The sequence below is a fragment of the Cervus elaphus genome, chromosome 13 (genome assembly GCF_910594005.1).
Source record: "Cervus elaphus chromosome 13, mCerEla1.1, whole genome shotgun sequence".
Lineage (NCBI taxonomy): Eukaryota > Metazoa > Chordata > Mammalia > Artiodactyla > Cervidae > Cervus > Cervus elaphus.
Window position 1 is genome coordinate 70618096 of NC_057827.1, and position 60948 is coordinate 70679043.

The 60948-nt window shown below is 53.6% G+C and overlaps 1 protein-coding gene and 2 long non-coding RNA genes across 4 annotated transcripts in view; all 3 read right to left on the bottom strand.

Annotated features, from left to right (window-relative positions):
* The window catches only part of TMEM179 (transmembrane protein 179), an 11785-nt gene extending 8496 nt beyond the window's left edge, over positions 1-3289 (bottom strand). The window contains exon 1 of the mRNA XM_043922254.1: positions 2854-3289. Coding sequence (XP_043778189.1) covers positions 2854-3158 — 305 coding nt within the window. The 5' untranslated portion in view covers positions 3159-3289. The remainder of the gene's footprint in view (positions 1-2853) is intronic.
* Positions 3290-11935: 8646 nt separating this feature from the next.
* On the bottom strand, positions 11936-16140 carry LOC122706790. The gene is made up of 2 exons (XR_006344466.1): positions 16047-16140; positions 11936-12267 (listed from the first exon to the last, which is right to left on the bottom strand). It is a non-coding gene; the product is annotated as an uncharacterized LOC122706790 (long non-coding RNA).
* Positions 16141-29471: 13331 nt separating this feature from the next.
* Positions 29472-59231, bottom strand: LOC122706789. Of its 2 annotated transcripts, XR_006344464.1 has the most exons (10): positions 57981-59231; positions 56050-56235; positions 44326-44541; positions 35144-35271; positions 33470-34391; positions 33036-33156; positions 32136-32349; positions 31347-31457; positions 30708-30857; positions 29472-30010 (listed from the first exon to the last, which is right to left on the bottom strand). It is a non-coding gene; the product is annotated as an uncharacterized LOC122706789 (long non-coding RNA). The 2 variants fall into 2 exon arrangements; XR_006344465.1 differs by lacking the exons at positions 29472-30010; positions 30708-30857; positions 31347-31457; ... (3 more) ...; positions 35144-35271; positions 44326-44541 and adding an exon at positions 50564-53253 and having other exon boundaries at positions 57981-58688.
* Between the last annotated feature and the right edge of the window lie 1717 nt (positions 59232-60948).

Below are 60948 nucleotides of genomic sequence, written 5' to 3' on the forward strand. Positions count from 1 at the left end.
ATCAGTGGAGCAGAGGCTCCCTCTGTCCTCGGGGGGCGGGTGCAAGGAAGGAGCGTGGGAGGCACGTACTCTCCCAAGCCTCAGTTTTCTGTCTTTAAAACAGGGATGGTAAAAATTCTAAAAAAGAAAAAGAAGGGATATATGCGTATGACTGATTCAGTTCCCTGGTGGTTCAGACGGTAAAGAATCTGCCTGCAATTTAGGAGACCCAGATTCAATCCCTGGGTGGGGAAGATCCCCTGGAGAAGGAAATGGCAACCCACTCTAGGATTCTTGCCTGGAGAATTCCATGGGCAGAGGAACCTGGTGGGCTACAGTCCATGGGGTCCCAAAGAGCCAGACGTGACTAAGCAACCTTCACACATGTATACATGATTCACTTTGCTGGGTAGCAGAAACTAACACACCATTGTAAAGAAACTATACTCCCAGAAAAAATAATTTGAAAAAAGAATGGGGATGCTGATGGTTTCACAGAGCTGATGGACACCTTCTATGGGACGATGAAGGATAGAAGCTGACCCCGGTTCCTGCCCAGCTTATGTGAAGTGGGCGGCGTGCATGACCAGGACTCCTTTCTTGCAGGCTCTGGGCTCTCTGCACCCTGCCTGCTCCCAGCCTCTGGGGTGTGTGTGTGTGTGTGTGTGTGTGTGTGTGTGTGTGTGTGTGTGTGTGTGTGTGTGTGTGTGTGTGTGTGTGTGTGTGTGTGTGTGTGTGTGTGTGTGTGTGTTGCTCAGTCATGTCCGACTCTTTTGCAACCCCATGGACTACAGCCCGCCAGGCTCCTCTGTCCATGGAATCCTCCAGGCAAGAATACTGGAGTGGGTTGCCATGCCCTTCTCCACCAGCCTCTGGTGGTCCCTCTGAAATCTCACATCTCTCAGAGCCACAGGGGCTGAGCACCACCTAGAGAGCCACTTAAGTGTCCTCAGCAAGTAGGCGCTGAACACCCTGAGGCCACTTATCTTGTCGAAATGAGCAGGAACCATGGGCGTGAGCTGATGGTCAAGCCACAGCCCCCACCTGGCCAGTGCCCACTGCCCTCAGCTTCGCAGACTGAAGGGACCTCTGCCTGCCCCACCTGCTGGCCACCCGTCCTCTTCCTCAGACCCCGTCTCGTAATCAGAGTTCTTCCAGCCCTGACCTGGACCAGAGATGCTGACCGCCGACACCGCGCTTGGCAACACGGGTGCAGGTGAGGCCTCACATGTCTCCTCAGGACACAGCTGTCGTGAAGCTTGAGGGAGGGATGAGCGGGGCAGGTGCCCTGCAGGACTGACCTGGGCTCACCCCACAGAGCCCCCACCCTGCAGCACACAGAAAGCACCCCCCCACAGCTGACCCGTGCCTTCTGCAGACCCCAGAACCTGAGTCCACTGGGTTGAACCACATCCTCTACACCGGCCCACGTCGGCACTGCAGTATCTGAGTGAGACCTCCCTGGGAAGTAGGGTCTTTGTGGGCATCACTAAGCTCCAGATCTCAGGATGAGGTCATCCTGGATTTAGGGTGGGCCCTAGGTCCCGTGACTCGGGTCCTCCTGAGAAGAAGGAAACAGACAGAGAAGAGGCCCCGTGGAGACTGGAGTCACAAAGGCCCAAACCAAGGGACATCAGGGTGGCAGGCGGCCACCGGGAGCCCGGAAGAGGCCTGGAAAGGATTCTCTTCCCAGACGGAACCAACTCTGCCAACTCCTCAGTTTTGGGCTTTTGGCCTCCAGGACTGTGGGAGAATAAATCGTTTTAAGCCCCCAGTTTGCGGTGCTTTGTTACAGCAGCCCCAGAAGCTCATGCACATGGGTTGCTGGGATTTCACACCTTCCCGGGTTGGGATCCCCCAGCCTCACTGGTCCCTTTCCTCTTCAGCTTGCAGCCTCCCATTATCTCTCCACCCCTCTCTCCACCCCAAAGCCAAAACTGAGAGCTCTCAGGGGCCTCTGCTTATCTCCTACCTCCCCCCAAAAGAAGTGAAAAGCCACTCAGAACTGCCAGAAGATGATGGATGGGGTGAGTGGGGCAGAGTTTGGGAGAAGGCTTGGACTTCCACCTGGACATGAGGGCTGGCAACAGGTAGGATCGGCCTGTGCAGGAGCTCTGGCCACTCCAGGGTGCGGCGATCCACGGCCTGGGCGTGGGGGGCCCACAGCGGGTCCCATGGGGTGGAGGCCCAGGGGGTGTGACCGCTGAGGACCCCACCCCAGGGAGCCACATCATCCTCTCTCACAGAATCGAGCCAAGACAGGAAAAGGTGAAGAGGAAGACGGAGGCCAGGAGGAAGGGAGGCAAACGGGGACCTCACACGCCAGCCGCTCCCTCCCCACATCCCCCAGCCAAGGTGTGAGTGTCGGCGGGGAGCCTCGAGGGGCTTTCCTCCAGCTTCCCTCATCCACCGCCTCCCTTCGCAGGAAGATGGGGACGCGGGGAGGGTCCCCTGTTAGTCTGGTGGGCCTTCTGCCTGCCCGTTCTTCCCCATCCACCCAACTCGACGGGGAGCTGTCCGCGGTGCTGACGGGTGTGGGCCCCGCAGAGCCAGCGAGGGAGGCCCAAGTCTGCTCAGAGATGACGATGCAACATTTGCGCCCCGGGGACGTGGATGGTGACGCGCACTTGTCCAGAGAAGCACTGGCCTTGTACGGAGACGGCCATGGCCCCTGGGTTCTGCGTGGAGACAAAGGGCAGTTTCCCTGGAAGTGATGAGCCACGCCTGATACTTCAAGGCCTCTGGAACCATGGGGAGATGGAGGGGCTCGCACTCCTCCTGGGGGAGCGGTGGGCACACACAGGGCGCCGTGCCAGGGGTGTGGGCTGCGTCTGTCGGTGAAGGGCAGCCTTGAGACCCCCCCCCACCACTTACCCCTCGTGTCCCTTGCAGAGGAAGAAGAGCGTGCGCCAGGCGTGAGCGGCGGCGAGCAGCAGGGAAAGCAGGCTGGCGAGCAGGCTGAAGCGGCAGGCGGCCGGCGGCCCCCACTCCTGCACGGTGAAGCGCTCGCGCTCCTGCACCGTCAGGTTGGCGCTCAGCCACATGCCCTCGGTGAAGAGCAGGCAGCGGCCGCGGAAGTCGTGGCCGTTCTCAGACAGCGGCACCACCACCACGAAGCTGAACAGAAAGGCCAGGAAGTAGCAGACGCACTGCGCGAAGAGGAAATTGTTGAGCGCCATGCCGAGGCCGGCGGGCCGAGGAAGCGGCCGGAGGACACGGCGAGGCCGGCTGGGGACGTGGGGAGAGGGGCGCCGGCCGGGAGCCGGGGCCGCCTGAGTCTCCCGGCGCCGCGCGCAGGCCCGGCCGGAGCCGCGCGGGAGGCTGCGCAGTGGCTGCGCCGGCGGGTCCTGCGCGCCCCGCCCGGGACGCGTGCGCAGCGGCCGAGCGCCGGCCGCGCCTGTGGTCAGCACCGCGGACAGCTGCCGGCGGGAAGGCCGCAAGCGGGACCGCGGGCGTGCGAGAACCAGGGAACCGGGGCACCGACGCGGAAGCGGAACGAAAACCAGGAAGCAGGAGGACCGCTATGTCGGCTTACGGAGAGCCGACTCTGGGACCAGGAGTTACATGTGGGGGCTTCACATGGAACGGTTCCCTAGTTCCCAGCACCCACATCAGCGTTAAGGGGCGAAGGCCGGGAGAGAGGCACTCAGAGGGACGCAGGGAGGGGTGGGAATGAGGTTTGCGGTCCAGGCTGCAACAACTCTTTTGGGGGGGGGGGGGTCCGGGCTTGCAGGAAGTGTGGGGGAAATGAGACAGAGAGAGGAGAAGCTGGGGTCATGAGAACGACACAGAGGTCATCCACGGAGCCGGGAGCCGGGAGCCAGGAGCGGGTCTGTGAGCTGCTTTGCTTCTCCACCACAGCCCCCTCGCAAGGGCCATCTTTCACATGGCCTGACAAGCAGAGCTCCGCGCTGGTGCTGGTGAGATAAACAATGGATGCCCCAGCACCTCATTAAGACAGCCTTTGCTGAGATGGAATCTGCTGGTGCATTAATTAATAGAATTAACGCCTTTTCTAGTTCCTTTTGAGACCGAGGCACGTTTAGTCCAATTCCCAGAGCAGAGAAAGCCTCCTCCTAAAAGAAACTGCCAAGTGGTTTAAAATTACATCAGCGTTTTTGTTGCAAGCATGAAAAAATCATTTTGTTTTATTGCCAAAGTAATATAGGCTCATTTTAAAAGTCAAGCCACATAGAAACGTATAAAATAAGAAGACAGTGTCTCCTTCTTGTCCTCCCACCCCACCCCCACCCTGCCACACTACCAGGATGACCAGTCTTCACAGTCCGGCTTCTGCTTTTCTGGGCACGCTGCTAAGCACATAAGCACACATGACCACAATTTATACATATGCTTTATACTATACACACCATTCTGCAGGTTGATTCTTTAATTCAGCAATATGTCATGGACATTATTCCCTGCCCACACATAGAGATTTACTTCATTCTTCTTAATAACTGTGTAACAGTCGATAATTATGATGATTCCACAATTTGCATAACTGTTCCTCTTTGGGTAACTGATTAATGCTTTTCGTTTTTGCTATTTCAAATACTGTTGAGTGAGTTTCCTTGTGCACATAGGCTTGTGCACTGCTACAAGTATTTCCTAGAAGAGAAATTATTAGAAGAGGAATTGCTGGGTCATGGGTTTGCGTGTTTTGAGGGTTGGCAGAAATTAGCAAACTGCTCTCTTAAAATGTGATACAAATTTACCTTTATATCCATATTTCAGACACCCACTCCAAAACTGAGAAAAATTGGTTGTTTTAAAATTCTATCAGTCTTATATGGGGGGGGATCTCATTGAAGTATAAACTTGGGTTTCCCTTATCATTATGAAGCTGAGCATCTCCTATGCTGGTGCCATTTGTAAGTCTGTGAATTGCACATCTGCTTGGCAGTCACTTGAAAGTACACACCAAAGACCAGCCTCAGGTCTGGGACAGCAGCCCTTCTCTTGGAGGAAACACACAGGGTTTCTGCTGCTCTTGAGTTCCCTGATTCAACCAATGGATCCCACTCAGGAGATTCAGTGACACCCCACCCCCCCATCTTGGAGAGGAGTTGAAATCCATGCATTCATTATCCAGTGAAAGTGAAAAGGGAAGTCGCTCAGTTGTGTCGGACTCTTTGTGACCCCATGGACTGTAGCCCACCAGGCTCCTCCGTCCATGGGATTTTCCAGGCAGGAACACTGGAGTGGGCTGCCATTTCCTTCTCCAGGGGATCTTCCCAACCCAGGGATCGAACCTGGGTCTCCTGCGTTGCAGACAGACGCTTTACCGTCTGAGCCACCAGAGAAGCCCATTATCCAGTGGATTGGCTAATTTAAACACCTCAGGGGACTATCCTGGTTGTCCAGTGGATAAGAATCTGCCTGCCAGTGCAGGGGATGTGGGTCCAATCCCTGGTCCAGGAAGATCCCAGAAATCGCAGAGCCACGAAGCCCCTGCATCACAACTACCGAGCCTGAGCCCTGGAGCCCGGGCTCCCCCACAGGAGGAGGAACCGCAGTGAGAGAGTCCATGCACCACAGCCGGAGAGGGGCCCCCGCTCGCTGCAGCTAGAGAAAAGCCACACCCGGCAACTGAGACCCGGCACGGCCAAAACAAACACACGCTTTCTTAAAATTCAAAAAGAGAGACATCTCTGGAATAGCATATCTATTTTTAAAAAACACACATGAGGGGGTCTTACACTTTAAAAGCTTGGCCAAAACAAAGGAGACCATGACAGCTAAGAGGCAAGTGACCCAATGGGACAACCACAGAATAAATTCAAATGATTATTAAATATCTACCATCTTTTAAAGTCTTTATTGAATTTGTTATAATATTGCTTCTGTTTTACGTTTTGGTTTTTTGGCCAAGAGGCACGTGGGATCTGAGCTCCTCAACCAGGGATTGAACCCACATCCCCCTCACTGGAAGGCAGAGGCTTCCGCTGGACCCCCAGGGAGGTCCAATATCTACCACTGCAAAAGGTCCAAGACTCCAGCATTTTTAGAGATGAGTTCCACTTACCCCTCAAAAGTCATGGAATTCCCTCGTCATTAAAATACTTTCAATCTATAGAAAATGTGGAAAACTCCAAAATTCATATTTTAGAAGTCAGTGTTGCACTAATGCTAGAATCCTCTTAGAATAGTGAAGGAAAGAAAGTAACGAGAAGTTGCATTTACAAATACTGATGTAAAGAATTGCAAAGAAAATGTTGGCATCTTGAATACAATCCAATGTAATAAGAAAATAAAACATTATCAAGCAGAAGTTATTAAAAACGTAAGAACAGGTTAGCTTTAGGTAATTTATCAATAATTTATTACATCAACAAGCAAAGGAGAAAGTTGCAAATTTTTCATCCAGGGATACCCAAAGTCATTCATATAACTGAATACCTGTTCTTTTTTCTAAAGTCTGTGTGATAAGAAGAAAAGTACCTGAATACGATTTAAAAAAAAAAAAGCTACCTTAAAACAACAGCAGGGAACTTCTCTAGTGCTTCAGTGGTTGAGTCCGTCTTGCAATGCGGAGTGTGCATCGCACCCTGATCGAGAAGCTAAGATCCCACAAGCCGCAGCTAAGCCCATGCACCGCCGCGAAGAATCGGAGTGCCACAACCAAGACCCAACACAACCTAAGTGATCAATCAACCAGTTTTTAGAAACAGTGTGTATAAAAAAGCAACAGCAAAAATCTGCACCCATTCAAATCAGAAACAAGACAGGAAGTTGCACTCTCACACCTATTACAATCTGCTTGGCAACTCTACCCAATTAAACAAGTCAAAGAAAAGAATGAGCTATGTATCTATGGAAACAGACAGAATTATATTTATTGGAGAATATGACTATATGGGGCTTCCCAGGTGGCACTAGTGGTAAAGAACCCCCCCTCCCAATGCAGGAGACCTAAAAGACCCGGGTTCCATCCCTGGGTGAAGAAGATCCCTGGGAGGAGGGCATGGCAACCCACCCCAGTATTCTTGCCTGGAGAATCCCGTGGACAGACAGAAGCCTGGAACCCTCGCAGTCCATGGGGTCGCAAAAGAGTCAGACATGACTGAAGCAGCTTAGCATGCATGCACACGTAACTGTATGCCTACAGCGCTCCAGATACCCTGCTAAGAAAACGCTAGGATTTACAGGAGGATTCTGTGAGAGGAATGGACGGACGTGAGACAAACACACAAAATTCAACAGCCGCCATCGTCTAAACCAGAAGCTGGGGTCCGCTTCCCCGGGAAACAGACGCTGAAGACTCTGAAATCCACACGCGGCAGCACCCGTGAAGAGGTGAGGCGGCAGAACCCGGCAGAGGGGCTGGGATGCAGCTGCAAGGAGGCCTTAGCCAGTCCCACGGGAGGCTCTGAGCGCCGGCGGACATGTCCCAAGCCGAGGCCACGGGATGTGGCCGTGGCGGGCACGAGTTGTCTCTGCTGAGGCAGCTTCCTGAGGCAGACGGCAATTTCTAGAGAGAGTCACGCTTGTGGCCCCTGAGCAGGTCCGCCTGTCCTGAAGCAGGTGTGCGCCCCAGACCATGGCATGCGCCGTAGTCCACACCCTGAGCAGCCCCGACCCACAGACAGCACAGCGACCCTGGGCTTCTTGAAAGCTCTACCTGCTGCAGAGCTTTCCCTTCTCTCTCCGCCAGGCCCAGACTCACGGGCAGAGCGCGTCTGGCCCACACACCCTCCTCTCCTGAGTTTTTCCAGGTAGATGCCAATGGAACCCCGCCCCTGCAGCTCACCTGTGACTTTCACCACGACCCCTCGATTGAAGTGAGCTACTTCCGTGTTCAGGCGGACTGCCGCTGGAGGGCACGACCTTGTGAGGCAGCCCGTGCGGGGCAGGCCTGGCCGTGTGGTCAGCTGAGGCCCCATGTCAGGCCTTCTGTCTCCACCAGGGCCAGTGGCTGGTCCGGAGCTATTGCATAAATGGTGGTCCCTTCTGCCTTGCTGCAAAACCTGAGGGTCTGCACTGGTGATCCTGCTGGGCTTATAAACTCCGCATAGCATCCGTTCCCACATAAATACCTCTAACTCCATAGGCACAAGACCGGCCCGTTAGTATGGCCCGAGCACTGGGCTGCCCACATCCCAGCTTCGAATTTCTGTAGGATCTCTCCTGCTCCGGGAACAGCCAAAGCCTCAGCCTTCCTTCCACAGGACTCAGTAAATGAGTTGGAGCAGGGCCCCCACATGTGAGCTTCACGCCCAAAGAGGCCTCTGAGCCTGGTCCTTCCTCCTCCTCAGCGGCGGCAGGCGCTGGGCCGGGCGGTCTGCTCTGGCATCACAGAGGGCGCCCTGGCATGCCGTAGACCACGGGACCCTACACGCACGCCAGAGCGGCGGGCCCTAAGTCCTGCATGGCTCCGGCGTCTCCCCAAGGCCTCGCACGCCCGCCCCTGCGAGCTCCTTCCATCGGATGATCACGGTCACGGGGGACCTCGGGAGAGTGTGAAGTCTGTCCAGATGGTTCAGGCCCTTCGGCGATGCAATGACAGAAGACAGGAGAGTTAATGCAGCCCTGGGGCAAGACTGTAGTGAGCCCTGTGTTTCCTCCCACACAAATGCAAGCTGTCGCCTCAGGTAGAAAGGAGCGTATCGGCCACACGAGTGGCCGGGTGCCCGGTGCTGCGGGCCCATTACTCTGCTCCAGCAGAGACGCCACATCCAGGCGGGGCCGTGGTTCAGATTTCTATGTGGTTGCATTTGCACAAGTCCACTGTCATCCTCCGTGGGCCCGGGGGCTCAAGAGAACGGTGGGAGCCGGGACTCCTGAGTGTTTGTCCCAGGAGGCTCCCTGGGAAGCAGACTCTGGGGGTCGGGGAAGGGCTCGGGGACCCACAGGGGGGAAGGTCAGGACAGACCAGGATGGGGCTGAGCTCCCAGGCTGGCCTCAGCTGCCCCTGGGGCCCAGGGCCTCCCCTGTCCACCAGTACTGACCAGTCCTGGGGAGCTGCTGTCCCGGGCGGAGGTGACCCCTCGCCAGGCGCAGGGAGAGGGTAGTGCTCAGGGAAGCCGGTGGACTGAGCCCAGCTTCTGAAGCAGCTCCGCCAGGGGGCTCGGGCGCCGCCGCGGGGCAGGCCTGCCGAGGTCGAGAACCCCGCCTCCTTGAAGCCAAGCCCTGGGTCTGGTCCCCCACTGTTTCCGCCCTCATCATGGACTCTCACACTGGCCTTCAACCGGACCTCAGGTGGCTCAGCTGCCGGGCAGCCTTCTCCAGCAGCGGCACCAGCTGTCTGATCCCGCGGCGTTGTGATTGTGTTGCTGCCACCAGGTGCCAGCGTGGGGCGCAACAACCACGGCACCCCCCACCCCGGGGTCACACCCCGGGCGCCGGGGCCGCAGCGTCCCCAGCATGACTTCGCCACCAGCATCAGCGCCAAGGTCGCCGGTCCCACCTCCATGCTGTGTCTGCAACTGACTCCAGGGACCACACGGGAAACAGACTTGGGGCTTTGTGCTTTGTGGAGCAGGGGAGGGGCCTCCTGGAAAAGAGCTGTGAGTGACCAGGGGCAGCAGGACGAGACCTGAAGTCGCTCAGCAACTCAGAGGCAACGAGAGCCAGCTGACCCCACCATAGCAGCCCCCCAGAAGGGTCCCAAACTGGAGCTGGGACTGGACCTTTCACCCCCAGACTGGCCGGTCACTGGACATGGACACCCCCCCAGGAGGCACTGCAGGAGCTTGCCCCCCAACTTCAGCTGCCCCCAGAGTGGCCTGCAGGGAGGTGGCTGGTGGTCACAAGCAGGTGAGCGAGCGGACACCTCGGTCCTGCGGGGCCTCCGTGTGGCCCATCCCAGGACCCCGGGAACCAGCCGACCACTGGGAATGGAACCCCGGCCACAAAGTCCCTGACCACGAGGAGACTGGAGGGGGCACGTGGCCGAGACGAAGGGACATCCACGCTGCTGAAGGACAGAAAGCGAGGCTGGTGGCCCAGAGGGAAATACCACACTTCTGGGTGACCATCTCCCCGCCACTGAAGGCCAGTCCTTCCCAGAGAAACCTGCAGGGGTGTTGCCACTCCAACCCAATTCCTAGTTTTTTACTTTAAAGTTTAGTTATAAAGAACGGATTTTCCGTGATTGTCAGAACGTATGCAAAGTGTTAAGTATTGCCATGAAGCAGGTATAGAACAACACAGGGCAACGGGCCAGAGGGGCCAGACACAGTTCAAGTGCACGGGAAGCTGGCAGAGGAAAAAGTGGCCCATCCGTCTGGAGGGGGCGGCGCTCACTGCACAGAGATGTTGGCACAGCCGATCAGACGTGTGAAGGAAAGTACACGTAACCCTAGCCTCATCCCAACACAAAAATAAGCTCAGTATGTTTTAAAGGACCAGAATGCAAAGCAAAACAAGAAACATCCAATAAGAAAAAAATGTAAGACTGTTTGCATAATTCCAGGAAAGGGTGACACTTTCAGCCAAGACAGAAGTCCAGTAACAAAAAGAGAACATTCAACCATTATACAAACGTTAAATCCTCTATGGCAAAGTAAAACACATAGCAATTTAAAAATACTACATTGTGTGTATGTGTGTGTGTGTGTATGTGTGTGTCTGTGTGTGTCTGTGTGTATGTGTGTCTGTGTGTCTGTGTGTGTCTGTGTGTGTATCTGTGTGTATGTGTGTGTCTGTGTGTATGTGTGTGTGTGTGTCTGTCTGTGTATGTGTGTCTGTGTGTGTCTGTGTGTGTCTGTGTGTGTATCTGTGTGTATGTGTGTGTCTGTGTGTATGTGTGTATGTGTGTGTATGTGTGTCTGTGTGTCTGTGTGTATGTGTGTCTGTGTGTGTCTGTGTATCTGTGTGTATGTGTGTGTCTGTGTACCTGTGTCTGTGTCTGTCTGTGTGTGTGTGTCTGTGTGTATGTGTGTCTCTGTATGTGTGTGTATCTGTGTGTATGTGTGTGTATATCTGTGTGTGTGTCTGTGTGTCTGTGTCTGTGTGTGTCTGTGTGTGTATGTGTGTGTGTATGTGTGTCTGTGTGTGTATGTGTGTGTGTCTGTGTGTGTGTATCTGTGTGTCTGTGTGTGTGTCTGTGTGTCTGTGTGTGTGTCTGTGTGTCTGTGTGTGTCTGTGTGTGTCTGTGTGTGTCTGTGTCTGTGTATCTGTGTGTATCTGTGTGTGTGTCTGTGTCTGTGTGTGTGTCTGTGTGTGTCTGTGTGTGTCTGTGTCTGTGTATCTGTGTGTGTGTCTGTGTGTGTGTGTGTCTGTGTGTATGTGTGTGTGTGTCTGTGTGTCTGTGTGTATCTCTGTCTGTGTCTGTGTGTGTGTCTGTGTGTGTTTCTGTATGTGTGTGTCTGTGTGTCTGTGTGTCTGTGTGTATCTGTGTGTGTGTGTCTGTGTGTGTCTGTGTGTGTGTCTGTGTGTGTGTGTCTGTGTCTGTGTGTGTCTGTGTGTGTCTGTGTGTATCTGTGTGTGTGTGTCTGTGTATGTGTGTGTGTCTGTGTGTGTCTGTGTGTGTGTCTGTGTGTGTGTCTGTGTGTATCTGTGTGTCTGCGTGTCTGTGTGTGTGTATGTGTGTCTGTGTGTGTCTGTGTCTGTGTGTGTGTGTCTGTGTGTGTCTGTGTCTGTGTGTGTCTGTGTGAATGTGTGTGTGTTAGTCGCCCCAGTCGTGTCTGACTCTTTGTGACCCCGTGGACTGTAGCCCACCAGGCTCCTCTGTCCATGGGATTCTCCAGGCCAGAATACTGGAGTGGGTTGCTATTTCCTTCTCCAGGGGATCTTTCCGATCCAGGGATCGAACCCAGGTCTCCTGCATCGCAAGCATTGTTTACCATCTGAGCCGCAAGGAAGCCTATTACATGAGTATACTACATATTACATAGAGAAATGTTACATTTGTGTGTTTAAAATACACGAGAACTGAGTCTGAAGACAAACACCGGGGCCTGTAGCTTGCACAGCTGTCTCTCCATTTGCAACAGAAAACACGCACAGCCCATGTAATCCGAAGGTTTAATTCCCCGCCTGTGCAAAGAGCTCCCGCAGACTGAGGAGATAAAGGATAAACAGAGGGTCCATGCAAGTGGAAACACAAGCCTGGATATGGAAAGCTGCCTGCACTCTCGGGCAGCGATGAGACGCAAATTAAAACGGAAATCACTCCGAAGCAAAAGGTCCGTAGTGGGGGCGGGGGGCGGGTGTGTCCAGGCTGGGAAGCGGGGTTCCGGCTGCGGAGGGAGACCGGCTGGGTCTGGGGGCTGGGGCACATCTGAGAAGCTCTGTCTGCTCCGTCCTCCGCACCCCCCACCCCGCCGCCGCCGGATCTTCCTCCTGTAAGGACATATGTCCATGAATGTTTATCACAACGCTCTGTGCCTCCCAAACGCAGAAACAAGCAGAATGTTTACTAACGAGGGCCAGGCTGAATACACGCCTGTGCCTCCTCGATGGAAAAATACACACACGAGACGGAAGGAGCCAGGGCTCCGGGCTTCGGCGGGAAGGATGAACCAGCACAGAGCGAAATCCGAAAAGCAAATTGCAAAGTAACGTGTGCGGTGCTGTGCGTTCTGCACGTGCGGAGTCTGGCTGTTTATCTGACGCACAGGTGAGACGGGTGCGCCCGGAGCAGGAGGCGGCAGGCCAGCCCGCCGTCGCCTCGGGGGGCGCGGAGCCTGCTGGCGGCCCAGGCCCACATCCGTCCGTCCCCTCTGGCCCACGGGTACCTGATGCCGCTGGGGTCTGAAGGAGCACTGTGTGACTTCACGGCAGTCACCCCAGAGTCAGATGCGGAGGCTGCTTTCGGGGCCTGAGGGCGGCTGGCAGCTCCCCCAGCGTCCTCGAGGCAGGGCTGTGTCCGCAGAGCGGAGTGGAGGAGCAGCGCTAGGCCTCCTCCTGGCCTCCTCCCAGGCCTGTGGCCAATCGGCTGCAAACCTTGCCTCTCTGAACCTTTGCTTCTTCATCTACAGGTTGGGCTAATATCTCCCCACCGCAGGCCAGGCGTGTGCGGGGACAGGGCCACGACCCAGGGCTGTTCTCAGGAGGACATCCATGAGCTCTTCTCCATGGACCGTGCCTGGGCACCTGCTCCATACTGGCCCCGAGTCAAGCACCGGCTCCCCGTCCCGGGCCCCAGACCTGGAGGATGGGGACCAACTTCTGACTCTGTAATGCAGATACCGCAGCTCCCCAGGGCATCACCTCGCTGACCAGAGGACGAGGCTGACCCGAGGAGGGCCCAGAAGTATCCAGACCTGGGAGGGGCCTGAGGGAGAGAGCCGGGGACACACAGGGGTCAAGGCGCACTGCCAGCTCTTCAGAGTCGGAGAGTCACAGATGGAAGACTCTGGAAGGAACGCCCCCGTCAGGCCTCACCACCTCCTCTGGCCTGGGGGAACAGGGTTGGGGGGGGCTGGTGGAGGGAAGCTGGACACACAGCTGGAGGGGAAGGCCTCCCACCAGGATTCTGGATTTACAGATTCCTTTTTGCTTTGTGTATGTCTCATTGTATTGCAGCTTATGGCTTTCCTGTATTCTTTGTGAGCTTTTCTATTTGCCAATTAGAAATACCCTCCTTTGTCCCTCTTAAATATTTTGCCCTGAATTTTATTTTCCATGATATAAATACTGCATTACTTAAATTTTTTGGTATTTTTGATAGGGTTTTTTTTTTCAGCCTTTTTTGTTATTTGTTTTAATTCCATTTGAAAGTCCTAATCTTTTAACACATTTACTTAACCCATTGACATTTATTGTGATTTGTGATAGAATAAAGCCTTACTTTATATTTTCTATTTTATTTGTTTTCCCCTTTCTTACCTTATTTTACAGAAAAAAGTTTTTCTTATTCCATTTTTTCCTTAGCTGGCTTTGAAATATTTACATTCTATTTTCAATCTTCTCTTGACTGCCTGTAGACTTAAACTTACCATTTTCTGGCAGTGATCTGGGCTTAGATACCCTCAGAACAAGGCAAGGCTTGCAGTGTAAGTTTATTTCTCTCCATGTCTCACGTCTCCCCCAAGCCTCCCCTGTTGACCCCACAGGGAATTTTAGCTTCAGAGTGTTAACATTTTTACAGGTGATACCTATTGATTTGAACTTCACAATGTGCTACCTTTTTTCTTTTTTTTTTTTTTTTTGCATCTTCATCCTCCCCTGTGAAACGTGAACAGCAGCCCCCTGACCCACAGCCTCACCGTGAGGATCAAATTAGGTCATCTGGGTGCAGCTCTGAGCGGGATTCTAACAGTAAAACAACAACCATCGCCGGCAGCACCTGCCTTCCCTTTCTTCCTGCTGAAACACTTCTCCAGCAGCTCTTTCAGAACGATGGGTGATGGGAGCCAAATGTCTTTCTTCCACATAAACAATGGACTATCCAGGCATTTCCTCCGAGAACAGGGAAGACTTTTCTGTCTTGTCACTTCCAACGTGGAGAAGACAGGTGTCAATGTCATCCCTGCTCTTTGTCAGTAACATCCCCTGCCGCCTCCTCACCCAACTTGGAAGCCTTTAGGATTTTCTGTGTATCATCACTTTGCACTTGAATGCGTCCAGAAGCAAGTTTGGTGTGTGGGGGGTGGGGGGAGCTGTTTGCACTGATCCTGCTCAGCACCTCGTGGTCTCTTCCGGCGAGCTCAGTTTACCCCCCCAGTTGTCTAGAACCCCAGAAGGTGGGTGCCGGGGCGTTCAGACCTGCAGGCCCATCTCAGCTCGTCTTGTGTCCCGACTGTCCCTTCACCTCCATCGTGGTAGAACCTTCAGGTCCCCATCCCAGCCCACTGCCTCCCCGAAGCATCTCCGGGCGTCATGCAACCCAGCCACAGACACATGTTGGCTTGTTCCTAATGACTGTTTAAATCCCAGGCCTCTCGGTTTCTCCGACACACCCTCTGTCTCCCTTCTCAGGACTCCAGTCCTGCGTTTCAGATCCTCTCTGACGGCTCCACTGACTCTGCTGCCTTTTGTTCTCACAAAGGCGCACATCCCTTGGAAACTGGGTGATATGTGACCGTGAGCTCACCTTAGCTGTGGCTTCTCCCCATGAGGCCCCTGATGTTTTGCCTGCCACATCCTTGGGGGTGACAAGGCCCTCTCATGACGAAACCTCAGTCTCTTCTGAACACTCTTTAGAGACAGGCCTTGTCCTTGGCCTGCTGAGTCCAGTTGATCAAGAATCCCCCACCCCCGGGACTTCCCTGGTGGTCCAGTGGCTAAGACTTCGCACTCCCAATGCAGGGGGCCCAGGTCCCACGCCTGGTCAGGGAACTAGGACCCGGCACAGCCAGACTCAATGGGCATGAATCTGAGCACACTCTGGGAGATGGTGAGGGACAGGGAAGCCTGGCAGGCTGCAGTCCACGGCATTGAAAGAGTTGGACACGCATAGCGACTAAACAACAGCCAAGTAAACAAATAAACAGAATCCCCAACTCCTGACCCCCAGCCGAGCCCCGCCTCTCCCACCTGGGATACGCCCCACGTCCCTCTGGGTCACTTTCCATCCGTCCCCTCACCCTGCCCACCAGACCCTGTGTTTTCAGAGTTGAGCCCAGTCTCTCTCTCCTATTGCAATAGTCTTGAATAAAGTCTTCCTTGCCATATCTAAACGTGTTCGGGGTAATTTTTTTCTCTTTTACAAAAGGAAGGCTAAAGGCTGAGACTTACCTTCAGTCTCTGGTAAGAGTGGAAGGGCAGATCATGCCCAGCTGAGGTGATTGGGTCCAGACCGGGCGTGAGTGCTGCATACCCCTCCCAGAACCACCAGATACCAGGACATGCCCTGTCCCTTTGAACCAAGATCCCACTGTCACTGATCCTAGTTTAGGCAGACCCTTGATCACTGAGCTTGACCCCAGGTCGGGGGGCGGTGAGCAGGGTACAAGAGAAGCCAATCACTGCCCGGTGAGAAAGCCTCGTTACACACAAGCATCCGTGCTACAAGAGATCGAGGAAACGGCTTGCACCGGGGGGTGGCGGGCGGGGGGGAGACTTTATGGAACCGAGGGCCCCGTCCGTGCCCTGAGCAAAGCTTGTTTGATGTCTAGGTTGTCCCACACCCAGGGCTGGCTTTGTCTGCCACCCACAGAGCAGATGTCCCCGCTCACCATTGTGAAAAGGCTGCGGCCACAGACAGAACATGGAAACAGTCTCCAGTTGCAGAACATCTGGGGGTTGGGGGGATGAGACGGCGGCGGCGCAGGAGAGGGTAAAGAGACCAGTGCAGGGAGCACATGTTTGGAGAACTTCCGCCCTTTATTTGGCACTTCCTTTTTTAAAAGAAAATGTTTATAGCCCAGGAAACCAAGAGAAGAGCCAAACATAAAAAACTGCCATGCCCTACGATCAAAGGCCAATTGCAGTGCATCAAATTTGTGCACAGAGGCAAAGAAATTGTTCCTGAAAAAAAAAGTGCAAATTGCTAGTTCGCTGCATGTAAATGAACCGTTAATTGCTTTTTGCAAACAATATTTATGCAAATGGTCTCCCACTCTGCAAGGCTGTGCAGATAATGCCCTCACATCCCCATTTGTCACCAGCCCAGCCGGACCCCCACCGCACACTCTATCTTCTTCCTCCGCAGTCCTGGGACCCTCTCTGCCGCCTTCTTCCTCCTTCCTCCTCAGCACCTCTGCTCCGATATCCTCTTCTCTGAATCCTGACTCCTTCCTTCCATACATGCAGGGCCTGCTCTCACACCTCCTATCCCCAAGTGAACGTCGAGGAGACTTTCGCCCTGCACGTATGGAAGGAAGTTACGTGGCAAAGGCAGAAAGGAGTGCAACACGGAGACTCCAGGTCCCCTTAGAAAGGCCGAACCAAACTTTCGCTCGCCTCTCACCCTGCACTGCCAACATCTCTCCATCAGCAAAATCAACAGGAAATCTAGGAAACTGGGTAAGTCATGCAGACACGTCACACTACTCCCAGTACGTAAAGACCTTCTGAAAACCAATAAGAGAAGGCCCACAAGTCAGCAGAAAGAAATTTTCAAACAAGATGAATCATTAGAAAATAAAACCCACTGAGTCTTAAACACATGAACGGGATCTTTAAATCACTCGCATAAGAAATGTGCTCTGAAGCTCCCCTAACAGGATTTGGGGAACCAAAGAGGATGGAAGCAGCCTGGGTCTACATCCCCTGAAGAGCTGCCAGAAACAACGAAGAACGAGAAGAAACACAACCGCTCGGAAGCCGCGCCCTCAGCACGACTAGAAGACCAGACAGCCCCGACTTCAAAACAACTGCAAGTGCAGAAAGAAAAGGAGAAAAAGCAAGAGACGCCAGCAGGCAGTCTTCCCCTGCTCTGCAGTGAGTGAGAGCCGTCCAGGATGACTGGGGAGGGGGCTGCAGATGGCGGCTGGCCAAGCAGTCAGCGCAGAACCAGAACCACCAGAAACAGGGCAGCCGGGCGGCCCCACGTGCGTGCACAGCGACACACATCCTACACGTCAGGGCGCCGACCGCAGAGACACCGTGTAAAGTGGGATCTTTGAGAAGCAACACGTCAGGAGAAGCAAAACAGAAGGAAGACCTGCCCTGTAGGAGTCACGTGGCAAAGGCAGAAAGGAGTACAACACGGAGCTTCCAGGTCCCCCTAGAAAGGCTGAACCAAAGTCCAGAGGACACCCTGCCTGTCCCACTCCCACCACCACCAGAAATAAATCTATTAAGGAACCCGGACTTTGCTCTTTGCTGCACAGATGGAAGAGGGGCTAGAACCAGCAATCCTGTCAGCAGTCTTCCTCCAAATCCACAAAATGAACAGGTCAAAATTACCTCTATTCTGACGTGGAAGTGCAAATGAAGTTGCTCAGTCATGTCCGACTCTTTGTGACCCCATGGACTGTAGCCCGCCAGGCTCCTCTGTCCATGGGATTCTCTGGTCAAGGATACTGAAGTGGGTAGCCATTTCCTTCTCCAGCAGATCTTCCAGACCCAGGGATCGAACACAGGTCTCCTGCATTGTAGGCAGATTCTTTACCATCTGAGCCACCTTACTACAAAAATCAGACCATAAACACTGACACAATTTGGCTAATTAAAAAAAAAAAAAAAGAAAAACTTCTTAGGTAAAAACATGAAGCATTAAAATACTGTGAGGCAACGCTCCAAACTGAATCACGTGCATGTCTAGTCGCTCAGTTGTGTCCAACTCTTTGCAACCCCACGGACTGTAGCCTGCCAGGCTCCTCTGTCCGTGGGATTCTCCAGGCCAGAATACTGGAGTAGGTTGCCGTTTCCTCCTCCAGGGGATCTTTCCGACCCAGAGACCAAACCCCAGTCCTTACTTCTCCTGTATTGGCAGGCAGCTTCTTTACTACGAGAGCCACCAATATGCTCAAAAAAGCATTTGGGGATATGGAAACCATCTTGAGTCAGAAATTTAAAGTCTAAAAACACAAATGGACAAAAGTGGGGAGAAGTGAAAAGGTTGGTGGAGATCAGACGAGAAAAGGAGGCCGGCGAGAAAGAGGCGAGTGAGAAACACCAGCAAAGAAGGAATTCCAAGGCGTAAGTGCAGCCTCTAAGGAGGGAGACCGGCAGGAACAATATTCACAACCACAGCCCAAGAAAATGGTCCAGAAGTAGAGACCAGAGTCCGTAGAGTGAGAGTCCATTCCCGTGGATATCACGGAGGATTGGCCTGCAATGATTGACTCTGAGACACTTCCTGGAGAAACACCTACAGTTCCAAGAAGAACCCAAGACAACTCACAAGAGCAAAAGAACTCTGCTGGCATCAAAAATAACAGCAAAGCAGCAGTGAGGCAATATTCCCAAAACACCAGTGAAAGTCTGAACCAAAGAGTCTGCACATGCAGAGAAAACACTTCCTGTTTCTGCAATGCTGTGGATTTCTGAGCCGGAAGTGCTGGTGACTTGGGTTACAGGTTGCCTGGGGGGCAGACCAGCCTTGAAGTTTCAGACAGTGACATACCTAGGAAAGAGGATCCCAGGTCTATCTCCCTTTGCCGCGTCTTTAGATTTCAAAATGGGATAAAACTGAGAGCTATCCCATTACATCCCCAAGGTGACAAATGAGGGACCGTCCCTTCTGTTCTCTGCATTAGAAAGAGAAGCTTCTTCTCCTGGGCTCCTGGGGAGGTGAACGCCGGGCTGGGGAGGGAGTAATCTGTATAGTGGCTCATATATGAGCCACAAGAATCATAATTTTGGGTCCCTCTCCAATGGGCAAAGCTCCTCCTGCATGACAGGGTCCATCCTACCCTCGCCTGCTGCCCTGGGTGGGGACTCGTCACAGGGAACAGATGTGGAGATATTCTGCAAGTGAGACCAAGGCCTTCCTCAAACCCAGAGATCTCATGCTTAGCCATCCAGGATCCCATGCTTACTTAAGCTCAGGATGAGATAGATAAGTTTAGATACAAAAGTGTATCCATATCCAGTCAAGGCATCCTTCAAGTATCAAGGCCATAGCAAACGGTTTCAAACATATTAGAACTTAAGAAATTCTGAACCAGGAGCCCTTCTTGAGGAAACTTCCAGATGATTAACTTGATCCAACCCAAAGGATGACTCAGAAGACTTCAACTGGACCAATGTGGTGGAGGGGAGGAGGGAGGAAGACTAATTCAGTAATATTATGTGTGTGTCATGATAAGGATAAGGCCACGCTTGGAAGCAGGCCTTCGCAGGAGGAGAGAAAGAAAAAGAGAATGTGTCCGTCTGTGTTGCACAGACAGCAGGGGGGCGGGAGTCATCACCAGAAACTGACAAACCAACAGTGAGGATGTAAATAAGAAAACAGGACACTATGGCACTTAGAAAGTAGGAGCCCAGCGGTCACCGTGACAATACAAATACAAAGCCACACAAAACAGCAACAAAAAGAGCAAAGAACGCACGCCAGAGAGCAAACATTATGACATGCACATAATCATAAAATGCGACAGCTAACACCAAACACGCAGGCCACATTAATAAGCGTTGACAGGTTCGGTGCGTCCGTTAAAAGAAAAATATTCAATTTGGCTCACAAGCAACAGCCTGCTCACCACACCACAGGAGGGACCCACCTAAAAAGGTGTAACAGACACAGAAGCTGCAAGGAAAGAGGTGGACATAGCGAACGTCAGACAGAAAGCATCAAACAGGACAGGGAAGGCCTTTAATGCAAGAAGACGCAATTCCAGACAAAACGGAACAGTCAGGCAGAAAAGGACACAGCAGCCAGCTGCCTGAGGGAAAATCTCAGGAATTCAAGGAGTCGTAGAGACACAAGGAGAACTCGACTTCACCGCATCCTCGCAGGGCCAGACAGACACGGGGACAAGGAAAGAAGGCGTGACTCTAACCAGGAGACACACCCAGGCGACTCCACCCACCCCTGGCGCCTGGGGGTGAAGCTGGGCATCAGGGGCCACGTGGGGAGCTCTGACGACACCCGGTGGGCGGGCGGGGGGATGGCCGTGGCTCAGACACAGCCGCCCCCGGCTCTGCACTGGGGACCCGGAAACTGCCCTCCTCACAGGTGCTCCGGGCGGGATGCCTGAGGGCCACACCTGCACAGGAGACAGAGGTGTCACATCCGGCCAACAGGGAAAGGCTATGGACAGGCCTCACATGCACACACACACAAACATGCACACACACACGCACATACACATGCACACACACACATACACACAGAGACACACACAGTCACAGGAGACAGACGGCTTCACATCCGGCCAACAGGGCAGGGCTATGGACAGATCTTACATCCACACACACACACACATGCACACGCACACATACATACACACATACATACGCACACACACACAGAGACACACACATACACATTCACATACATGCAGACCCACATGCACATGTGCACATACATACATATGTGCACATACACACATGCATACACACATGCGCAGGCACACACGCACATACATACACGCGCAAACACACACATACACACATCTACACATACATACACATATGCACATGCACACAGACACACAGATACATGCACACATGCACATGCATACACACATGCACATACCTGCACACACATGCAGACACACATACATACACGCATAAACACATACATGCACAAATACACATAAATGCACATGCGTACACACACACACACACACACACACACACACACCATAGGCCTAGGGAGAACCTTCTCAGGCACTCATGGAACAGTCACAGAAATTGGTCCTAGATGGGGTCATAAAACATCAGTAAGCTCCATAAAGTAGAGGTATTACAATAAAAAATCAGCTCATAATATAAAACTGGAATTTAACAACAACATGAGGGGGGAAAAGGCCCTTCCTCTTGGACATTTTCTCTTTGGAACCAAATAATTCTTAAATGAAAGTAGAAATACACATTGAAATTGCATACTTTATTTTAAAAACAACAATAGGGAAAATGCTACATCTATGGTTCCAGGGGATATATTTGAAGTGGTGATCAAGGGGGAAATTCATAACTCCAAACACTTTTATCAATAAACGTGAAAGATAGAAGGAACAGAATTCCCAGCTCAGATATCTAGAAAAAAAAGCCATAGACTAAACCAAAAGAAAGCTCAAGGAACGAAACAATGAAGATAAAATTTCAAATTAATGAGTCAGAGAACAGAAAAACAGTGGCAGATTAATAAATCAAAGCCCTGATTTTTTTAAATTAACAAAATAGGCAAACTACTAACTAACTTGAACACAAAAAAGGGAAAAGATCAAATACAAAATAAGAAATGACAAGAAGAAATTAACCATTGGAGCAAAAGAAACTAACCATTGGAGCAGAAGAAATGTTTAAAATCATGGGACCACTTTGTAGACATCCATGCAAATAAAATTTAAAACCCCGATGTTTCAGGTTAAACTGTGTCCCCGTCCCCCCAAAAAAACCACAGTTACTATTTTTGGTATGAGATACCATCCTCAGTGCCTCAGAATGTGACCTGATTTGGAAGTGGAGTTGTTGCCAAGGTAATTAGTTAAGGTGAGGTCACCTTTACTCACCTTAACTCGTTGAAGTAGAGTGAGCCCCTTGTCCAATGTGACTGCTGTCCTCCTAATATCCCCAGATGGGGAATCTGGGACTTCCCTGGTGGTCCAGTGGCTAAGAATCTGCCTTCTAATGCAGGGGATACAGGTTTGATCCATGGCTGGGAAACTAAAATCCCACATGCCAAGGGGCAACTAAGCCTGCACACCACAACTAGAGAGCCTTCATGCCGCAAAAAAAGGACCCCGCGTGCCACAACTAAGATGTGCTGCAAGACAAGTAAATAAATAAATTTTTTAAAAAAATAACAGGAAGGGATTTGGATACCATCCCACAGAGAGGGAAGACACCACGTGAGGATGGAGGCAGAGACCGGAGTGAGGTACCCACAAGCCAAGGATAGTCAGCAACCAGCAGAAATCAGGAAGAGGCAAGGAAGTCCCCTGCAGGTCTCAGCAGGAGCCTGGCCCTGATGCCATCTCTGCTTCACACTTCTACCCTCCAGAACCCAGACAATAAGATTCTGTTATTCTAAGCCACCCAGTTTGTGGTACTTTGTTACAGAAGTCCTTGGAAACTAATACACTTGATAAAAAGGATAAATTCCTAAAGAAATGTTTGGTCCCCAGGTCAGGAAGATGCCCTGGAGTAGGAAATGGAAACCCACTCCAGTAATCTTGCCTGGAAAATTCCATGGACAGAGGAGCCTGGGGGGCTGCAGTCCACGGGGTCGCAAAGAGTCAGACATGACTTAGCACAACAGCATGAGTGCATTCCCCTAAAGAATTGCCCGTTACCAAAACTGACCTAACCAGAGATAAAAAACATAACAGAGTAATTTCCAGAGAAGAAACTACGAAAGCTGTCAAGGAACTTCCCCATAAAGAAAGCCATCAGGCCCAGACAGTTTCACAGGAAATTTCTACCAAATTTCCAAAGACCAAATAATTCCAATGTTTCATAAATTTTTCAGATCATTGAAAAAGAAGGCAGACATATAAATCCCTTTAGTGATTCATTCGGAGAAGGCAATGGCACCCCACTCCAGTACTCTTGCCTGGAGAATCCCATGGATGGAGGAGCCTGGTAGGCTGCAGTCCATGGGGTCACTGAGAGTCAGACACGACTGAGCGACTTCACTTTCACTTTTCACTTTCATGCATTGGAGAAGGAAATGACAGCCCACTCCAGTGTTCCTGCCTGGAGAATCCCAGGGACGGGGGAGCCTGGTGGGCTGCCGTCTATGGGGTCGCAGAGAGTCAGACATGACTGATGTGACTTAGCAGCAGCAGGAGTGATACATTTAAATCTTATAAATACAGTATAAAAAAGAAAATGATAAGCCAGTATCACTCACAAACAGTGATGCAGAAGCACTAGGTAAAGCAGCAGCAAACAGGATTCGATGCCACATAAAGAAAGAAAATGCACCATAACTGAGTGAGATTCATTCCAGGGATGCAGAGTCGGGTCAACATTAAAAAGATTTTCCTCTAAGATTAGGAATGAAGCAAGTGTGTCCAGTATCTCTGCTACTATTCAATGTTGTTCTAGAGGTATTAGCCAATGCAATTAGACAAGAGAAATTAAATAGAAGCATGTGAAAGTGAAAGTGTCACTCAGTCATGTCTGACCCTTTGCAACCCCATGGACTGCAACTCGCCAGGCTCCTCTGTCCATGGGATTCTCCAGGCAAGAATACTGGGACCAGTAGCATTCCCTTCTCCAGCGGAATCTTCCTGATCCAGGGATTGAACCCAGGTCTCCCGCACTGCAGGCAGATTCTTTAGCATCTGAGAGAAAAGAATTTAAACTATATTTATGAATGATAGGCTCATATTTCTAGAACACTCATAAAGAACCAATGATAAAACTAACTCAAATAATAAAATATTTCAGCAAGGTAGCAGAATGTAGAATTAACATATGGAAACCAATAGCCTTCATGGCCTTTAATGGTGTGGATCACAACAAACTGCAGAAAATTCTAAAGAGAGTGGAATACAAGATCACCTTACCTGCCTCCTGAGAAATCTATATGCAGGTCAAGAAGCAACAGTTAGAACCAAACATGGAACAACAGACTGGTTCCAAACTGTGAAAGGAGTACGTCAAGACTGTATATCGGCACCCTGCTTATTTAACTTCTATGCAGAGTACATCTTGCAAAATGCTGGGCTGGATGAATCACAAACTGGAATCAAGATTGCCAGGAAAAATACCAACAACCTCAGACATGCAGATGACACCACCCTTATGGCAGAAAGCAAAGAGGAACTAAAGAGCCTCCTGATGAAGTGAAAGAGGAAAGTGAAAAGGCTGGCTTAAAACTCAACATTCAAAAAACTAAGATCATGGCATCTGGTCCCATCACTTCATGGCAAATAGATGAGGAAACAATGAAAACAGTGACAGATTTTCTTTTCTTGGGCTCCAAAATCACTGCAGATGGTGACTGCAACCATGAATTTAAAAGACGCTATGACCAACCTAGACAGCATACTAAAAGGCAGAGACATTACTTTGCCAACAAAGGTACGTTTAGTCAAAGCTATGGTTTTTCCAGTGGTCATGTATGGATGTGAGAGTCGGACTGTGAAGAAAGCTGAGTGCTGAAGAATTGATGCTTTTGAACAGTGGTGTTGGAGAAGACTCTTGAGAGTCCCTTAGACTGCAAGGAGATCAAACCAGTCAATCCTAGAGGAAATCAGTCCTGAATATTCATTGGAAGGACTGATGCTGAAGCTGACGCTACAATACTTTGACCACCTGATGCTAAAACTGACTCATTTTAAAAGGCCCTGATGCTGGGAAAGATTGAAGGCAGGAGGAGAAGGAGATGACAGAGGATGAGATGGTTGGATGGCATCACCAAATCGATGCACAGGAGTTTGAGCAGGATCCAGGAATTGGTGATGGACAGGGAAGCCTGGTGTGCTGTAGTCCATGGGGTCACAAAGAGTCAGATGCGAATGAGCAACTGAACTGAACTGATAGCTAAAATACTAACCAGATGGAACCCCCGTCTCCCATGTTGCAGGCAAATTCTTTATCCTCTGAGCCACCAGGGAAGCCTAGTTAGAGGACATAATGGTACAGAAAACACTAATTACAGTAGCAACAAAGATTAACGATTTATTCTTGGGGAAAAAATCAACAAAACGTGCAAAACCTTTATAAAGAAAATGTTAAAATGTTTTCTTTAAAACTGAAGGACTTAAGCTAATGGAAAGAATTTTTGGTTTGGGGTTTTTTTTTTAATTTTTGGCCGTATCATACAGCATGCATGATCTTAGTTCCCCAACCAGGGATCTAATCCACACTCCCTCCAATATAAGTACCAGAGTCATAACCACTGCCCCACCACGGAAGTCCCAGACATCCCCTGTTCTTGAATAAAATGAGTCAACATAAAGATTTAAGCCCTCTCAGTGAAGTTATAATATAAATTTAATGGTATCTCAATAAAATGCCAACAAGGCTGTTTACAGAGCTAGACAAGTTGAAGTTTGTATAGGAAAAAAAAAAAAAAACATATACAAATAGAGCCAGGAAAACATTTGAGAGGGATAAAGAAAGCTATAAGGCAGCACTCTCTACCAGATCTTAACACCTGCTGTAAAGCTGCTGTAACTGGGAACTGGAGCAACAGTAGATGAACAGACTTGGGGAATGGAATAGAAAGTCCAGAAGTAAGCATATGCATATACGAAAATTTAGTATGTGGTAAAGACAGCATCTCAACTCATAGGAGCAAAGATGGACTCTGTGTATATGTTATCTGTATGCACATATGTGTTTTTTTAATATTTTATTTTGAAATAATTATAGACTCACAAGAAGTTGCAAAGAAATGTCCAGGGAGGTCCCAAGTGGATAAGACTCTGACTGCCAATACAGGGGACATGGGTTCCACCCCTGGTCCAGGGAAATTCCACATGTTGCAGATTCCACATGCCTTGGGTCACCGAGGCCCCCAGGCCACAGCTACTGAGCCCACGCGCCTCGAGCCTGTGCTCTGCAACAAGAGAAGCCACATCACAGGTTAGAGAGTAGGCCCTGCTCGCCGCAACTAGAGAAAACCTGCACACAGTAACCGAGACCAAATGAATAAATTTGAGAAAAAAGGAAAACAGAAAAAGGCGTAAGTGGACATCTCACCAAAGAAGATACACAGATGGCAAATGAGCACAGGAAAAGATGTTCAATATAATGAATAAAGAGGAAAATAAAAACTAAAACCACACATATCAAAATGGCTAAAAATAAAGTCATAACACCAAATGCTGCCGATGCTACAGCAAAACTGGACTGCTGATGGGAATGTAAACAGCACAGCCATGCTGGAAGTCCAGTGGCTTCTTTTAAAAGACGCACTTTTTACAGACAGTGCTGGGACAACTCAGAAGCCATTTGGAAAAAGATGAGTTAGAGCCACGCCTCACACCACACCCAACAGTAGACTCCAACCAGCCCAGTGCCGAAGCAACCAGGAGTGAACGCCTTTAACTCTGACACAGGGAAGGAATCTCTAACTGTGGCTCAATAGCCAGAGGCAGTAAGAGAAAAGGATTACAAACCTGACTAAACAAAAGCTAAAATTCTGCACAGAAAAAGACACCGCAAGCAGAGTCAAAAGATAACTAACTGACAAAGTAAGAAAAAGTATTTATAATACCATCCCATAGACTATACAGTCCATAGATTTCTCTAGGCCAGAATACTGGAGTGGGTAGCCTTTCCCTTCTCCAGGGGTTTTTCCCAACCCAGGGATCAGAACCCAGGTCTCCCGCATTGCAGGCGGATTCTTTACCAGCTGAGCCACCGAGGAAGTCCAGATAAAAGGGTAAAATTCTGGCTTCCCTGGTGGTTCAGTGTTAGAGACTCCACCTGCCAATGCAGGAGACATGGGTTTGATCCCTGGGTTGGGAAGATCCACTGGAGGAGGAAATGGCAACTCACGCAGTGTTCCTGCCTGGAGAATCCAATGGATGGAGGAGATTGGTGGGCTACAGTCCATAGGGTCGCAAAACAGTCAGACACGACTTAGTGACTAAACGACAACATTAAAAGTTCTTAAATACTGACGGCAGAAGGAAGAACAAAAACCCACTAGAAACAAATGGAGAAAAAACATGAACAGAAAATGCCCGCAGAAAATGTAGAAGTGGCCCTTAAACATATGAAATAGTGTTCAACCTCACACATAACTGAAGAATGCAAATTAAAGGCACAGTAAGGTATTCAGCCTCAAAAATGAATAAAATCCTAACACAGGCTTCAGCTCGCCCGAACCCTGAGGGTACCATACTCAGCGAACTAAGCCAGTCACCAGAGGAGAGATCTGGGTGATTGCACTCACAGGAGGGCCCTGGAGCGTCAGTCAGGGGCCGGGGAGGAGGGGTGAGAGGTCAGTGTTGGACGGGGACAGGGCTTCTATTCGGGGAGACGGAGAGTCCTGGAGGCGACGGCGGGGCTGGGTGCACAACAGTGCCAGCATACTCAGCGCCGCAGAGCTGCCCACAGAAAAGTGGGCAAGGGGCTTCCCTGGCAGCCCAGTGGTAAGGAATCCGCCTGCCAGTGCAGGGGACACAGGTTCCATCCCTGGTCCGGGAAGATCCCACATGCTGAGGGGCAACGAAGCCCATGTGCCACGACCGCTGAACCGGCGCGCAGAGCCCGGGCTCCCAGACAGAGGAGCCGCTGCAGTTAGAGGCCCGCCGTGCAACCAGGGAAGGGCCCCTGCAGCACCCAAGACCCAGCGCCGCCAAACACCCGGAAACAAAAACGCCCAAAGTTTCCTTTTTTTCAAAGGTTACAATTGCAGGTATTATCCGACCACACCCACACCAAAAAAAACCCACAAAAAACCCTACACTCAGATACAGTTTCATACTGATGAAACCAGAAGGAGTGGCAACTCATCCTGGCGGTGAGGCTGTGGGGAAGGCGGCGCCCTGACACTTGCCGGGAGGATGCAGACGAACAAACACCTGGGAACCGGGCAGCGTCTTAGAAACCACACACCTTCTTGCCTTGAAACCCAGACGGCCGAGGATGCACCCTGAAGATACCACGGCAAAGGTTGTTCACTGCAGCCTCCTCCGTAGTTGCAAAATGTCAGAAGCAACCTAAATACCCACATCCTTTCCTCTCTCCCCCACCCTCAAAATTCTAGCTTACATTTGCATACTTAATTAAATCCATTCTGTGCTCTATTGTTGGAGGATGTGGATGATCGAAGGATTTAGGGCAGGGGCGTAGCGTGTGTGTGACACGCAGAGACTGTGTGTTTGCATAGATTTGCCTAGTGCAGAATCATCAGTAGTGAGTTTCAACATTTAAAAATCAGACCCAATATTTTAGAGTGTTAAAGTGACTTTCTGCCTCAAAGTATGGTTCCTGTTTGGTTGTCAGCGGAGAGAGAACTGGACCAGAAGAAACACAGAATAAAAGCAGCCTTTTTAGTTGCAGTGGTTCAGCACACAGACCCCAGGGCCTGGGGTTTTTATCGGGAGCTGCTCATGCCAGCAGCCTCTATCTATCAGAGGTTCAGCATAAACCATATTGTTTGCACAAACACTTTAGTCACAGCAAGTTCCAGAGGTGGCGGGAACTCTCCGGAAACCCACGTCCCCAGAGGTCAGCCACAGGTCACCCTTGCAAGCAGGACTTTTAAGGACAACAGTCTCAGCCCCCCTCTGCGAGCCCTCTTCTGCACAGACAGGGGCTGAGAAGTTTCCAGAACTAATAAAAGGTAGAGTCTCAGGTCCGTGACTCATAAGTTCCAGGCAGAATTTAAAAATCAATTACATACCTAATTATACCACAGTGTAACTGCAGAACTTCACGATAAAAAAAATATATTAAAAGCAAAGAGAGAAAAGCATATGTCTTAGTTTGCTAGGGCTGCCGTAAAGAAATATCACAAACTAGGTGGCTTAAAAAATTATTTTTAAGAAATTTATTTTCTCATAGTCCCAGAGGCTGGAAGTCCCAGACCAAAGTGTCTCAGATACGGGGACTTCCCTGGCAGTCCAGTGGTTAAGACTCTGCGCTTCCACTGCAGGGGGTGTGGGTTCTATCCTTGGTCAGGAAACTGAGACCCCAAAATACTGGATTTACACAAAAATGCATAATACAGACAGGCTCTTCCCCACTTCACCCACAAGTTTTGATAAGCAGTGACTGTTCAGACCTATTTTCTCATTTCCCTATGAATACCTCTTTGAAGCTGGATTATTTAGAAGTATTTTTTTTTCATTCTGAAACTCTGGGATTTGCTAATACCGTTTGCTACTGATTTCTAAGTTGACTACTCTTTCAGCAGAGAATGCGTCCTGCAGGACCCACAGGTTGGTATTTCTGAAATGTGGCCAGTTTTTGTAAATCTTCCATCCTCCAGGAGGATGACCTCTAATTAGTGCTATTGTCCACGTGCATTCTTGCAATTATGGAATCGTGTTTCTACACCTCTCCTACCTTTATTCATTTTTATAATTATCAGCTCGGGTGACTACTGAGCATTTGAAATACCACCAACAGGGTCTGAGAAACCGAATTTTGAATTTTATTTCACGTCAGTTTGTTCACATGTAAACGGTACATGTGGCTCCGGGCCACCACACCGGCAGCACAGGCAGAAAGTTGGCTTGTTTCACAAACGGCACCAGGACACCACCTTTCCACGGGAGGAGGGTTCGGTTCAGCGCCTGCCTTCCACCACAGGCACCAAGCTGCAGGGGGATGAAAATCGCCTTGTAGGCTCTTAAGTTTGTTGAAATATGAAAAACCAAACTATTGGGTTGCCCCAAAAGTTCATTCAGGTTTTCTGTAAGCCTCTTACAGGACACAGACTATGCTCATGATACTGGTGAAGCGCAAGACTTCTCAAATAAGGCACAGAACAGACAGACAGTAAGGAACGTATCGATAAGCTGTCCAGCTTGAACGTGAAATTCTGAGTGCCAAAAGTTTCCCGCAAACAGAGAGAAAAGCAAAGAGACTTGGATAAAAGTGTTGCTGTGCATGTGACTAGTGAATTGTCAGAATCCAGAAGATGAAAACAACTCCGACAAAAAGCGATCTGGAAGGGAAAAAGACATGTAACTGGAGAGTGGGCTGAGCATACGGTCCAGGGGCCCCTAGGGTCTCCGGCACCTTTCACTGCTGCCCGTGGCCTCCTGCTTGGGCGCGGACACCCGCTTCACCAGAGCCCCGCCTTGGCCGTCACCCCAGGGGCGTGGCCGGCCTGCCCCTGCTGCCACTCGCCGGGCACTGACGTCCTCTGCCTGATTTTGGGCAAATTCAGGCCAATCCATTCTCCCTCCCAGCGGCACTGATTAAACACTTGTATCAGAACATCCACGTGCCATGAAAAATCACAGCCATGGGTTGACCCTCGGGCTCTGTGGGCAGCAGGATGGCTGAAGACCCAGCTGCCCACCTGCTGTCCGAGACCCCAAGCCCTAGGTGGCCCCTGGCCCCAGGTCCCACGGCAGGCCAGGCAGTGGAGACGGGTGAGTAGGGCCAATTGTGACCCTACTCACGGGCCGCGTCCACCCAGGCCCACGTGGAGGTGAGGGGCTGGCCCTGCAGGTGAGCGGGACCTTCCCGCATCTCCATCTCACAGGATCCCTCGGCCTTGGGTAGGACCCGGCACAGGGCCTGGGCCAGCTTGGGTTTCTGCAGCCCCACCGTGGGCCTCAAGCGAGCTGCGGGCCTCGGCCCTGCGGAGAGTGGACCAGAGCAGCCTTCTCCTGACCTCACTTGATTTCAGTTACCTTCTCTCCAAACACAGCCACATTGGAGGTTAAGCTTCAAACAGGAACTTGGCAGGGAAGGAAAGCGAGTTCAGTCCAGCAGCCTGTCCCCCAGCGCCTCTGGATGGTGCCAGCTGGGCCCAGAGGTGGCACTTGGCCGCCCAGCAGCCCCTGGTGGGGGAGCAGGACAGGGCACACCCACGCAGTGAGGGGCAGCTCACACCCCGAGCGAGCCCGACGCACAGTCTGCAGCTGCCCGACCCTCCCCGAGATCAGCCAGGAGGGCAGGCAGGAGCAGCGCGGGGTGGGGGGTGCCCTGCAGGGGGCACAGGCGGCCGGTACAGCAGGCTCCAGGTCCACGTGGGCTGGGGGGGTGGACAGCAGCGGCCACACGGGAGTTTCCTGCCCTGGCTGGAGCCCATGCCCCACCCCCAGCCCTCAGCCCTGCCCACGCCCTCCCGCACCCCGAGACCTGGACAGACAGTTCACTCGGTGCTTTGAACTGAACAGTACTCTGAGCTACTGTCTTTCATTTACGGGCAAATTCACATTATCTATACAGGAGCACACGAGACGCCCAGGAAGAGCGGGGTGCTGGCTGTGGGAAGGCACGACTTCTCGCGCTTGCATCTCTGGAGTCCGTCCGTCTTTCCCGCTGACCTTCATTCCCAACCCGCAGCTCCCAGCCTAAAAGTCCCAGAAGATCGCCAGCCACTTGCGGTTTGACGGCCCACTAATCTGCTCCTGTTCATGATAAACTGGGCTTCGTAACTTTTATATGCAGATCAATAAAAAGCCTTTGTTATCTCATTTAAATCAGTGAACAAGGAACCGGGATGCGTACCTTCCCCATTCCCTCCTCCCATCCCCCCCCCACCCCACCCCCGCAAACCCCTGGAGCCAGGAGGCAGCGCGAGGGGCCTGGATGGCTGCCCCCAGAGCACCAGGCAGGGGTAACCCAGGACTGGCTGTGTAGCCTGCCCCCAGCCACCCTGGCAATGAGCGGCAGCCCTGCTGGGCCCGGGGCCTGGGGACTGGCCAGTCCAGCGGTCCAGGGGACTCTGCCTCCTGGTCCCCCAGCAACGTGCCATGTTGGACCACCCTCATCTAGGATGTGGTCCGAACAGCGACCTTAGCGGCCCCAATCTAACCCCTGAGCTTGACCGCAAAATGCCCCCTCACTCTCAGATACAGAGCACCAGAGGGGGTCCACGGGTAACCGGCCCCTGAGAGAGGAGGAGGTGGGGGCAGAGGGACTCTCCAGTGAGGTGAGGACATGGAGAGGCCAATGGAGCGCCACCCTCAGCCCCTCTATTCCCCACACCCACCTCCCACTGTCTCTCCGCCCCCCACCCTTCCACCACGCCCACACTCCCACCCGACCTCTCCACCACGCCCGCCCCCCACCCCCCACCACTCCACAGCGGGACACCACGGAGAGGGGCTCACCCAGACACATGGGTCTCACGGTCCGGAGGCGGGACGTTCAAGGTCACGGTGCGGGCAGGTCTCTGTCTCTAAAAGGGCACCAGTCGCACCCTACGACCTCATCTAACACTTTTTAATACTTTTTATTTATTCGGCTGCATCAGGTCTTAGTTTCGGCACTCTCGATCTCTTTCTTTCATTCATAGTTGTGGCACGTAGGCTCTAGGTCCCTGACCTGGAATCAAACCCTGGCCCTTGCACTGGGAGCATGCAGTCTTAGCCATTAGACCACCAGCCAAGTCCCAACCTCGTCTAACTCAGCCCCGAGTCACCTCTCAGAAGCCCTACCTCCTACCACCACCACACTGGGGCTCAGGGCAACATCCAAACCTGGGGCACCAGGCTGAGGCATCACCCACTGCCTCCCCGTGAGAGCCGGCTCCACACGGCAGACACAGGTCCCATTGCCCCTACAGAGACGCCCCTCCGGAAAGGACAAGGGGAGGCGCCAGCTCTGCTGAAGCCCCCCAGACCTCTCACCGCACCCCGAGCAGCATCCCTGGGTGCCTGGGCTCGTGGGCACAGCCTGAAAGACCAGCCGCGCCGACCTGCACGCCCACCTCCCACCCGACTTCTCCGCCCTGCATGGAGCCGGGGGATCGCCAGGGGCCACAGGTGTGAACCTGCAGGCAGGCCGGTGGGGTGGCCCGGCCGAGGGGCAGGAAGCACTAACCAGGGCAGCCGTCGCTGGGGGCCCTGGGCGGCGCTCCCCTCCCCGGGAGCACCTCATCCTCACGGCTGCCCCAGGATCACGCCCCCAGTGTCCAGTACCCGGGGAGATCCCACTCTCCACACTCCCTGTGAGAGGCTGGGACAAGCCTGTCCACCATCAAAGAACAGGCAAGACCACCGTTCACTCACCTGCCTCTGAACAGAGAGGGGGATGATGAACAGAAGTCTTCAGGGTCCAGCGCCTTCTGCACCTTCCCTCCCCTCCTCCCCCGACGAGCTTCATGGTGTCACATGCCTCCCTGGGGCCAGGCTGGGGGGACAGCGAATCAAAGAGCTCCTTCTTGGAGCCCTGGGTGGGGGTGGTCTATATTCCCCAGACCCCAGACCCAGGGCTGCACCTGAGCTCATGCTGATGAGTGGCTTTGGGTGGGGGGGCTCGACACCAGACAAATCAGGCGTGAAGGGGAGGGAGGGGGCTGGAGCCTGACTCAGCCGCGTGGCCCAGATCCGGCCGTCAGGACACGTGATAATTGCTTTGGTGGGCTTCCGAACGGGATGCAGGGCTGGGCTGGGAGGGGGCCGTCCCGAACCATGAGGAGCCAGTCTGGCAGCTCAGAGCTCACCCAGGCGTCTCCTTGTTTGGCTGGTCCCGGTCTGCGTCCTTTATAAAACCGTCACCGTGAGCAGACAGCCTTCCCGGCTCTGTGAGTCGGGCGAGTGACGCAGGGACCCTGCGGAGCCTGGGAACGTGGGTGTGGCCGGGGGGGTCAGAGGCCGCTCACGGCGAGGTGCTGGTGGGGACACCCCTTGGCCATGAGGCTGTGCCACCTGCAGGGGTCCACGCAGGACCACCTCGGTGTGCGGGCAGGGCAGGGGGGCGGGGCGGGACATGGGGCAGCTGGGGTCCCCGGGGGAGCGTCCCATCCCAGCAGGGAGGCAGCGTGGCGAGGCCTGGCCGTTGGGGGACAAAGCTCAGGAGGGATATTTGAGGAAGGAGCTCGAGTCCCAGCCGCCGTCTGACTGCTGTCCCGGACAGCGTCTGGAAAGGTTTGCTACCTTTCCAGAAGCACAAGCGTCAAACCTCCAGCCGCTGTCGGCAGCTGAAGGAAAGCCGGGCACAGCGCGGGTGAATCTTCTCCAGAGCGCGGCGTTGCCCCCCCTCCCGGGGACCGGGGACCATTCCATGCGGAAAACAGGGGCCTGGCGGCTCAGGCTGGAAAGTGGTCGGGTGCCCTTCCTGGCCCGAGGACCCCAGGGCCTCCTGAGCCGGTCGGTTTCCATCTCGCCTCTTTCTACGCTTGCGTGAGCACGTGCTACGCAGACCGGCGTCAGAGAGGCCCGGAGAGCGCCGGGCGAGTGTGAGCTCGGGCTGCACTCCGAGGGCGCCAGCTCGCGGTTCACAGGCGGCGCTTTTTCCTTCCGAGAGGTTCATAAAGGAACGGCACTCCTCGTGATCCCTGCCAGTCCACAAGACCTGCTTCAAAATAACACCAACACCCCGGTCCACAGGGTCCAGACAGCTCGCCCTTAGATGAGCGGAGTCTCCTGAAAGGAGCAAAGCAGGAAAAAAGCCACATGAGTGATCTCGGCAGACACAGCAAAGGTCTGCACAAAGTTCAACACCTATTAATCTCTAAAAACCCCTGGAAGGCTTCGAATGCAAGAGAATGTTTTTACTTGATAAACTCGATCTTCAAAAACCCCTCGGGAGACAGCAGATTTAAAGGACAAATCTAAGAGTCCTCAAGATCAGAGGTAAATCAAGAATGTCGCCCGCCCCCACTCTGTTGAACATAATTTTGAAAGACCCGGGAAACGTGCGGGACAGAAAAAATGAAGTCAGAGAAGGGAGGGTTGGAGAAGACCCTCGTGACGCGTGGATAACGTGACCGTCTCCGTAGAACTAACAGGCCACCAGATAAACCTCCAGAAATCGTGGTAAGACTCCACACTGCCGTAACACGCGGGAGGTGAGCCACGGCTCACGGCGCAAACAGCAGCCAAGCCGGGAATTAAGCCGCGCCCAGCGGACTGCGCGTGCGCATCTTAGGGCTCCGAGGAAGGGGCTGATGCTGACCGAAGCGAGAAACAGCCGCGGTCAGCTCGGCTTGGCCGACTGTCCCCAGGTGAGTGTCCAGACCAGTGTCCTGCAGATTCGAGCCCCAGCTCCTCCTGAATCTGCCCGCGGAGACTGAAGGCCCAGGAATGGGGACGCAGACCGGAAAAGAGCAGGAAGACAGCGCCCGCTCCCCCAGAACGTAGATGACCCCACGGCCGCGGTCACCAGGGTGACTTACCAACAGGCCGGCTCTGTGGACGAAGGAGCAAGGTCGCCCTGAACAGGCCTGGGGACACGTGGGCTCCAGGGGGCACCGGTGACCCACGCCCGGCCAGGGAGACACGGTGCTGGGAACGCGGCTCATCCCTGGGGAGAGAAGGCTGGTCTTTATAAAAAGCTGGCTCCAGATGGGCCGCAGGCGGGGCCGCGAGGGCAAGTGTGAGAGAACCGTGGGGACGGCCGCTTGGCGGACGACTGCCCACGGGCACCCCAGGGGAGCACCAGGGTGTGCCGGGCAACTGAGCCACACACTTGGAGACCGCAGGGCCGCGGCTCCCGCCCCCCAGGCTGGAACACAGAAAGCTGGCGCTGCCCAGGGTGGGCCAGGACGCGGGGAGGCGGTCACCTGCATCACTACTGCAGAAAGCCTGCCTCGCAGGGGCAGACAGGAGGTCCTCGCCCCGAGACTCATCAAAGGCAGGGCGCTGCAGGACGCCACCCTGGTAAGTGGAGTCTGGGGCCCCAGCTGCAGCAGAGGGCCGCAGAGATGGCCCCAACCGCCCCAGCCTCGGGCAAGGGTCCCGACCCAATCAGAGCCCCGGTGCTCTGTCACACACGCTCAGAGCGGGAGCTCTGGGCAGGGGCTGAGGACCACCGGTTACCAGCCCTCCATGTCATCACCCGAGGCCCACAGTGCAGGAGACCCCGCCACTGTGGCCTGGAGTCTGCAGGGGCCTCCGGGGCCTCGCCAGCCTGTCTGAGGGGCAGCCCTTCCCTCTTCTGCCAGACCCTCACCCACCCACTCCGCCCCCAGACCTCACTGCCCTGTGCAGTGGACCTCACTGGTAACTCACTCTGAGACCAGCTGGGCGCGACACAGGAGCCCTGACCGGTCAGCAGCGGCCCCTCTGCGGGACTCGGCATGGTGGCGGAGGGGCGGGGGGGGGCGCTGGTCAGGGCCCAGGCAGGAGGGGATCGCCCCACTGCCAGCCCCACCCCCCGCGCCCCGCCCTGGAGACCCCACGTCCCCTACAGCTACCAGCAGCCCCAGCTTCAAACAGGTTCTTTGAAGGGGAGGAGAAACAATCTCCTTCATATAAATGTTTAATTGGGAATTAATATTTATGAGGCTCTTGAATGACGGGCCGCAGGTTTAATAAATATTAACAAGGATGCGTCTCCCCCGCCCCAGGAGCCGCGTTAATACCTGTTTGTGCAGCGTCCATTATTCACCCAGAACCTCAGTTCCAGCCCCAGGAAGCAGGGCGGATCTGCCCCCCACCTCCGGGGGCTCGTGGGGAGGGGAACCTCCTCGTGGAGGGGGAGGGGGCCGTGGCGCGACCTCCGCGGCTGCTGAGTCCATGAGATGGGCACCTCTCCTCGGGCGGTACGAGCTCCGACCGCACGGGCCCCTCTCGTCCCCACCGGGGCTGCGGCCAAAGGTGCCGCCTCCCCCAGGAAGCCCCACGCCCCTGGGGCAGAGCCCGCCTCCTTCCTCCTCCGCTGAACGATCTGATCTCGGGGCAACGGGAGAGGGCCGCGTTTTCCTATTGGAAGCCGGGTGGTCCTGCAGACCGCGCCCACCGCCCGCCTGTCTCCTGAGCCAGGGCCGTGGGTGGAGCTCGGGCCCCCTCGCGTGGCCAGTGCCGGCAAGACTCCAGCGGGGAAGCGACGGGAATGGGGGCCCTGGGTTGGGGGGCAGCCGGGCACCCACGAGCGCCGACCCCACCAGCGGCCGGAGCCTCCCACTCCCGCGACCCAGCGCTGACCGCGTGACCTGCGTCGGCCGCCCGGGCTTCCTCCCGCGACCCTGGTCTGGCGGCCCGGGGACTGCCCACAGAGATGGGGAGAGGAGCCCAGAACCTCTGCCCGCGACCCCTACGTGCTTACGGAGGCAGCCCTGCCCCACCTTGGGGGCCTGGCAGCCTGGCCTCCCTCCTCCCCCCAGAAACACCTCTGGGGTCACGGTCACCTCTGCGCTGAGGGGCCCACTTCCATCCTTGGGGTGCCAGTCTCTCCTCAGTGGCTCTCACCAAGGCTGGGTCCCTGTGGCCTGGTCCTTCTGCCCGCCCCCTCTGCACCCCCAGGGCGGATGGCTGGTGGATTTCAGGGGAGGGCAGGGGGAGCCCCAGCACCCCACCAGTCCTGGCTCCAGCCGCCCCCTCAGTCCATCTGCCCCACCTGCGAGGAGGAGGAGGAGGAGGGAAACGTCCTTCCTGAGGTTTCGGGGAGAGGGGGCACAGACCCCGCAAGCCCCTCTCACAGCTCTCCCCAAGGTCAGCACCATCCCTGGGCCCCGCTCACCCCCCTCCCTGAGCCTGGCATCCACCGCCCTCTCTCCCCTGGATGCCACCCCACACCTGCCCCTCCTGCTCTCCTTAAATGCCCGTGTGTCCCAGCACCACCCTGCTTAGAGACCATCTCTGGCTCTCTGGAGAGAGACCAGGGCCCGCCCCACCAAGCCCTGCCCACCCCCGCAGCTCCTCCAGGCAAGCACGTCCCTCGCCTCAGAGCACCCCAACTTTCTGTTCCCCTTCTGGAACAGCTTCCCTCCCCCTCACTTGTGTCTCAGCTGCTTGGGTTTAGGTCTGACTCGTTTCCTCCAGCGAGACTCCCCTGAGGTCCCAGGTGGGACCGGAGATCCCTCTCCTCCCATCATGTTCACTGGCTGAGTCCAGTGAGACCTGGAGACTTGGCTGAAGGGAGCCGCGGGCAGGCGAGCAAGGTCATGCCCCAGGTCCGCAGGCCCCCAGGCTGTACAAACAGGGGTCCCGCGGCCAACACGGCAGGTGTGCACCAAGGTCACGGCTCTGGGGAGACAGAGAAGACCCCCTTAAAACAGCTGTGCTGCTCACGACACATTGCACTCAGCCTGGTCTTTTATTTACAAATGCAAACATAGAACTGAGAACCCAGATAACAGGGAAAGCAACACAGCGCAGGCTTCCCTGGTGACTCAGTGGTAAAGAACCCACGCCAATGTAGGGGATGCAGGAGACGTGGGTTCAGTCCCTGGGTGGGGAAGATCCCCGGGGAGAGGAGATGGCAGCCCACTCCAGGATTCTTGCCTGGAGAATCCCATGGACAGAGGAGCCTGGCGGGCTACAGTCCACGGGGTCGCAAAGGGTCAGACATGACTGAGCGACTGAGCTCGAACAAAGTGCAAGGGAAGCACTGAAATTATAAACAGATCAACTCACGAGGAGACAGTTAACACAGGAAACAGGAGAAAAATTCAAAGAGATGGTGAGATTCCAGAGGACAACACGGGCCACCAGGGAAGAGCATCAGAGTTCCTGGCTTGAAGTTCGTGGGTGAAGTTCACGGAAAGGCCAGCAGCTCAGACCAGGCTGAACACTCAGGGAGGAGCCCAGGAAATGTGGTCACGAAATTCTATCTGGACCTGAGGCAAAACAAGACGGGGCATCCGCTGTTTGTTACAGCCACTAGCTTTCCCCCCTTGCCCAACTCCAACCCTGTGGTCTGAAAAAGGTCAGCATTTCATTTTCCCAGTCTCCCTTGGAGCAAGTGTTGTCATACCATGCATAGCTGGGAATCTGCTGAGGGGTTTCTGGGCAGGAACTTTCTCTCATACAAAAGAAAGGCTCATATGGAAAGTCATGCCAACCTGGCATCCCCTCCTTCCTGCCTTTAAACACAGTGTTTCTGAACCTGATGGCTGGAGCTCTGGCAGCCAAATTGTCACAGAGAGGCAACAAATCTACATGCTGAAGATGGCAGAACAGACGGAGAATGCAAAAGCCTAGGAACTTGCAGACATTCTAGAGCCACTGAACCCACCCCAGGACCTCCGTCCTTCCGCTTCTTGATAAATAAGTGGTAAATGTTCACAAGGCACTATAGTATACGTCCACATGGTTTAAAACACTTACACACTTGGGGCTTATCACTTGCAGCTGAATAAACCTTTCTAGGAAAGGATAAGAGAAGTAAGAGAAGATCCAGAAACTGTTTAATAGATGCCCTAGGCAGGTATAATGGGGAAGACGAAAGGAACAAATAGGGAGAAATATTTTTAAAGAAAATAGTCCTTGTAGGATGACTCTAGCACATACAGCATGGTGGCTCCAGTTAACTGTACTGAACCCCGGTTACGTGAGATTTCACGTGCCGTCGTCATAACTAAGTGAGGAGATGATGTTAGCTAGCTTGACCGCAATGATCATGTCACTGTGTGTATGTCTATCAAACCATCATGTCTTACACCTTAAATGCTCAGTATATGCGATTTCTATTTTTAAAACAAAATAAATTTTTAAATAAAACATTTTGTAAACTTTTTTAGGTAAAGAAAATTTTCCTGGTCTTAACCAAGACTTGGTCCATTGACTGTCTGGTAGCAGTGGTCAGCTAACCACCAGGCAGGAATAACTTTTTTTAATTTAAAAAGTTTTTATTTTATATTGGAGTACAGTTGTTTAACAATGTTATGTTTGCCATTTGACGTGTACAGCAAAGTGATTCAGTTATATGTATGCATATATTCACTCTTTTTCAGATCCGTTTCCTGTTTAGGTTATTACAGAGTACTGAGCAGGGCTCCCTGCTCTCTACAGTAGGTTCTTGCTGGTTTTCTATTTTAAATACATCAGTGCGTATAGTCCCAGCCTCCCAGTCTATCCGTCCCCTGCACGCTCTTCCTCCCGGTAACCATAAATTCATCCTCTAAGTCTGCGATTCCACATATAAGCGATATCATATGATAATTCTCTTTGACTTATGGAATAATTTTTTCTTTAAAGGACACACACACCCAGTACACGCAGATGAAAATTCTGAACTCCAGGGATGGAAAAGAAAAGCTGTCGCTGTGAATAAACAGATCGCCTGGTGAGCAGTGCACATCGGAAGGGCAGACGGCTCCTTTGCAACCCAAGCGACCAGGAGACAATGAAGAACCGTCCCCAAAGGAAACATCTATGGAAGGAAAACATTTGTTTCCTCAATGCCCAGGCCAACTGTGATTCAAGTGTAAGGGGAAATCATGTTGTCGGATATGGAAAGACTAGTAAACTGCTCAGAGCCTCGACGGAAGAACAAAAGCACCATACCAACAGTGGCAAGATGAAAGAGAAAATTCAAGAAACAGGGAAAAATTAAAACATAGGAATGATGATGAACAAAGAAACCATAAAACGCAGAATTATTCTTGATAATTATCAGCAATGCAGTCATAACGTTTAACGTGATTGTTAAGAAAAGATTCCCAAAATAGTAGATAATTAAGATAAAAGGCATTAATAACAGCTGGAAACTAAAATTCTGGAAGACAGTCAGCCAAAGGAAAGAGATGAGGATGAGAAAAGAAAGGACTAAATGGGTGTCACATGTCATGTCCTATTCAAGGGAGGAAATAGACGTGATTAAAATGTAATGTGAGTGGAAAACACACTTCAATGTTTTTATTTTAAAATTTTAAAGACATCTCTGGTCCAATGGCTATGACTGTGCACCCGCTGCCGGGGGCCCAGGTTCAATCACTGGTGGAGGAGCTGAGATTCCACCTGCCACGCAGGGTGGTCAGAAAAAAAAAAGGTTGACACTAATAAAATACAAATAAAACGTAAAACTTCTAACAGGTCTGGTGTCGATTCCAACCCTACTGCCCACTGCCCTGTGACCTTGAGGACTGATCTCATTCCTCTGAGCCTGGGAGTAACAAACTCCACCTGAAGGACAGCATTACTACAAAGTTAGTGGAGGTGATGGAATTCCAGTTGAGCTACTTAAAATCCTAAAAAAGATGATGCTGCAAAAGTGCTGCACTCAATATGCCAGCATATTTGGAAAACTCAGCAGTGGCCATAGGACTGGAAAAATTCAGTTATCATTCCAATCCCAAAGAAGGGCAATGCCAAAGAATGTACAAACTACTGCACAATTGCACTCATTCCACATGCTAGTAAGGTTATGCTCAAAATCCTTCAAGCTAGGCTTCCACAGTACATGAACCGAGAACTTCTAGATATACAAACTGGGTTTAGAAAAGGCAGAGGAACCACCAACCAAATTGCCAACATTCGTTGGATCATAGAGAAAAGCAAGGGAGTTTCAGAAAAACACCTACTTATGCTTCATTGACTACACTAAAGCCTTTGACTGTGTGGATTACAACAAACTGGAAAATTCTTAAAGAGATGAGAATACCAGACTTACCTGTCTCCTGAGAAACCTATCTGAGGATCAAGAAGCAATAGTTAGAACCAGACATGGAAAAACCAACTGGTTTGAAATTTGGAAAGGAGTGAGGCAAGGCTGCATATTGTCAACCTGCTTATTTAACTTATATGCAGACTATGTCATGTGACATGCCAAGCTGGATGAACCATAAGCTGGAATCAAGATTGCTGAGAGAAATATCAACAACCTAGATATGCAGACGGTGACTGCAGCCATGAAATTAAAAGACATTTGCTCCTTGGAAGAAAAGCTATGACAAACCTAGTCAACTTATTAGAAAGCAGAGACATTAATTTGCTGACAGATGTCCATATAGTCAAAGCAATGGTTTTTCCAGTAGTCATGTATGGATGCGAGAATTGGACCATAAAGAAGGCTGAGCACCGAAGAATTGATGCTTTCGAACTGTGATGTTGGAGAAGACTCTTGAGAGTCTCCTGGGTTGCAAGGAGATCAAACTAGTCAATCCTAAAGGAAAGCAAGGCTGAATGTTCATTGGAAGGACTAATGCTGAAGCTGAAGCTCCAATACTCTGGCCACCTGATGTGAAGAGCCAACTCATTGGAAAAGATCCTAGTGCTAGGAAATATTGAAGGCAGAAGGAGAAGGAGGCAGCAGAGGATGAGATGGTTGGATGGCATCACCGACTCAGTGAACATGAGTGTGAGCAAACTGCAGGAGATGGTGAAGGACAGGGAGGGCTGGCCTGCTGCGGTCCATGGGGTCACAAAGAGTCAGACACAGCTGAGCAACTGAACAGCAACCACTCTAATGGCAGAAAGCAAAGAGGAACTGAAGAGCCTCTTGATAAAGGTGAAAGAGGAGAGAGAAAAAGCTGATTTGAAACTCAACGTTCAAAAATCTAAGATCATGGCATCTAGCCCCATCACCTCATGGCAAATAGAAGGGGAAAGAGTGGAAGCAGTGACAGATTTTCTTTTCTTGGGCTCCAAAATCACTGCAGATGGTGCCTGCAGCCATGACATTAAAAGGCGCTTGCTCCTTGGAAGATAAGCCATTACAAACCTAGACAGTATATTGAAAAGCAGAGACATCACTTTGCCAGCAAAAGTCCATCTAGTCAAAGCTATGGCTTTTCCAGTAGTCATGTATAGATGTGAGAGTTGGACCACAAAGAAGGCTGAGCCTGAAGAAATGATGCTTTTGAATTGTGTTGCTGAAGAAAACTCTTGAGAGTCCCTTGGACTGCAAGGAGATCAAACCAGTCAACTCTAAAGGAAATCAGCCCTGAATATTCATTGGAAGGACTGATGCTAAAGCTGAAGCTCCAATACTTTGGGCACATGATAAAAGAGCCGACTCCTTGGAAAAGACCCTGATGCTGGAAAAGACTGAGGGCAGGAGGAGAAGTGTGTGACAGGCTGAGATGGTTGGATGGAATCACTGACTCAGTGGACATGAATTTGAGCAAATCCTGGGAGATAGTGGAGGACAGAGGAGTCTGGCGTGCTGAAGTCCACGGGGTCACAAAGAGTTGGACGTGACTTAGCAGCTGAACAACGACATCCTGTATCTGTATATTATACATATGTAATATACATGGAGAGAGGGAGAGGGAGATTTATTATAAGGAACTGGCTTGTGCAGTTATGAAAGCTGACAAGCCCCCTGCTCTGCTGCGGGCAGTCTGGAGACTCAGGGAAGCCAACGGTGTATGTTTCAGCCTAAGTCAAAAGTCAAGAGACTGATGTCCTAGCTGGGAGACAGTCAGGTTAGAGGAATTCCCTCTTACTTGACCATTTCCGCTAAGCAGCCCTTCAACCGATCGGGTGAGGCCCACCCCCACTGGGGAGTTCAATCTGCTTTACTCAGTTCAGTGATTCAGATGTTAATCCCATCCAGAAATGCCCTCAGAGACACACTCAAAGTGCTGCTAGACCCAGTGGCTGTGGCCCCTCTGGCCCAGTGAAAGTGACAGTAAAATGAACCGTCACAGGCAGCCAGCCCTCCCTCCAGCCCCGGACCCGATCGGGCTCAGCACGTAGGTTCTGAGTTCCTGGCATCTCGAGCCTGTGCTCATGGCCCCTGATTGATGGGGAGATGAAGCTGCCCACCATGGCCACGGCTGATTTCTTTCTCCAGCGTGATGTCAGAGCCGCCAGTGGCAAATACGGCCCCGTCCGTGAGGCTCCCGAGCCCAGCCCACAGCAGGCCCTCCCAAGGACTACCGCTCGGCCACCCTGTAGTGGGGACACACCCGCTGAGCTTGCCAGCAGTGAGCACCGAAGTCATCAAATCAGAAGCCGCAGCTCACATGAGCTTGGGAGCTGACCCAAGAGGAGTCCCAGCCAATTCTTCATGAGCCCTCTCTCCACCAGCCAAGCAGCTCCCGGGAGGGCCCAGAGGACAGCAGGTCTGGGAGCGAGAGGACCTCCCCCCAGACCCAGCACAGGCACCACTCAGGACCTCACTGCCTCCTTGTCCTCAGATCTATTTATACTGGGAAAAGAAGCTGGGATGCTTGTTTTGTTTTCTAAAATCCTTAAGGAGCAAGAATCCCACACAGCTTGTAGGAAATTAAATTTAGAAATGAGATGCTAGGCTTGGCAGAGACCACAGCGGAGCCTCCAGCTGGGCCATACTGACACATCCACAAGACCACATCACAGTTATTAACCTTTTGCTCCAAAACATATGGAGAAAAGCTGCTAGAGACCAGGGAGAATTTGCCTCAATGGCAGTCACCGTGGGAGACCAACACACCTCCAGCAGCAATTGCCAGATCAAAAAAATGAGTAAAGGAAACAGGAGTGTTAATAGAACAGCTAACCACCATAAATTAACAGATACACAGGACTTTACATTCCACAGTGAAAGAAAGTGCGTTCCTTTCAAATGCCAAACAAACAAAAGAGCATGTGTGAGGACTCCTGGAAAATTTCAGTAGGTTCCTGAGATCAGAAACCACACAGATAGTACCCCCTGAACATATGCAATAAACACAGAATTAATAGCAGGTGATGCTTTTAAAGTTCTGACCTGTTGTCAGTTTGACAGAGCAGAGTCCACTCCACCCGTCCTGCCACTTGCAGGCCAGGCAAGTCCACGTCATCACCTGCAGAAGGACGGCCAGGCCACCAGCTGCATATTTCTGTGTCCTGAAGATGGAACGCAGTGAAGCGCTTAGTTTACGTGCCCAGAGAGCTCTCAACGTCAGCCAGGGTCACTGATGTCAGGCGGGATGCACACAGTCCTCTGAGTCAAAGAGAAAATGAAACGTCCCATTACAGACTCTTGATACATTTGATAATGAGGGCATTACCTATCAGCAAACATGAATGCAGCCAAAGCAGCTCCCTAAGGACAATGGATAGCCCTCAGGAATTCTGATAGAAGACCAGAAAGAATGAGAGTGCGCTTTCCTTTAAGAAGCTCTCATGGGTAAAGCTTCCTTTATTCAGCATGTTTTTGAGATTCGTCCATGATGTTGCACATATCAGCGCACTGACATTTCAAAAATGTGCTGGTTCAATCTTTTCAATATATTCCACAAAATCTAAATATAGTGACTTGAAACCCACAATAATCAATAATAAAAAAAGACAGACCTTTAATAGGCATGATTTCTTTCTAATTTACATGTATTTTCATTCCTCTTTGCCCTTTGAATTTTATCCTAATGTAATGTATTTTGTGCACATCTTTGTGAAAAATAGGAAGGGATGGACCTGACCCCAGCAAGTCCCACAGGGGCTACCCACTACAATATGTACATAAACTGAAATGTCATTTTCTATACTTCATAAGACTTAATTATCTTTATGTTTGAATTAGGCTATTTTTACAGTTATTAGCTCATAATCAAAAGCACAAATTTGGGTGTAAATAATTTACATTATACATTTCGGTAGAAAGCTGACAAAGAAAGTAAATTTTTGTTGGAAATGCATCTCTTGATGCAATGGATGGGGCTTTTTCCCACTTAATTCTTGTTTCCACGACTGGTTATTACTTATTGTTAAAAAGATACAGTGTGCAGCATCAGATTTACTCCCACTTTTTAGGGTTTTATCATGTTAGCACTAAGTAACTTTTTCCCCCATATGTAGATATAAGCAATCTGCCTGCAATGCAGGCCTGGGTTCGATCCCTGGGTTGGGAAGATCCCCTGGAGAAGGGAAAGGCTACCCACCCCAGTATTCCAGCCTGGAGAATTCCATGGACTGTATAGTCTATGGGGTCACAAAGAGTTGGACCCAACTGAGCAACTTTCACTTTCAGATATATGTATGTAACAAAAGGAGTTTTGTTACAGCAATTCCAAAAATCACATAAGATACAATGTCAAAAATGACCGGGAATTCCGTGGTGGTCCAGTGGTCAGGGCTCTGAGGTCCCACTGCAGGGTGTATGGGTTCAATCCTTGGTCAGGGAACTAAGTAAGATCCCACGAGCGTCATGGCATGGCCAAAAAGAAAGCAATTACTGTCGTGGTCAGCTGATTCTCAGAGCCATGTGCACCCGGGGCTGGTGTCACTCATATAGACACACTCAGATTCGGGGACCCCCGCCCCCCAGTTCAGAACCACCTGCCAAAGACGACAAGGAAGGTGATGCCCCATCTCGCCACCAGAGGGCGCGCCAGGCCCCAAACGGACAAGGACAGGCTGCCGAGGGCGGTGTGCCCCTGCCTGGGGAGGGGCCGGCGGCAGGTTTGCACCGGCCCGGGGTGGAGGGAGGGCAGGGACCAGCATCAGAGCGCTCAGTGTCCCCGCCTTCTGTGTATCTGCTCGGGGCTGCAATGGTCCTGCCTCAGCGCCGGGTCTCCCCACCTCCTGGCTGGAGGCCAGCACCGCCCTCTCAGTGGCCCCACTTCTGAAGCCCTAGCAGAGTGTGGGGGGTCCCCAGAGCTGGGTGCACCGCACCCCCACAAAGGCCCCGGGACCCCCTGTGGGAGCAGGGACTATGTAAAGTCCTAAGCTGGGGCTTCTCTCTGCAGAGCTCCTGCCCCCAAGCTCCAGGGAGGCGTCCCGTGCCCCTTCGGGGAATGGCAGGCTTCCCAGAGTGGCGGACAGGGGCACTCACCTGGACGGAGCCCTGGTAAGGCCAGCTAGGAGCCGAGGGGCCCCGCCATGGTCCAGCCTCGCCTCTGACCTGTGGTCTCAGGTCTGCCTGTGGCAACAGAGGCTCAGTGTAGGGTTGAGCATGGCCCCCAGGCCCGCCAGCCAGCATCACCCCAGCCCAGTCTCCCCCAGGGCAGGTTCTGAGTCCCTTCTGCCCACCCCCCAGCCCTCAGCCACGATGCCCAGGCAGAGAAGGCGCGGACCCTCAGTTCAGGGCGGGGTGCTCCCGACCCAGAGGACCCAAGGACCGGCCCCCCCCAAAGTGCAGCCAGCCTGGCCTGGAGCCCTGGCCTGCCACCACCTCCATCACAGCCCAGCCCTGCCTGGGCCCTCGTCTCTCCTCTGCAGAGTGGCTGCTTATGGCTTCTGCTCGGGAGGCTCTCGGGTCGGGGGCTGAAGTGACCTCTGCCGCCTGCACGTGGCGGGAGCTCAGGACGCAGTCTTTCTCCTGCCCACCCCTCTCCCAGCCTGGCCCCCAGCCAGGAAGGCGGCCAGTGCTCAGAGCACCTCCATCACCACCCCCGGCCCCGGGGGCTGTGGGCCACCCCTGACCAGAGGAGGCCCCACACCCGGCCCCTGCCTGAAGCTCCCTGCAGGACGAGCCCCGGCCCTGGAAGCAAGGGGCTTACACGGGGTCTGGGGGCTCATCCGAGGACCCCGAGGGGCCCTGAGCTGGCTCTGTGCAAAACGGGCCCCGTGTCGCCTCCTGCTGCGGCCCTGGGCCGAGTTGTTCTGTGTGTGCGTGCACACAGCCTCCTGAGAAGCAGCTGATCCGCCCACACAGCCCGGCAGCCCTGGGTGGCGCCATCTGCCCACACAGCCCGCGGCTGCATCGCCTGGATGGGCGTCTTCCAGGATTTCCTTAGATATTTTAAGGGCTTGGAGCCCCAGATCCTCCACATGGAAACTACCGCGTGGGTGGTTTGCAGACGCTTGGGTCCTACAGATGGGAGCCACTGACAGCCCCCGGTCCCCGCTTAGGGGTGGGGGGCCTGTGACCTCAGACTGGGGAGACCCTGGCACAACATTCCAGCCTGTGCCTGGGGGAGGGCGACCTGGAGGTGGACAGACAGACGGACGGCTCAGTGGCTGGCCAGCTGAGACCACAGAGCTGTCAGGAAGAGCAGCTTGTGGACCAGAGAGCCGGGGGGGACCCAGGACAAAGGATGCGCACCCAGAGGCTCGTGGTGCCCCCACCGCAGGCCCTGCTGACTGAGCCCAGTTACCCTGGAAATAACTAAAAGCCACAGGGGAAGGAGTGAATTGGGCACAGGGGCCCCTCCCGCTCAAGGGGCCGAAGCAGGGTGGTGACCACATGGGGCTGCTCCTTTCGAGCCTCTGATTCCCGCACTTTCAGAGCTGGAGTCTGCCCCGCCCCCCGCCGAGAGGCCTGGCTGCTCCAGAGGGAGGTGGTTTAAGGACCACAGGCTGGGCACAGGGGTGCTGACAGCCCCAGGTCCGCACCTGTCACCTGCGGACGATCCACTCCCCTCATGAGCAGGGGAGTCCTGTCCCGGGGGCCGCCCGGCTGTCTCTGTGTCCCCGATCCGCTCACAGGCGCTTCTGTTCTGGGTCAGCCTTCCTCCCGCGGCTCTGCCGGAGGAGAGGAGGTTGCCGGGTTGTTTACGTCTAAAGCTTATGGAAGTGCCCTCAACACCTGCACAAGTGTGATGGAAACGACTGGATGAGTTTGGAATGTTTCTCCGTCTTTGGTAAGTATCCCCGAGCATATTTAACACAGTCCCTACTCCAGGCTCCGTCCTCCCAGGAAACGTCCGTGTCTCCTGGCTGTTCCATCGTCTGATATGTCCCTTCGTGGGTTCTAATGAGGAGGCCTGGGGACAATATCTCTAAACGCTTTCATGTCAAAGACAGTCTGTCAATAGCGACTGTGTGTGCAAGTTACTTGGACAAATGTGAAAACCCAGCTGTCATCCTATACTGACCTAAACAGACTACTGCATTTTCTTCCTCCATACACCACTGCTTTTGGAAAGTCACAATCTGATTTTCTTCCCCTGATAGACCTCAGGCATTTTGCCTGACAGTCTGCTGGATTTTTTCCTTAATACACAATAATGTTACAAAAATACGTCTCATTCTGGGTCGCTCTCCCTGAGCACGGAATGTGTCCTTTCAATACTTAAGTTTCAGACCTTTTCATGCTAGGTGAGTCATGTTGGATTTTAATTTTTAACACCTGCTCTCTTCCGATGCTTTTGATTTTTTGTTCTTCCAGGAATCCCTTTATATGTATGTTAGCTCCTGTTCTTTCTTTCCTAAATACTTTGAGATATAATTACATGTCATAAAATTCAGTCAGTCAAAATATACAATTCAGGGGGGGTTAGTGCATTTGCCAACTTGTGCAACCAAACCATCCCCATAATCTAATCTTAGGACATTTTCATCAGCCCCGAAGAAACTGCATGCCTGTCCGCAGGCCCAGCCTCTGGAGGCATGCCTCCTGTCTCTGCGGGTCTGCCTGTCCTGACATCCGCACAAACGGAACTCACAATATGCGCCTTCTGTGAGGGACCTCCTTCGCTCAGGGTGGTTTGCGAGGTCCGTCATGTTGCAGCAGGTGTCAGTAGGTCATCCTTCTCTATAGCTCGGTAATATTTCTATTACTTTGTCCCATCAGTACAGCATATTTTGTTTATCACGGTAAGATCAGGCGGACTCCTGTGATCAGAAACGTGGGGGGATGTGAAGCGTTGACTCCGGGTCACAAGTCACAGAGGGCCCGGGGCAGGCTGGGCTGGGTGTCTGCTCCGTCTGCCAAGAAAACCCCTTGGATTCTCCTTGCGCTCACCCCAAGGAGGCCAGCCACCTTGCTGTCTGGACACTTGACCGGGCCCTGGCGAGATCCTCACTGTGGACTTGCTCCCGAGGGAGTCTGTCACCCAGGAGGAGTTCCTGAGCCCCGGTCGGGCCTTTGGAAGTCAGTGACCCAAACAAGCATGGACCACGCGGGGGACCCCGAGCTGAGCTTCCCGCGTGAGCGCCAAGCGCCAGCCCACAGCCCGCGGCAGACGTGGCTGGGTGCTGTCGCGTCCACCGTCTGGGGGGCGGCAGACTGCCTGTCCGTCTCCGCGGGGCTGCGACGCTCCAGCTGGCCCGCTCTTGTCCGGGAGACCCTCTGCGCGGGGTCAGGCTCTGACCACAAGCCCTGCCTTTCGCTCACTTCGGCATAAAGCGGGTGCCCAGTGCTCGGAACCCGCAGCGGCGCAGACGCACTGCTCACGACCCCCGCGCCGCCCAGGCGCTGATGCCGGGACTGCTCCCCCGACGGACAGCCCTTCCTGCTGTCCTCCGCCGGACTTAACTTCTGTCTCCGTCTCCGGCTTCCCAGTCTGGGGCGGTCCCGAACGCCCCGCGCTGCCGCCTCAGGGCCTCTGGGCGGCGACCGCGGCTGGGCGTTTGCTGAGCGCGTTGCTCCGAGCGTCTGAGCAAGTCCTCCGGCGCTCGGTGTTCTCAGGCCCGCCGGACACCCGCTGCTTCCCCCCTTGCTCCTGCTCCAAGGGCACCGGTCCCCGAGCCGCCGGCGGGGCCTCCCTGCCACCAATAGAGGGACGCCCTGACGCCTGGCTGCTTGCAGACGGTGTCCGTGCACTCTGGTTCCGCTGCCCTGGTGGACGTCTGGGTTTACGGGGTTTGGGGAGAGCCGAGCCCTGTGCCACTTCTAACACATCCTTCCCTGAGACAGGGCATTAGAGAGTTTCAGGGCCTTAGAACAAGGATCATCGCATTGTGCTCAGGACCTGGGAGCCAGGAGTCCAGGCTGCGGTGGTGACGGACTGTTATTTGGGGGAGGGGGGGGATATTAAGGAGATAAAATGCTTATAAACCATGTTGACCTCTTATACTAAGTGTATGTATAAACTTGTTAGAAGCTAAAACCTAAAAAAACGGCTGTGTAGAGCCCCACTAATTCTTGGATCCCTGTCTGTGTGTTCAGGCTAAGTGGCTTTAGTCTCATATCCGACTCCTTGCGACCCCGTGGACTGTAGCCCACCAGGCTCCTCTGTCCATGGGATCCTCCAGGCAAGAATACTGGAGTGGGCTGCCATTGCCTCCTCCAGGGGATCTTCCTGACCCAGGGATCGAACCTCTGTCGCTTCTGTCTCCTGCTTTGGCAGGCGAGTTATTTACCACAAGCGCCACCTGGTAAGTGTATAAATTTTATAAAAATCAAATCTTAAAAATCTAAAGGGAATCACAAATATGAGCAAGGTACATGAGACTACCAAAAATTTTCAGACAGATTTTTAAAGACTTCTAAATATATACATATAGTCATTGAAATCTGGAACTTGGTTGATTGGCTTCACAGATCTAATGCAAATGAAGAGGGAACAGTGACCCGGAGAATGGTCTGAGAAGGTTCCCCAGGAACCTGGGGAGGCCAGGGGACGTAGAAGGTGAGAACACAAGGGTGCAGCGCATATGATTTCTGCCCCGAATGCACACATGCCCATGCTGGGGAGAGGTAACAGGCTGGGGATTTTCCAGAGCCGATAGACTGTTGAAACCTCCGTTTCAGCAATAATCTGGAGTGAGAGAAAGAAACCCTCACAGCGGACCTGCAGGAGGCCCACTAGAGGGAGCACGGTGGACCACGGCGCGGGGCAGCAGGAAGGGGTCTGGATGTAAGAGAGATTCAGGGAGCGGACAGGCCCCTCTGAGTGCGGGGATGGACGGAGGGGCAGAGTCCGGAGTGCGGCCGAGGCTGGGGCTGCAGCAGAGTGTTGGGGTGATTTCCTGGGATGGGAAAGCCGGCAGGGGAGGGGGACAGGGTGGAGAGGGGGTGGCGGGCTCTCTTCTGGCCTCTGACTTGCACGGGGAGAGCAGTCGGGAGGCTGGAGGCCTGGCCGAGCTCAGGAAAGGGACCCAGGACAGGGGGGTCAGCAGCAGGCAGTCTTCACGGATGGGCGGGATGGGGTCACCCAGGGAGGGTGTGTAGATGGACAGAGAGAAGAGAAACTGCCAGGGACCACGCCTTGGGCCCTCGGAAGCTTCGAGTCGGAAGAGGAGGAGCTGGCAGAAGGACTGAGGTGAGGGAAGAAGTGGGCACTCTGGATGGATCCATGTCCCCCAGAATCCACACGTAGGAGCCCTCACCCCCATGGGACCCGACGTGGAGTCGAGGTCTTCAGGAGGTCATCGAGGTTAAATGCAGTCACGGGGTTGGGCCCTAACCCAACACGACAGGAACCTCGCAGGAAGGGGAGGACACCAGGGGCGCGTGCACAGAGGCAAGGCCACGTGAGGACGCGCAGGGAAGGGTGGGGGGAGACCCCCTTGCCGGCACTTTGACCCTGGGCTTCCGGCCTCCGGGACTGTGAGAAGCTCACCTCTGCTGTTTACGCCCGGGTCTCTGGTATCCCACTGTGGCAGTCCCAGCAGGCTGAGACCGAAGGGAACCATGACCTCACGGGGCCAGCACCCAAAGCGGGGAGAGAGCCCCAGTGGACAACCCGCACAAACCCCGAATGGCTCCCCCAGGAACGGCCTCGCAGGAGGCAGCCTCAAGCCCATCTTTAGGGAGGAAGCATCTTCCCGGCTCTTGTGGACACAGCGGAGAGGTAGCCGCCCCGCAGGGACCCAGTGACTTCTGGCCCAGCGCTGGGCCAGCCTCCACCGTCCTGGGTGACTGCGTCTGCCAAAAGAGGCCGCACAGTGTCGCCCCCTCACCCCGCCCCGTCCTCCCAGTGCCTTGTCTGGAGGGAGAGTGGCTGTGCCCTCCCCTGACCTGGGCAGGCCTGGTGATGGCAGAAGTGATACTCTGGGACTGGAAGCCCCTCCCCGCGTCCCCCAGGCTCACCCACTCCTGGACCAGCCACCCTGCTGCCCGGAAGCCCGAGTGGAAGGCAGAAGAGAGGCCCTGGCTCACCAGTGAGTGAACCCCCGGAAGCGCATCCTCCAGCCGCCCGCCGAGCCGCCCAGGCTGAGGCCACGTGGACCGAAGTGGGTGACCCTCCCTGCTCAGCCCTGCCCGTGCGGCAGCCCTTGAGCCAGATGTGCGATCACTGCCGTGGAAGCTTCGGGGCACTCTGCCCGTGACCACTCAGCCCAGAGCTGTGCTAAGTCGATTCAGTCGTGTCTGACTCTTTGCAGCCCCACGGACAGTAGCCCGCCAGGCACGTCTGTCCGTGGGCTTCTCCAGGCGAGAATACTGGAGTGGGTTGCCATCTCCTCCTCCAGGGGATCTTCCCGACCCAGGGATCTAACCCGGGTCACTTGCGTCTCCAGCGTTGGCAAGCAGGTTGTTTACCACTAGCCCAGAGCGGAACCCGGTTACTCTGCAGAGGGAGACTGGAGATCCCCGGTCATCCCTGGGTCCTGACTCATCACTGGGGTGCCCTGTTTCTCTCTCAAAAGTGTCCTGGCTTGGAGGGTGAGTTGTGAGGTCATCCTGTCTGTGCAAAACCAGAAGGCCCACTGGCTCCTTTCTGGGAGGGGCTCAGGACCCCGCGATTGGACCAGGCTGGGCGAGTTCCCTTCCTGTTCTTTGAAGGGGATATGAAGAAGCCGAATGTGAAAATGTCCCATTACATCATAATTTGGTTTCTGGAATCTTCTTTTCTGGTTTGTGCTTAATCGAAGGTCCTTCAGGGAGGGGTGAGCTGAGTCCAGGAAAGGAGGGGGCTTCCTGGAGGGCCGGGTGGGGGCTCCACCCTCCCTGCATGTGGAGCAGTGTTGGGGCTCCCCGGGAGGGTCTCAGCAATGTGGCAAGGCAGCCCAGCGCCTCTGGCGCCCAGCACAGGTAGGTCCCGGGTTCTGGTGGGAGCCCTGGGTGGTCCAGTCCTGGGTAGCACCCGTGTCTCAACCAGATCACAAGCTGCAAAGTGAGACAGGCTGGCCAGGCCTGGGCAGGCGCGGTCCCGCCCCCTGCCCCAAACCCCGCCCCTGCCCCAAGCCCCGCCCCCCGCCCCCTGCCCACGAGCCCCGCCCCGCCCTGCCCCCTGCCCTGAGCCCCGCCCCTCCCCCTGCCGCTCCCCAGGCTCCCGACTGGGGCCCTGCTCCATCCACAGGGCCGTCCAGGGCACCCAGGGGCCCGCAGCTGCAGAGCACCCAGACCATCAGGCCTCCTTCTGGAGGCGGGGGGGGGGGTCCTCCCCAGGTACCCCACAGTAAGTCAGAAAACTGGGACCTCGTGAGCTGCCCTGAGGTCACAGGTCCCCTTTGAGGGACCCCACCAAGCCTATTGACGCACCCCGCCCCACCCCCGCCACCCCAGGGAACTCCGCAGCCCCACCTGCCTCCCCACCCTAGACAGCACTTAAAGGGGCTCCGGGCTCCTCTCCAGGTGGCCCTCTCTCGAGGACACTTTCCTCTCGGGTTCCAGAATCCTCTCTTCCCATCAAGCTGGCCGACCTGCAGGTGTGCTAGCCCTTGGGGGCCCCCACACCCTGCCACACCTTTATAGACTGCCCCTCAACTAAGCTCTCCTGCAGTGTACTTAATGTGAAGGCAAACCTCTTTCCTCTGGGAATTTCGAGGAAGGTCCAATACCAAAAACGGATCAATGCAAATCCCATAAGAATAGATTACAGGACAAAAAGCATATAATTCTCTCAGGTTATGCAGAGAGAAACTTAACATCTGTTTATGACTTTTAAGATTTAAATAAAGATTTAACACTTCGCTGTGACTTTTTTCAAAAATCTCTCAGCAAATTGGGAATAGAGCCAAAGGAAACATTCCTGACTTGGTAAATGCACTGAAAGCCCACCACAAAGGTGTATTTAGGTAAGCAGAGTGGTGGCTTGGCGAGAGGGAGGCTGATCAGGCAAAGCACAGAGCATGTTTCAGGGCCTATTCTGAGGGTGGGTACAGATTAGAGATAAAGAGAGAACCTTTAAATTCACTGTGGACGGTGACTGCAGCCATGAAATCAAAAGACACTTGCTCCTTGGAAGAAAAGCTATAACAAACCTAGATAGCATGTTAAAAAACAGACATTACTTTGTCGACAAAGGTGCATATAGCCAAAGCTACGGTTTTTCCAGTAGTCATGCATGGATATGAGAGTTCGAACATAAAGCAGGCAAGAATTGGTGCTTTCAAATTGTGGTGTCAGAGAAGACTCTTGAGAGTTCCTTGGACTGCAAGGAGATCAAACCACTTCTAAAGGAAATCATGCCAGAATTGAAAGGACTGATGCTGAAGCTGAAGCTCCAATACTTTGGCCACCTGATGTGAAGAGCTGAGTCATTGGAAAAGACTCTGATGCTGGGAAAGATTGAAGGCAGGAGGAGAAGGGGAGGATGAGATGGTTGGATGCCATCACTGACTCGATGGACATGAGTTTGAGCAAGCTCCGGGAGTTGGTGATGGACAGGGAGGCCTGGCATGCTGCAGCCCTTGGGGTCACAAAAGAGTTGGTCACAACTGAGCAACGACTGAGCGACTGAACAACTATAACAAAAACTAAGATGAAGCTAAAGATAAAAAAACATCCGAGCACAGTTGTTTCCCGTAAGGGTTCAATCCTGAAGCCACTCTCCGCGTGTGCTGGAGTGTGATGAGGAAGTGAGTGGGAGGTGGGTGGGGGCCAGCGTCCACTGGTGGGTGGGGATTTTCAGATGAGCAGGAGGAGGAGTTCAGAACAACCGTGTGTTGATGGATCTGAGGTGGAGACGCCGGCAGGAACAGGAGCTCGGGTGTAGTCAGCAGAGATGCAGGCTGGCCCATTTAGACCCGTGCAGATACGTGTGTGTGTACACCAGTTAGCACACACATGTTTTCCCTGGCTGTGTCAGCCGAGAGGGCTGAGAAACAGCAACACCCCAGCAGCAGCCAGCCCCCAACCAGGGCCCAGATCTCGGTTTCTAACAGGATTCTCCAGCAAGAGGAACCAGGGCTCCCTAGAGAAATGGCTGATTCTAGGGCTAGGGCAGAGAACATTCCAGAGAACCTGCAGCTTCCTGTCATGCCAGAAAGTAGGAAAGCGTCAGCAAGCTGCAAGCATGTCCCAGACACAGGAGACACCTGAGGGGCTCCCAGCGACCAAGACTGGAACAATTTGAGCAATAAAATAAATAGTGCAGTGTTCTGATCCGAAGCGTAAAATAAACATCCCAAGTACATAGCCGTATAAACACATGATTAAATAAACAATAGAAGAGAAGATACAAATCTCCTTGTGCAAGCAAGCTGCCTTCCCAAGACAGAAACTGCATCTCCCCACCCCGCCACCGCCATGTCTTCTGCGTGCTTCGGTTGCCTCCTAGGCCTTCCCCGAGATCCAAAGGCTACATTTAATCAGAGACGTGAGAAAATAGAAAAAGAAAGGAAAGCAGAGAGGACAAAATAATAGTAACAGTTTAGTCATTAGACAAAGTCTAGGGCCTTTAGTTCTTCTTCAAGGACGACAGATGACAGCCTTAGCCATGTCTTTTGAGCTGTTTGGCAGATGCCGAAACCCCCACCAGGTAGGAGAAGTTACCTGCACGCTGCCCACAAGCACGTGGATCTCAGGCCGGTGGGAACCGAGGGGCCAGCTGACCCGAGATGTGAGGCTCAGCCAGCGTCCCAGGCACAAGGGACAAGTGACCGCTGAGTACGGCTGTGTGAGAGAGACGAGTGTCTTCGAAACTAGAAGACTGCCCCCTCCCCAGCCCGTGGCCCCTACCTCTTCTCCCCGGCTGATCTCCAAGCAAAGCCTGGGAAACGGGTCGCCGGTTCACTGGGCCGTGAGTCCACCTTCTCCCTGGGGCAGTCGGCTTCCCCAGCACGGCTGTCTTTCCTCTTCCCCAACCCTTGTCTCTCAGTTTGGAATTCTTGAGTGACAAGCAGCTGAACCTGAGTTGGGTCACACCTGCAGAAGAATTCCACATGGCTTATGTAGAAGCTCAAGGAGGCAGAGGGCGGCCCCCCAGCCCTCGGGGGGCTGCAGTGTGGCCTCCTTCCAGGGGACAGTGTGGGACAGTGTGCAAAGGGGGGAGAGAGGCGCTCAACCAAGGAGTCCCCTGACGAGCTCACCTCAGCCTGGAGGCTGGGACCAACGTCCCGGGTCACATGTCATGGTGACGCTGAGTCCCCATGAAGAGCAGTGGTGGAAAGGCTTGCTCCCTCTGTGCACTTCCTCACCAAGCCCGTGACCACAGTGTAACCATGAGGAAGACATCAGACTAACTCCACTTGAGGGCCATTCTACAAAATACCTGCCAAGTCTCCCTCAAGGTCGTCCAGCTCAGGGCAAGTGTGAGAACTGTCTCCCCACAGAGAACCCTAAGGCCACAGAGTGACCAGGGCAATGTGGGGTCCGCGTGGACAACAGAGGACATTCGTACAAACCAAGGAAGCTAGAGCAAGGCAGAGACTTCCATTAATAGCGATGCATCAATATTGGTTCACTGGTCATGACAAACGTCTCACTAAGGTGAGATGTTAACGTTAGGGAAACATTCAGCACAGGCTGGACAGGAATTCTGTGCTATTTTTGCACCTTTTCTGTAACTCTTAAAACTATTCTAAAATAAACAGGCTATTTTTTCTTTTTTAAGTACATTTACTATGGCATCATTGAGCCCCATCCCCTACAAGATCCGAAACAAGAAAGGAGGGGGGTAGTGGGGAGCCAGCCCCCTCCCTCCTGTCCCCACCCTCCGGCTCCAAACAGGCCCCCCCCCCCCCCCCCCCCGGCTCAGCTGGTGAGAAGTTGCAGAGTCTGAAATCCACCGAGGCGCGTTCCGGCCAGGCTCCCAGGCCAAGACCTCGGCCAGAGGCTGCAGCGGGCGGGACAAGGCAGCCAGGAGCCCAGCCCTACTCAGTGAGTTACTAGGAAGTTCCCCGGGCTTCCAGCCTAAGCTCACAGGGGAGACGCGCGGGGCATCTTTTCATATGTTTACCCGGTTTTAGAGTCAAGGTTCATTCTATCCTCATGACGGGAGCGGGGCAACCTTGCTTGTGGTTCTTTCATCTTCCTCTTTTCTGAAACAATTTATCCCGAAAAGGAATCAAGTGACGCTTTAACGTTTGGTCAAGCCCCCTACAAAGCCAGCTGGGCCTGGGTAGGTCTTCCGTTTCCTTAGCGCTGCTTTGTATTCAAGCTCTCTCCTTCCTCTCGGGCCAATTTTAGTCTTTCACATGTTTCAAGAGTACCCACTCCCGCCCTCCAGGTTTTCAGATTCACCATCTGCAATGACAGTGCTGTGCGCAGACCTCCTCCAATCTGGAGCCTATTGTGTTTCATCAGCTTCTTTCTAAGGACCACACAGCTGAATCCTGCGGATCTTGGCGTGTGTTGTGAACATCATTTAATCCTAAGAGCGTCCCATTTCCTTTCCACCCGGCAGTCCTGAAGCGGCCAGAAGTGCTGCCGCGTGCGGGCCGACTCACCTGCCCTCCATTCCCCCTGTTTTCCAGATGGGGAAACTGAGGCACAGAACCGTGCCATAACTTGCAGAGGCCCTGCAGGGCGGTCAACCAACCCCTGGGGTGTGGGGGATGGGGTGAGCCTTTTCCTCCGCCCCTTTGGGGAAGCCTGCGGATTCCCTTCCCAGCACACGATTTGTAAATGCATAAAATAAAAGGCATCGTGCTTCAGAGCAATCCACTTACCCTGAAATACAGCTACCAGGTCAGAAGCAAGTGTAGCTTCTTACGCAGCAATGAATGAGGCTTCTCGCTGGTGTATTAGTGGAGATCCAAAGACGGGTCTCATGACCACCAATATTGAAACATCAACCAGAGCTTCTGAGACCCTACAGTGTCAGCCCAGGACCCGGATTCCAGGCGGGGAGGCACAGGTGAGCACTCAGTTTAGGCAAGGGAGGGGCTTCCCAGGTGGCCCCAGTGGTGAAGAACCCACCTGCCAATGTGGGAGACGTAAGAGACCCAGATCTGATCCCTGGGTTGGGAAGATCCCCTGGAGAAGGAAATGGCAACCCTCTTCAGTGTTCTTGCCTCGAGAATCCCGTGGACAGAGGAGCCTGGAGGGCTACAGTCCATGGGGTCGCAGAGTCAGACGTGGCTGAGCGACTGAGCACACTGCGAAAATAAAAGGTGGGACGTCTCCCGTCCAAGTTCACGGCCGCCCGGGATTCCGTCCTCACCGCGGTCCAGGTCAGGGAGCTGGTAACAGTTTGCACCTGAGGGCTGTGACCAGCCGGCTCCTCTTCCTTCAGCCGGAAGTGTTCTCAGAGGACGGTCATCTGAGCGGGGTGGGGTCCCTCCTTCCCGGCGCCTTGAGGGGTTGGGGGGGACATCCTCCCTGATTCCTCTCCCTCCCCACTGACCGCTCCCTGCAAACAGGTTTCCCGGGGCAGCCGGGGCGGAGGCGGGGGGAGTCATGGAGCAAGCTTCCTTCCTTCCGCTTCGTGCCTGAGTTCGCCGTCCTCCCCTCACGCGTGGCTGCGGTTTTCCGCCACGCTCCTGGGTCCACAGCGCTTTTCTTCCACGGACTTGGCTCCACCTCTTGTGTCAGAATTGCTGTCGGGATGCCGGATATCAACCTGACTTGTGCTCTTTGGTGAGAAGCCTTCTTCTCTTTGGGGAAACTGCTAGAATTTTCTTTTTGTCTCCAGTATTTGGAAACAGAAGCGTGCCTGGATGCCCTTACCTCCCCCATCAGCATCTGAGCCCCTGAATCCTTCCAGCTCGGATCCCAGAAATGTCTCCTGCGTTTTCAGATGCTCCCCACCCCCACCTGGACTCCTGGGTCCTGGGGCTGGCATCTCCACTCTGCCCTCGGTGTGTATTTCCCGATCTCATCTCGCCACAGTTTCTGCCTCTTTGATGCTTTCTCAGCCCTACAAGCTGCCCGTGGGCTCAGCCGCATCCATCCCATTTGTCCTCTCTGTGGTCTGATTCATGTTGCCAGTCACAGTCATCAAACCTAATATCTCCGCTCCGGTCTTTCTTTCATGATTTTGTGCTTGCTTCTCATTGACTCTCTCCTCCTCTATCCGCTTTGCGAGGTCAACCCCACTAGCTCCACTTTAATCTCAGGCGCATGTCACACTCTTGGCCCACCTGTTCCAACCGTAGTGCCTGATTCCGGGGGTGTCGTGGGAAGCTGGCGCCGCCTCCTGAGGTCGTCTCCTGGCTCCGCAGGGCTGCCCCCACTGCTCGCGGTCCCCAGAGCCCCGGGAGGGCAGTGACGTGCCCACCTGCGATGTTGTGACCTCTGATAGAAACACATACACGCTCAGGCTTCGTCCCGTTTCTGGCACAGAGCTTCTAAAACCCTCCACGTTTCCTAAGAGACTGATCAAGTTGTCGTCTGTCGTCTGAATGAGTTGACTTCGGAAGTGTGGTGTCAGGAGAACCAGCCACGTGATAACAGTTCCCCCCATCCGCAGCCTGGCCACGGGGTCCGTGTCCTCCTGAAGGGCGCGCCCGCAAAGGTCTTGCTCCCGCCACCCGCCCTCCCCCCCAAGCTGACCTCTTTCTCAGGGGCTTCCCTAGAGTCTTGCTTGGTGTTTACCTTTCCCTAAGTCCATCCTTCCTGCCTTCTGTGGTTTCCTGGGATTGACTGGGGAGGAGCCCACCTAAACCATGAATCCAGACAGGATGGGGAAGACAGGCTCTGGGGTACCTGCCTGGGCAAGGCTGTGGCCCCCAGAAGCTCTGCCACCCCTCTTGTGCCGTCTGAAGCTTTGCTGGGTAACGATGTCTGCGCCTCCGCACAGCAGGCCCCTGCGGCTGGTTCCGGGCACCTGCCCGAGCAGGACCGTGAGGGTGGAGTGCCCCCATCCTGCAGCAGGGCCTTGGCATAGAAGAGGGGGCCTGCTGAGGGGGCCTGGTGCACCGAGAGCGTGGCTGAGACCACCCCCGCCCGACACACACATGTGCGCACACACACAAACTTCACGCCCTCCTCCCACGCCTGCTGCGGGACATTTTCCACAACCGGATTAACTGGGAGATCGGGAAGGGAATCCAGGGCAGGGAGGGGCCTCGATAAGCAAATCAGAGCCCAGAGCCTCGCAGATGTTCTCCTCCTCACTGTGACTGCAGGCTTGAGCTGCAGGCCTGCTGCCGGCAGGTGTGCGCGCTCAGGTGCTCCAGCGGCAGGTGGAAACCCCACTGCCTGTCCCCCCTGCCTCCCCGAGGACCAGGCCCCCCATCCGAGGGCAGAGAGCAGCCCCGGGTTTGGGAGGGTTGGGCTGCCAGAACCGGGGGTGGCACCTGGGGAGGGAGGGGAGAAGGAGCCCAGGACCCCCCCCAGGAACCCCCCCCAGGACTCCCCCCAGGACCCCCCCCCAAGGACAGAAGAGCATGGCTGCATGCCCCGTAGGCCCCGGCCCAGTGCCCGAGTGTCGTGGGCTGGACCATGTCCCCCAGCTCCATCGGTGGAGTTCCAGCCCCCCTGAGGCTGTATTTGGAGACGGAGCTGTGAAGTCTGGAGGGCGGCCCCGACTCCGCAGGGCTGGTGTCCTTACAAGAAGAGCAGAAGCCAAGCTCAAGGTCCCGCCCTGTGCGCAAACTGAGAAGGCGGTGGCCTGCCTCCGAGGGAAGAGGTCTTCCCAGAGAAAAGCAGCTGGGATTTAAGCCAGCTTAGTGGGATCAACAACATCCCTAAGGC